Below are 69,589 nucleotides of genomic sequence, written 5' to 3' on the forward strand. Positions count from 1 at the left end.
GACAGTCGACCGAACCGACCTGGATCTGACCAGAGAGCATCTGCACGGTGAATAGAGGGGGAGAAAGACACACATTACATCACTGCACTGGACTGTCCCAGATAGTCTTGAATTGCTATAACATGTTTTGGAAGTTGTACGGTCAAACAGTTTGTTTATTTCGATGCAGGTTTTTCTCAACAGTTCAGGTTGTTTCTGTGTGTGTTTACGGTGTGTGTCGTACCCGAGCCATGCGTCTCCACTCCGGCTTCAGAGCTTGACAGGGACCACACCATGGAGCGTAGAAATCCACCGCCCACACCTGGCCTTCAGATCGACCTGCGACCAACATGACTAATATTAAATATTTAGCAGAAGGAGCTAGAAAGGGAACTAGGAACTTGTTTTTTAAGGGTTCTCAAGTTGTTGGTGAGTGAGCAACTGATTATAACTGGCTCCTTACCTTTTACTTTGTCTGCAAAGCTCGAAGGATCCAGGACCACCACAGATGGAGTTACCAGATCCTGCAGAGACAGAAAGTATCCGGTTCAACCGAACATGCTGCTCTCCAAGTTTTGATCAAACCACTTTCCGATGAAACTGTTTTGGTAAGGTTGCAGCAGTGTGCAGGGCTGTTGATCGCTGTATGAGTCTGTTTATTTCACGATTACATAACTGCATGCATAGAATAATTTCCTGCATGCAAGAGCAACAGAAGTGGTGCTCATGTGTGATACTTGTATGTATAGAGGGTATGCACGGGACCTGCAGTTTGAGTCTGTGACAGGCAGAAAGCACGTACTGATGTCAGGAATCAATATGAAGTTAGCGGTTAACGGCCTGAATTCAGAGAACCGGGTGGATGTGTACATTAATGCTCTGTTTTATGTACTTCCATGGCTTTGAAATCAGGTACATGTAAAAGACAGGCAACCTGATTTATGGCCAAATGTCAATATCCGCAGGCCACTGTGTCTTTGTACTCCCAATTTTGTTGTGTCTCCAACTAAAGACAGTCAGACTGAGCGGGCATGGTCCGATCTAAGAGCGATGTCGATGCATTCCCCCTTTGATGATTATGTTTTATTACCTGTATGAACTCCAGGATGCCGTCAGCTGAGTGTTGTCCTTCATACTCATGAACAGAGGAGCGGTTAAAGATGACAGTGGTGGGATAACTCTGAATATTATACTGAGAAAGAGAGAGAAAGACACTGAATGATCAACCCATCTGTGGCACAGTGATAATGGTGCAGTCCAGGTATGTTCTGTCCTACCATGGAGCACAGGTTTTGGTGAATTGTACAGTCCAGGGTGCCAAACTTCATCTGTCCGGCCAACTGGATTGAAGCTTTCCTCAGTTCAGGCAGTAAGGCTCGACACGGAGGACACCACTGAAAAGATGAAGCTAATTTTTAATAATTAAAGAAAGTTACATCACAATACTTACTTTGTTAAAGCCTCAGGACAATAATTTTCTCAGCTCCTATTGGACGATTATTTTCTCCTGTTGGCTCTACGCTGACATGCAACACTGAGTTTGATTCCTGCTTGCATCACCGTGTCTATTATTTGATTTGTAGGTGTAACATCTGAACCTCCAGCCCTGAAAGTAAACAGGGAGTCGTCAGGCGGGGACACAAGAACTATGAAACCATCTGAAGCCAAGTCAAGTTTTTAGTAATGACGTGGATTTATCACTGGTAGATGTACCAGCAGGAGGATATAAAGGTGAAACGTTACTTTATGTTCTCCTGTTATGACACACTGAAGTCTGATTAACTAACAACTGCTGAGTGTTTCAGGCCAAAGATGTGTATCAATATCAAAGATCAAAAAGAGACACACACATCCCTTAGTGGATGCAGGATCAAAAACAAACAGGTAAAAATAAGCTATTAACTACATATAACTTATACATATTAACTTAAAGGAGACATATTATCCCCCTTTTCCACCTTTTCATACAGTCCCCTGTGGTCTAAATGAAACATCTGTGCTGTGCTTTGGTCAAAATATAACATGAATCAAGCACCAGAGGAGGTTTGTGACCCTGTATAAACCAGCTATCTCAGAACGCTCTGTTTTGGTGTGTGTCTCTTTAAATACAATGTGCCCCCCACCCATGAGGTTTCCCGGTTGACATCACTCCTCTGTAGGAGAATAAAAATGGCGGACCTGCGCATACGTTTTGTTCTAGGCTGGAGGTGGAGTCCATGGGTGGAGATACGAGGGGAGGGGAGGGGAGGGGAGGGGATTTTTTTAAACCATAATCCCACTGTGATGTCACAAGGACAGCAAATTTGAAACAGAGCACTTTTCTCTGTGTTGTAAGACTTATGCAGACCTCAAACAAAGGACTGGATGGGATTATATCATATTTTGTGGGTCAGTAGACACTCAGGTTACCAAAATATATGTTCAACAACACTGTCACAGTGGATTTTTCATAATATGTCCCCTTTAAGAATCATTAAAAAAATCTGTAACCCTGAAGCAGATTGTACATTTTTGTTCACTGGGCCTTGACAAACTGCTGTTGTTTTAGTATTGCCCAAAAGGTCATGTTAGCTCCTTTTAGGTTCTCATGATTGTTGGACATCCATACACACAAATAATGTGCCAAAATGTGTTCTTTATAAATCATCAGAAACTTTTTGCAAATTTGCACTTTGTATTTTTAATGAGATGTGACGCTTTTCTTCTGTGTTATAAATGTGCTATACAAAAGAAAAAACACAGCTGTCATCCTTATCTCTTTTTGGGTATTTAGACCATGGTAAACAACGGACTGATGGAGCCTTTTTCCATTACAGTCTGGGATTTCTGCGTCATGAGAATCACTATTTTCGAATAAAACTAAAGTCGTTCCTGAGCAGGTGAAACTCATCAAAACGAGATTGTGTCTTCAGATTGAAAGTAGCCATTCACAAACCGGAGCGAAGAAGTCGACCAGCCAGGGCTCCTTTCTGTTGGAGGGAAAGTTGTCAGGTCTCAGAGTCGTCACATAAGCGCTGACGCTGTCCCTGGCAAAAGCCACAATGTTGTACAACACGTCTTTACCTGAAGAAAAACAACAAACACACCTGTTAGAGAAAATGAGCGCTTATCCTTTCATTAGGGATAACTAGACAGAGAGTGTTGTACTGACCGTGGTGGATCTCAAAGTCGTGTATTCCCAGACCTTTAAAGACGGCTACACACGGTTTATGGATGTACAGAGACTCACACAAGCCTGAGTCTGATATACAATCCACTCTGCCCACCTGGAGAGACACAGACAGTCAGGTGGATGTAGAGACAGTCAGGTGGATGTACAGACAGTCAGGTGGATGTACAGACAGTCAGGTGGATGTACAGACAGTCAGGTGGATGTTGAGACAGTAGAGACAGGTGGATGTTCAGACAGTCAGGTGGATGTAGAGACAGTCAGGTGGATGTAGAGACAGTCAGGTGGATGTACAGACAGTCAGGTGGCTGTAGAGACAGTCAGGTGGCTGTACAGACAGTCAGGTGGATGGTCAGACAGTTTTAGATACCTGTATGTGGTCATTTCGTAGCGCGGCTTGTAGCTTCTTGTACTCGTTGGAGGCGGGGCTTTTGTTTCCGAATGTAAAACTGACCAACCAGCGATGGTGAGCCAGCTTCCTCTGGAGACAGGAAGTGACATGCGATTAGCAGGATGTATATGTCAGCATTGAAAGCTGTTTATTTCTGAATGTGTACCTTAAAGCTTTCACTGGTCAGCAGCTCCAGATCAGGAAGATGATCGATGACCTGATTATAAATCTCTCTACTGTCCAGAGTTTTCAGCCACTGAAACATAAAAAAAAACACAGTCAGTCAGTGCTCCAGTCCTACATGAAGTATTACTACAGGCAGCGCTGGAGTTCTCCCGATACCAGAATGTCAATTTAACAGCACTGATACCTGTTTGGATACCATGGCAACACAAACAGAAGTCCTTGACGCCTTAAACTGGGTAATGTCAAACAATGCAAATTCCATGCAAATTCCTGCACACACCGTCTAAATTCACATCACAACATTGCCAAAATATTTGTACATTTGAGCCAGTGGTGTCCATCTTTAGTCTTATTCAGGCTGCATGTTCAAGGTGCAATATTTAAGCCCCTGTGACGTTTCAAGTTCAATGTGCCAATGTCACAGAAAGGGCAGTGGGTGGACGAGGTGATCCCCTCTCTGTGCCACTGGAGGTAGTAACAAGAGTTGTTCCAGGGGTGAGACGGGATCGGTGGTGTCAGTGGGGGAGAACAGCGCTGTGTGTGTTTGTGTGTGCATGTCTGAGTATGTGTATGTGGAGCTGCTGTTGCTTCTCCATGCGGTGGTGAATTCACAGACTGGGACACCACTATTGCAGAGTTGCAGAATCAGTGATGATGGCAAGGTGCTGTTGTGGTGTCACACTTTGAAACGGGCTTTTCTCTTGCAGCAGCTTTTGGTTTAAAAAACAAGTTGTTTTTTTTAAAGCTTAATCACTTTTTGATACTATGATTCATTACAATAACAGAGCTTGTACTGTATGTACACACAGTCAGTCATGTGTGTCTTACCAGGACGCTGCCTTGTTGATCCAGAGAGCTCCCAGGTGGGAACAAAGCAGTCGCTCCACTGGTCACCTGAAACACAGCAGAAGGTTAACTTGCTAACGTCAGTACAGCTACACATCGTTCCATTATAATAAGATGACAACACAGTGAAAATCGTCTCTGAACAGATCAGGTGAGATCTACAGCTTACAGCCTTCATATACAGCTGGTGTAAAATAAAAACAGTGACATCTGGTGGTCAAATACAACAACTACAACATAAGGTCATTTAACAGTCCTCTGTGATTGGACAGATGAAATGACCTCAACTCATAGAAAACTAATGCAGGAGTAAAACAAAGTCATATCTGAGGGATCTTAAACAGAGAATACATCGCTGACACCTGGTATACCCTCTGCTCCTCCTCATCCTCCAAGGTGTCCCACCTTTCAAAACTATGTTTGAACTTAGTTATCAACCCAGTAATCAATCATCACGCCAACAGAAGGATAACAAGATAACCACCAAAAAAGGAACTCATCATTTTTCAGTTCAGAGAAGTGAACCGAGCTGCTAAACGGTTATGTCTCTTTTCAGCCGCAGCTTTAAGTCTCACCTGAAAACTTTCACAGAGCTGTTCCTGTGAGGTGCAGTCCATCCATCCCACCTTTACTAAGCCGTCCTACAAGAACACACACACACACACACACACACACACACACAGTTATTTTGTTACAACTTTTGTGACAGAGATGTGTGGTGCATGGAGTCAAGAGGACCTTTACTTATCCTGTGTGCTATTTTACTGATTGCAGGTTTGACCATTTAAAATCATGTCAGCTCGCCATTTGAGGCCGGTCTCAAATGAAAACAGATTTATATGGATGCATCTCAGAGTGGATTGAATATTCTGTCTTTTGCCATCTGAAAAAGCACCAATTGTGAAGTCAAGTGTATATGACTTTAGAGTGTCGTAATATTTTCTCCTATTAGTAGACGCTACATGTAGTTAAGAGTGGCATAAAATGACTGATGTGCTCTCACCAACATCCCGGCCACCTTCTGCCGTGTTTTTGACTCCAGGCAATCTGAGAGAGAGAGAGAGAGAGCGAGAGCGACAGAGAGAGACAGAGAGGTGTGAGTGAGAGAGAGAGAGAGAGAGAGAGAGACAGAGACAGAGACAGAGACAGAGAGATGAGAGATGAGTACAACGTTATTTTCCTCCTTAGACTTAGAAAAATATAAAAAAACACTTCATATTTGATTTCTAGTTCGCTTAGTAAAATGCATGGCTCTCTGAAAAGTCTGTAGGCCTGTTCAGACTGTCGTTTCAAGCCGCGATGTTTACGCTGCTGTGACCTTCAATCTGATTGTCACAGAGGCGTAATGGGGGGACGAAGTGATCCCCCCCCTCTGTACCATCTTCAGAGGTAGAACCAGAGGCGTTACAGAGATGAGGCGGTTTCAGCTGAGCCAGCGAGGGAGCACAGCGCTGTATGTGCGTGCATTTCTATTTGTGTGTTTATGTGGAGCTCCCGCTGTGCCGTGATTCTGCAACTACCAATTGCAACTTGAATTCACAGACAGTCTGTGATTTCTGTTTGTTTTTTTGTATTTTTATTCTGACTGAATCTGGTGTCTTGGCCAAGTCTCTTTTTGGTATGACGGTGCGACAGGAACACTTTCAGGCTTGAACTCTACTGTTACCTCCAGTGTCAGAGCAGAAGGTGATCAACCAGCCGAGGCCTGATGAGAACGCAGACTCGATCTCATCGAACATGTTACCTGGAAGAAACACAACCGCACCCAACAGGTCAGACCACACAGGACAATAAAAACCTCAATGTGAGACCACACAGAGTGATGAAATGATTCAAGATAAAGACGTTAATAATCTTTAATGATTACCCTGCCACAGCTCAGTGATGGTCGTTGTGATGAACTGCATGGAAAAGCTGATCAGGTTGTTTTTGGTACGCTCCCCGTTAAACTTCTCGGGTCTCTAGAAAATAAAAAATGATGTGTTAATCAAAAATTCAACAGGACGGCTGAGATGCAAAGCAAACAGAGTCTCATTCAATTTATTCAGCGTCTAAAGTTTGTGACGGACGAAACTGAAATCAAATCTTGACTTAAAAGTCAGCAGGTGAGCCGTCAGCGGAGGGGGCAGATTCTGCTGATAGCCGAGTCGTACTCGTGTGAACATGCAGGTTTGTGTGTAGTGTAAACACAGAGAAGAGGATTTAAACACCATGAGAAAGCAGGGATGTCATCAGACAAGGACCCAAAAAAAAAACAAGAACGGTAGCAAAAAGGGAAAAATGTAATAAAAATGTTGACAAATATTTTTGTCTGCAGCAAAAAACCTGTTGCTTAATACCTTTATACTGTCAAATAGACGCTGTTTAACAGTTTGCACCATCAGCTAAGGAGAGTCTCTCGGTCTCGCACAGAAAGTTTGAAGCACCAAACATTTATTTTCCTTCACTCTGACTCAGTTTATGCATCAATGTGTGCATTTATTTGCACTGCAGAATATTGTAATCATGATCATTAAATCTATTCATTTGCTTTATTTATCATTGCTACATGCATGCTAGTAAATGACATCGTCCAGCTTATACTGTACAACAGTAAAAGCCCATTTTGAATTAAACCAACCGATGTCTGGACCTCGCTGACATCTTCACCTGTCACTTTCTCTCTGCTTGTTTGTGTTCTGCTCCTTCAACAAATCTTTATCAGCAGTTGGTTTTATGAAGTCGCCAAAAAAAAACACAACTCCTGTTTGAAAAGGATTCACTCGGGATTCTGTAACACGACCGGTGAGCTTATCATCAGTGACTAAGTGAGTGACGAATTAAAGCTGCAGCAACCAGCTGAACAAAATGATCATGACGACGACATTACAAGTTGAATATATAACACGAGATGTAGCATCAGAAGCGATCCATTGAAGGATGGGGTGTAACAAAGGGCGCCTCGCTGTTAGCTGTTAGCTGTTAGCTGCAGAGTCAGAGCATGTATCAGACACTACATGAACTACATGCACGAGAAGAACAGAACGAGGGCGGATCATCTGTCAGTTTATTCTTCTTAGATGAGAATCTACATGCGGGCAACACTTTCATGGATGATTCAAGTCTTGTTGGTCATCTTTTCAGGTCGGGAAGGATAAATTTGGACGAATCATCCCTTAAAAAAAAAAAAAATGTCCCCCATCCTGACAGATCCTCTGCAGAAGTCTTCACCGTAGCAGGCCACACTGCGTTCACATTTAATGAAGGATAATGAAAGAGTTAATCAACAGAACACACTGACCTGCCCTGCTCTGAATACGTAGAGGCTGGGGTAGCTGTTGATGCCTCTCCTCCTGCAGAGATGGTTGTTGTCTCCACAGTTCACCGCTCCGATCCGGATCACTCCGTCCATCTCTTTGGCAAACTCCCTCCACTGAGAGACAGATTGGGGGGGGGGGGGGGGGGGGGGAAGATATACTTTATTAATCCCATGAGGGGAAATTCTATTTTTACACTCTGTTGATGAAGCAGCGGCTTGCTCAAGTGCACCTCGGCAGTGCTCAGGAAAAGGACTGACACCTCTCCAGCTACCAGACCAACTTCCAGACGTGGTCCCCACCCAGACTTGAACCGACCCAAGTCCCTACAGACTGAGCTACTGCCGCCCAATGGGACGGTGTAATACTTATTTTTGTTCAAATGTGAGAAGAAATGTAACTAGTAACTTGAAACTTGTTCAAATAATAAACCTGCCTCCAAAGTGAGAATTGAATACATGAATAGATGTCTCATCTTTGTTCTTATTGAGGGTGTCAGTGTTATATTACCGTTGGAGCCAGCTGGTGACAGTGTGAACATCGCGGGGAATAGAAGTTGATAAACCAGATCTCTCCAGAGTTCACTGCTGCCTCTGAAACACACACACACACACGCACACACACACAAACCAGTTGTTACCTTGTTACCTGTCCACTGTCCCTCACATTTGAATGTTTGAACAGTTTTGATGACACTTCACAGCCATGAAAACCACACGTTATGGTGACTGGGAAGTTCAAACCGAAACTTACAAACTGTGAAACACTTTTCGATGGCTGAGACAAATTTACACTTTTATCAGTCCTTAAACAAATTCCCAAACGGCAGAATCTTGACGGAAAAGGAATGTACCAAAATGACGGAAGTGACCCGTCACCGAGAAGAGATTGAGTGAAAAGTCAATAATAAATAATAACTTTGTTTTGACGGAAAGACAGTGTCGTTAACTGTCTCAGGTTTGTTCTGCGAAACATCACTTGATCACCATAAAGTCTGTATAACACATTTCCTGCAAGAAATGAGTGGATATATTTGGCAGTAAATGTTTCTGGACAGCAAAATAAAATATGTGACGGCTCAGAAATAACAAAAACATCCACGGTTAGCAGGATGACAGGTTGCCATGGTTGCTGCTTCTTCTTTCTACTTTTTGACGGATGTGCAAACCAACTATGTGCATATTGCAAAGTCATGATCGAAATGTAACTTACACAAGTGTACTCGGGCACAGAACGATGTTACTAATGTGAACTCAGACCAGCGGGGGAGGGGGAAGGGGGAGCAATCGTTCTCAGGCTGTAGCTCTTACCAAAGTCTCCGCTGTCTAATGTGATGATCTCCAAATCATCGTCATAGATACCTGGACAGAAGGACAGATTCAGTCAACATTTTAACTTGACAAGACCAGATTTATCTTATTTTAAAATCAGAACATTGAAATCTCCTGTCATGATTTATATCATGTATCGCTGTCATGGTTAACTGTGACTGTGCGACCTTACCAAAGTCATATCTGTAATAGTTCCAGCTCTCATAGCGTCCGCCTTGCTGCTGCTCGTCCAATCCTTTTTCTCCATATTTGTCATATTTCTTCCTGAGGTCCTGGTCCTTCAGAACCTCGTAAGCTCGGTTCACCACCAGGAACTTCTCGTGTGCTGAGGGGTCGCCCTAAAACATGACATTTCATTATTGATTTGACCTTTGCTGACTAGAGTTGTGTCAATTTTTGGTGGGTGATTCCAGCTTGAAAAGCAGTATTTACCGTTTCATAATAAGGTGTTTAAGGGTTAATAAAAGGTTGGGGTTTCTCAGAGTAACTCACAGGGTTTTTGTCGGGGTGCATGGTGAGCGCCAGCTTCTTGAACGCCTGGCGTATCTCTCTGGTCGTCGCCTCCCTGTTGACCCCCAGCAGTTTGTAAAAATCTCGACTCTCTGCCCAAACAGCCACCAGCAGGACGACGAGGAGCAGCAGCCGCTGAATGAGCCCGACTGCACGACGCCCCCGAACCCCAAGGACGACCCTGTGCCCCATCACCAGTCCACCCAGTAATGACCAGCAACTAGAACACACAGGAACAAACATTCTTCTGTCATTGTAGTCTAGATGAGCATGATCAGTGCTACTATGCCACCCAACCCCGCAGCTCTTTAAAAAAGACAGCCATGCTACTTTACAGCCCTTGTTGTAATTGCACTATTTGCTCAGGGTTCTCCCCCGCTCTCTCTCTCTCTCTCTCTGATATGTGTCTGTGGAGGATTGGCTTAGAGTGTCAGGAGGAGTGTCTGCAGCCAATTAGCCCCGTCCACTTCCCCAATCTTTACACCCTACATCCTTCAGTTTTGGTTAAAGCTGACGGCATGAGCAGCATTTCACAAGTGGAGTCCTAACCATTTCTCTTTATCAATCAATCTTTATTTGAATAGTGCCAATTCCATGACTTATTCTTGGTGTAAATATACATTTCAAATGTTTGATGAAAGCTCAAATAAGGCTTCAACGTCTGACTGAGACAGAGAAAACTAATATCTTCCTAAGTTTCCGAATTTTAAGCCCAGAAGTCAAATAGAATATACAACAGTAACTTCCAACAATTTCATCAACTGAAACTTTGCATTTGATGTCGGTTCAGTTTATTTGTCCTCCAACATATCACTGAAAATAAATATGCAATCGCTGGGAGGCACCTGAAAATATTGAAAGCAGAAGGATTCGATTTTTCTGAGTGAAAATCGAATGATATCGATACCCGTTTGGATGCCAAGGCAATAAAACAAACAAATTAGTCATTGGCGCCCAATATTAGATCATTTCTTCTGGTCTATCAGCAAGTAAAGCAGGCAATCCCTTGCTCAGTGTCTTCACTTCTAATCGCAATAATATGGCGAGCGTCAGCAGCTGTAGAGCAGAGGCGGTCGGCAGCTGAAGAGCGAGATTTAGAAAGTGAGGACGCACCACCGACTTTTAAATCGGAGGCGTGGAAGCATTTTGGCTTCCCCAAGACAGAAAACGAAAAGAGGTGAGAAGATAACAGACGAGACAAAAACTGTGAGCAAATATTGCAAGAAGAAAGGGAACTACACTAATAACACAACCAACATGATGCAGCATTTAATCGAACACCACGATGAGAAGCTCCAATCACCTCCTCTTGTAGAGAAAAAAAAAAAACAGACTGACAAGCGGGTTAGCAGCCCCTAAAGGAATCTTTTACAATAATAATTTGTCTCCGGTCTCATTTTGTAAAATAAATCGAGAGAGAATCGTATCGTGAGTTCAGTGAACCGTTACATCCCTACTTATTTCTACATTGGCAACAATGCTGTGCCAGAACATTGCCAACCTATTTGTGCTTTAAAATGTGACAGAGTCAATCAGTCGTGGTTTTAAAGCTTAGGTGATTTTGATTTTGATCAATAATACAACAGAGAGAATGATGTGGTATCCAACATTTAGTCAACTTTGCAGCAGTAAGAAGAGGACACACCCCCATTTTACCATCTGTTAAAAGAATATAGCATTTAATATACAAACACAGATCAATATGTATATTTCCCGTTCAAAAACAGCCTCTCCATTACATTCAGAGTAACCATATGTTTAAATATTGTAAATATCATGATTTATAAATGTCATAAATATGGATAAAATGAAGGTAAGCAGCAGTAAAGCAAACATAATACACTCTATAATAATAATTCAACAATATGCACTAAACTAGATAAACTACAAACTCTTAGGATAACTCACATTTGTCCACAGAGTCAGGACTTATTCTTGTTTTTGTTAAGAAAACAGAAAGGTTGAAAATAAGCTAAACTGAGCTAAGCTAGCTCGCTGCTGTTTTCTATAACTTGCCAGCTAATTAGCCGATTAGCTTCACTGCGATGTTAAAATGTCTGCAATGTGATGCAGAAGCTCAAGATAACATGTCTCTGATATTAATACACGTTTAAATTCAAGTGTAAAAGCAGCTTCATTACCTTAGACGTGTCCAAACTTCTCTGAGGATCCGCATCAGGATCCGGATCAGACCGGCATCAAGTTTAACGCGCGGACTCATTCTGCTTCCTTTACGTCCTTTCAAAATAAAGTTCGGATGAGGTTAGATAGTGTAGATTTAAGTTGCTCTTTTATTCTGAAAGGACACATGTGAGGTTTCTTTATTGGCTTTGGTAACTTCACTCAAATCTGACACTGTCGGCATCACGCTGATGACGTGAATTGGTGCGTTCAGGGACGCGCGTTTAAAACCACATTCCAGAGCAGCCAAAAATAATTCAATTAACTTTATAAAATGAAAAAAAGAAAGAAAGATATTAAAAATGTTCTATAACTCAGATTTCGTTTGTAGTAATGTCTCAATTCTTTTTTATATTTGAAGGGATTTTTTTTTCAACATTTCAGTCATTTACAGTTTCTAAAAATGTACTTTTTGTGTCTTTATTTTTTTTACTTTTGTTAATGTACCTCTGGACAGTTTGTATGAATATACTTCACATTTGTGGATCTATTTCAAAATAAAGGAGAATAAACACTTCATTTTTCTTATCTAAAGCTCTATATTTAACAATTGTTGTTGGAGTATACGAACAAGAAACACAATGAATAAAACACTCAGACTCGTTTAGAAAATTTTAGAATAAATTGAAATCACTGACATACTTCTTGTTGGTAACCGATATCAGAGACTCAAATATAATTTTAAATCATTTAGATACAATGCATTCGATTCTCGTCTTGTTTAATATAAAGTATCTATGGGGTGAAAAGTTATGACAGTACACTAATACTAAACATGACAATGCTTGTGCAGATCTTTATCCATAAACACAATTTTTCATGTTGTAGTTTATATTATGGAAGTTTGATGTGAGTTTTAAATAATTTGTAAGGTAGAGGCTTCGTGTACCCATATTTGGGCTTATAGGTGAAAAAAAAATGTAGAAATTTAAGGATTATTATTTAAAAAGTCAAATTTCCACTTTTCTTGGAACATGGAGAACATACAGAAAAGTATAAAGAAAGAATAAAAATAATACAGCCTTTAAAAAATCAATCAATCAAAAAGGATTCATACATATCTAGGTAAATCGATATTTTAACAGACGTCTCAGGAAAAATGTTTCATCGTAATTCACATACCGATCACTTACAGATTTAGAAAAACTACAGAATGAACTCTCATTTCAATGACGCGGTCTCAATGCGCCGGAAGTCACTCTGACAGTGTTTCATTTCACAGGCTGCTCGCACCACCAGATCCTCCACGCTGGACAAAGACACTCACAGCAGACAGAGACGTCTACTTTACGCTATTTTACTGTAACTAGATAGATGTTATAAATCACAATTCATCTAAATAAAGTAGACCCTCGCACAGGAGTGAGATATAGTGACACATCAGTGATTGCTAGCCGTGTTAGCTGGCGTGCTAGTCACTTCGCCTGGCGTCACTTCCTACTTTTGAAAATCGCGGCCAGAAAGAAACGAAGCAGAAATGGAGCTACAAGGTAACCTGATTTATTCAGTATTTCACTGTTGTTTTGTTAAACGTTTCTTTGTTGTCTTTGTTATCAATGATATTCCTGCTGTGTTAATGTGTTAATGTGTTCACAACAACGATGGTGTGTACTTTGTCCACTTCTGACCTTATATAAGATAAACGTCATATTTCAGGTCAGTCACTTGGTTGTTGAAGGGTTAAATAATGTTAACAAAGATTACTGGAGATAACTGATCATTGGCTGTATGTAAGCAGGGCCAGAGTGATAGTTTCATGCCTTCAAACTTCAACTTCTTATCTCAAATTTATAACTCATCTTAACTTTACCTGATTTTATATTTTTAATCAAGGGTACAATAAAGTCTAAAGTCTACGTGTTACAGTTTTACAATCATCTTTATGTCAAGTGAGTTTTATTATATTGGGCTAAAACCTTAAAGGAGCAGTCAGTGAGATGTGTAGTGACTGAAATGATAAAGGTACCTTACAATATGATCAGACATTAAGGAAACATGCTATGTTGAAGTGCTGGCTTCTCTGACAACAATGCAGCAGCCAGTATGTCCTCCTTCTAACTTTAGATTCTGGTCCTGAATGCTCTGGATTTTTTTGGATAGGCGGTTTTAAGGCGACCCCCTCACACGGCCGTTTTGGACGCCCCTCGGTTTGCCGGATATGAGAGCAGTTATCAGGTCAAACCAACAGGTGTTGCAGCGATGGAAGCGGGTCAAGAGAACTGGTTCAGATAGAAGTGATTGTACCCGACCTAAAAAGCCTCTGCATGTTTCTAATAAGCTCCACGAGCAGAAACGTGCTCAAACTAGGATCAATATTGGAGATGCTTTTGAAAAATGGAGAGAGGTTAGAACGCAGGAAGGTTTACAGGTTTTATCTTCACTAGAATCATTAAAGTTGAAAATTCTAATATCAGCCATCCACTACCTCTTATTCCATTTGGGGCGCGGTTGGCAAGAGCCAATAACAGCTCTCATTGGGCAAGAGGCAGGGTACAGCCTGGACGAGTGGCCAGCCATTCAAAGGGGTTAGATAGAGAGACAGACGAGCCTCATTCTGCTGTCATGACAACGGAAATTTAAATAAGACTCTCTGTCCTTGTCTCTCAGTGGGATCTGAACCAATGACCCTCGGATCTCCTACTTCTCCCAAGCCGACCCCTGGAGCTCAATTCCTTCCTGGCTTTCTCATGGGAGACCTACCTGCTCCGGTTACCCCCCAGCCACGCCCCTTCAGCCTGACCGCCCCCCTCATGGAGAGCACAGGTACGCACTGAGGTCACAAGAAGAAAGACATCCACGTGGAGATCAGCCGATTTTGTGAATTCATCAGTGTGTCTTGCTCTGCACTTTAGTAGGAGGTGGAGGAGGCTCTGCCCCACAGCCCGTTGTCCCCACCCCTAAGGACAAGAGTGGAGCCCCACCTGTTCGCAGTATACATGACGACTTGGTATCTGTGGCGTCGCCCCTTCACACACACAGGCAGGTGAGTACGCAAAGAGCTGTGCCTGCATTGATGGAGATGGTCCTGATGATAAAATCATAAGAAACATTCTCACGTTGAATCCTGAATGTTAAGTAACCGTCTGTTTCTGTTCAGTCGTTTCCTGTGATGCAGTCTCCTCTGTCGGCACGCGGGGCCTCCACTCCAGGTACAGGAACTCACTGATACTATCAACACTGCTGATTGTAGTGAATTTTGTCATTACAATATTTGGTCAAAATGATATGGAAAAACTTTGTAGGGTTGTCACTATATCAGAACTTTATGCTCAGATATGATACTAGTAAAAATCTAATGATATCAATATATGTTTGGATATGTAGGCAACAGAAAATAACCCCTGATATTGTGTAATTTCTTGTATTTAATAAATAAAAATTGGGTCACCGAATAGTTTGGTGGTTCTATCGTGTCCCATGGGTGGAGGCTTTAGTCCTCATCGCTGCAGCCGTGCTGTTGAATCCGACCTCGGCCCTTTGCGACTACCACTCTCTCTTCCCGACGCTTCCTGTCTTTCTTCAGCTCTCCTACCTAATAAAGGCAAAACAGCCCAAAAAATACCTTTGCAGACAAACTCCTTCACCCTGTCTAAATTGCACAAATACTTTGGCAACGTTTTGGGACTGAAGGGTTGCCGATGCTTTTAAAGAATTCAGACAGAGCTCTCTTTCTTTCTCTCGCAGCACCTTTAGTGAAAGATATGATGTTAAAGATTTAAGCTTTGTTACTTTCATTACTCTCTATTATAAAATAGTAGATTTTTGTCCTTTTTCAAACACATTGTATTGAAATATCCAACATTTTGACAACTTTACACCCTCACTTGTCTGCATCCTTCTCTGTAGCATATTTCTTCTTCTGCACCTCCTTACTTTGTTTCTTTCTTAAAATGTTGGTAAAGTAATTTAGCTTTTTGTATAACTACTGGTAAGCTCTACATATTCTAAGATGTTGGTACGCTGAGAAGCCCCAGGTTACAGGTTTTATCAAGTTGTCATAATCAGAAATGTACACAGATTACATCTGATGTCTCTGTTTACTGTCAGCTGTATTCACCTGTCTCTCTCCCCTCCTGCCTCTCCACCTGTCTGTCTCTCTCCCCCTGCCTCTCCACCTGTCTGCCTCTCCCCCTGTCTCTCTCTCCCCCCTGCCTCTCCACCTGTCTGTCTCTCCCCCCTGTCTCTCTCTCCCCCCTGCCACTCCAACTGTGTCTCTCTCCCCTGCCTCTCCACCTGTGTCTCTCTCCCCCGGCCTCTCCACCTGTCTCTCTCTCCCTGGCCTCTCCACCTGTCTGTCTCTCCCCCCTGCCTCTCCACCTGTCTCTCTCTCCCTGGCCTCTCCACCTGTCTGTCTGCCTCTCTCCCGTGTCTCGCTCTCTCCACCCATCTCTCTCTCCCCCTGCCTCTCCACCTGTCCTTCTCCCCTGCCTCTCCACCTGTCTGTCTGTCTCTCTCCCCTGTCTCTCCCGTGTCTCTCTCTCCACCCGCCTCTTTCTCCCCCTGCCTCTCTCTCCCCCTGCCTCTCTCTCCCCCTGCCTCCCCACCTGTCTTTCTCCCCTGCCTCCCCCACATTTCTCTCTCTCTCCCCTGCCTCTCCACCTGTCTGTCTGTCTCTCTCCCCTGTCTGTCTCTCCACCCGTCTCTCTCTCCCCCTGCCTCTCTCTCCCCCTGCCTCTCCACCTGTCTTTCTCCCCTGCCTCTCCACCTGTCTTTCTCCCCTGCCTCTCCACCTGTCTCTCTCTCTCTTCCCTGCCTCTCCACATGTCTGTGTCTCCAGGTGTGCAGCAGCTGTGCATGTCTCCAGCTCAGGTGGATCCCTTCTACAGTCAGGGAGAGTCTCTGTCCTCTGACGATCAGCTGGACCAGACCTGGGTCACAGTGTTCGGGTAATCACACTGCTTAAAGTACTACTCAAACTGTCAAACTGTCTGTTAAAATGTAAATACTTTAAAATACTCTGTTTATGTGTTTGTTAAGTTTTCCTCCAGCCTCGGCCTCCTACATCCTGCTGCAGTTTGCTCAGTACGGAAACATCCTCAAACACACGGTGAGACACAAACTTCATCTTAGTGCATCAACAACCTTTTCTTTTTTTTGCCATGATGAGGACGAGACATTGACGAGCTTAAGATAGATCTATGATTGTAAAAACAATGACAAAATGTACGTTTTGTTTTCAAAGAAGAATTTATCTGAACAACTGAATGGCTGTAGAACGGGCTGTATGATTGGCAACACTGTGATAAACCATCTAATGTATGCGGATGATTTGGCCATTTTCTCTCCCAGTAGTGCTGGGTTTCAGCAGTTGTTAAATGTGTGTACAGAATATGGTGCCAAACATGATGTGCAATATAACTCAAATAAGAGCAGTGTGATGATATGTAGGGCAAAGGGAGATAAGGACCTCCACTTTCCTCAATTTTATCTTTCTGGGGAAGAACTTTGTGTTTGTTATAAAGCCAAATACCTCGGACACTTTATAACAGATCAAATGTCTGACGATGACGACATTTTTAGACAGTGTCGTACATTATATGCCCAGGCCAATATGATGGCAAGAAAATTTCATGTGTTCTGATCATGTAAAGATATGTCTCTTTAGAGCATATTGCACTCCCCTGTATACTGCCCCCTTATGGGGTAAGTTCAAAAAATCAAGTATGCACAGACTTCAGGTTCATGATTGTTTTAGGATCTTACTAAAAAAAAAACAAGGTGGAGTAGTGCAAGTGAGCTATTTGTGTATGCAGGAGTTAACACCTTACAAGCTTTATTGAGGAACCTGATGTACAGATTTATCGGTCGCTTGAATGATTCTAAGAATGTAATTATAATGCTGCTGTCAAACCCAAGTTATAGTGCAGTACGCTACCAGTCATACCTTTTGGAGACATTGAAATAAGTGCCTTTTATAAGAAGTGGGAATGTTTTTATTGTATATATGTGTGTTGTCTATTTTTGACTATTTTTTAACTTATTTTTTGTATTGTATGTCTTTTAAAAATGGACCTTGAGTCTAATAATAAAAGTTGATGATGATGATGAAAGCGATGAGGCGGGTCCACCAGGGCATCTAATCTGTCAGTCACAATACAAGCAGAAGACAGGAGGTGTGTGTGTGTTTGTGCACTGCTAGAAAATGAGTTCTCTTCCTCCTGATGTTTTTTTATTTGAAGCCTTTTAAGAGGCGTTAAAAGCTGAAAGTGTTACTCAAGTTGTATGAAAAGTCTCCCTGTGCAGAATGCTACTCGTGTAATCCAGCTGACTTAAAAAAAACTTTCACTTTTTCTTAAACTCTTTTGCATTAGCAGGTGTGTAGTTTTGTGAAGCAGAGGGACAGAGCGAGCACGAGCTGACAAGCAATACACCTAGCTTGTCTTTAATGTTCTTATTTTCCATGTGTACACAGATGTTTCAGAGAATATATGGTCATGAAAACTTGCGTCACAGTCATGGAAAAGTATTGGCAAAAATGTGTATGAACCCTGCCAGATGTCAAATCAGGTCAGCTCCGGTGTACAGCAGAAGGGAAAAACACTCCTACTGCGATGTGTGTGTGATTCAGAAATCATTCAGACAAAGTGGAGCCATCATTGACGTGTTGATTTCCCCACAGATGGCGTCTCCTGGTAACTGGATGCACCTTCAGTATCAGTCCAGACTCCAGGCCAGGAAAGCTCTGTCTAAAGATGGGAAAGTGTTCGGAGACGCCATCATGGTGGGGGTCAAACCCTGCATCGACAAGGTCAGTGCCTCTCTTTGCCCTCCTGCTTTTGGGTACAATCAAAGTGCTGAAGCTTTAAAAAAAAAAAAACAAAGCCTCCAGATCTTCAGTCATATTTTTAACCAAACCACTTTCTGAATTGCATCGTCAATGTTGTTGTTCAATTTAGACAGTGTGCAGGTGTTAGCCTTGGATTTTTGCTAATTAAAAACAAAGAATGACCCAATGTTGGGTGCAGATTTCTTCTATTTTTGTTCCTGTGGTATCAGAACAGGTGTCGATATGGTTTATTTGATACTAGAATCAAGTCGAAAGTCTAAAATTCTGATATCGGGACGATCCTGAATTTGTTTCTTTCTCCTCTTCAGGGTGTGATGGACAGCAGTGTCGCCGTCTCTACTCCCCTCTCCACATCCTTCTCTTCCACCGTCCTCCCCTCCACTCCTCGCTCCGCCATCAGACCACTCAGTGCGGCCTACAGGAGCTCCAGCAGCGACTACCAGGTGACGTCTCACGATTCACTTCCTTCTTAACCTTAAAAAAGATCTGAGCTGTGCGTATGTTTGGCCTTGAAGATAAATTTATGTTGATGTGTTTGTGTGTCTTTAGGTGGTAGCAGACAGACAGACGCCCAGAAAGGACGACAGTTTTGTCTCGAAGGCAATGGAGTACATGTTTGGATGGTGACATTACACAAAGCATCATGGGAAACCTGCAGCATCAGAGGAGAGAGGAGAATCTTTGGACAAATGGATGAACTGATTCACTACATGGTGTTTGAGAGAGAAAGAGAGTGTGTGTGTGTGTGTGTGTGTGTGTGTGCTGAGGTGAAAGATTTTTCTGTCTCTTCTTTTATATTTAGTACTTTTTAAATATTTTTGTCTCAATAAAGTTTTTGCCAAGTTTAAAGTCAGTAGTAGTTTCATTTAAAGGTGATGTTCCCTCAGCAGCCACTGGGGGGGGGGCACTGTTCATTATACAGAGTGCATACACAGTCTTATGTTTTCTTGCTTCTGGACATCTTGTTCATGAATCCAGGATCATTAATGTTTCACTCTCAGCCCACTCTCCGGTTTCAGTTTTATCCCCAGAAATCTTTAACATTCTGCTTTTGAGATGAACACAATGTACTTGTACCCTGATAAAAGGATAAGCGCTGTGTGGAGACACCCCTTATTCCCATAATGCCCCTATGCCCTGCTGTTAAGTTACCTACTTTACAGCCCTTAGTTGCCACAGAAATGAAAACAGCATTGCCACTTTCAACAGACCCAGGCTCTATTTTTTTTTTTTTTATGCAAGCTCCAGGTAGTGACAACACCGATACTACCTACCCTACCGCATGGCCCCCATTGGCCCCCACAACTCAACCAGGTAGACCAATGGGCAGCAAGAGCCATGATATCACCAGGGTTGTCAAGTGCTAACCTCCATTTGCTGGTGATTTGTCCGATTAGTCCCACAACACCTCAGGAAGGCAAGACTGTGAGCTCCATCCCAGAGCCATCCCCAACCCTGATCGAGGATAGAACCCTCCCCTGTTGGATCATACTGTAGCTCTACCTCACTTACTCCCCTTATTTTCATGACAGAGGAGAGGAAAGAATATGAAAAAAAACCCTTCATATATATATATATATATATATATATATATATCCCCTGACTGGTTTTAACTGCTTCATCTGACACCCCCCTCCTTGTAGAGGTTGTGGTCATCAGTATTCTGATCCCATTCATACACATTGAAGCACAGCCGACGAAGCAGCGGGATCAACTTTGGGTTAAGTGTCTTGCCCAAGGGCACATTGAACATGTTGCTGCAGGAGCTGGGGATCGAACCCAGATTGGGAGACGACAGACTCTACCACTGATCCACATTCGCTAATTGGTTGAGCTAAGATGGAGAGATGCAGGCTTAGCTAAAAAATGTTAAAAGAAGAGAAGAAGAATCATTTAACTTTGTTGAAAGCAAAAGAAGTGGATCTGTTTAATAACTAACAGTACAGTGTAAGATATCTGTGTGGACTTTCTTTAAAGTGTCAATTGTATTGCTGTCCAGCAGATGGAGTCTCGAGAACAGCTGCAAAAATCACAAGAACACCAAACCAGGAAGTAGACATAAAGAACTCCACGAACCTTTCCCTTTAGCTTAAAAACAGGTTTACACGTCACACCCTCTCTTTCAGTGATGTTTCAAGTTAGGCAACATTCTTTGAACAAGGAAGGTGCACCCTACCTATCGGGAATTACACTGCACGTCACTGATGACTAATGGATCATAATGTCTTACCAAGTTGCTAACAAACACACTCCTGCCAACACTCTACCTGTCTGCCAAATTGGCTCAGACAGGCAGTGTTGATCAGGTTTCAGAAAAATCCTGTTTAAAATTCAAGCTTGTGAAGTGTTGTTTGGTACATTATGAGTCCTTTATTCTGTGATATTAACACTTTGACTTATCTCAGTCACATGGAGTTACATTTAACAGATCAGTGATGCCTCAGAGATACAGTAATGGAGGGGGGGGGGGGGGATTTCTTAGTCATGTCAGAAATCTCTCAGCAGCTGACCTTTCTCCTCGTAGCCAATTACTCCCTGTGTACCTGATCCCAGCGACATATGGTCTACTCCGCCTCGCACTGCTGCTGCAGGGGATAAATGACTGGATCAGGCCTCCCAGGCTGCAAGAGTGTAGCACAGACGGCTGAAAGGAAACCCAGAGGGGGGATGTGAGAGGAGGAAATGGGGTGGGGGGGAGAGAGAGATTTGGTTTGGCTTATGGTTTGACCTACCTGACCTGACCTAGGACATTTGAAACAATTTTATGGAGCAGTCAGCGAATTGGAACAACTTTCAGAACCATGTGAGAGATTAAATCTGTATACAGTCTTCTCTGAGGTCTTGTCTACATGCACAAGTGTTTGTGGCCTGCTCGGACATCTTCCTCGGCCCCTTTTCTACACATACAGAGTATATATTTTGCACTCTTTTTTTATGTTTATTACAAGTCTGTTTTTACATGTTTGTCCACCGGTTGCACATTAAATCTAATTGGTCTGTTTGCTTGTCTGTCCAGGGAGGAGGGATCAAAATCAGCTTTACTCACTAGGAATGAGAGCTCTCGATGTACATATATACCTACTTTGATACCAAGTCAACGAACATAGAAGTCCTATGCACCCAATATTGGGCCATTTTTTGTTTTTAGTTACCAAAAATTTCAGGTATAAACTCCTGCTTGGCAATGTTCATCACCCAATCGTTGCCAAGGTATTTGTACTTTAAAGACAGTGATCTCTGTCTTTCTCTTGCAGTAGCTTAAAATATGACTGAAGATCTGTTGTTTATTTTGAAGCTTACTTTACCGTACTATCAGAGATTGTATTGTTTGAAAGCTTGTTATCTTGAAAATCTTGACAGCCTTACACAGAAATACATAAATCAGCAGGAAATAACCCAACAAGCTCAACAAGGTAACACTTTGTACAGGCCTACACACATAAATGCATATGAAAGCAAATGTTTATGGAATAGGCCCATGTACAAGAAAAATGACAGCAAATGTAAATTAACTGGCAGCCAGTAAGAAAATGTGCACTGATAAAGAGAATGCTGAAATCAATATGATAATATAGAAGATTTAAAAAAGCTATTACCTGTGATGGTTGAGTATAATAATAAAGACGCCATGCATACATTAGGGCAGTGGTTCACAACTGGTCTAGCCTCAGGACCGACCACCACCACATCCTATATGAGAAATCATGACTAATATTTCTGAAATAGTTAAAACACTCAGATTTATTTAAATAAAAATGGTGCACTTTGGACCTCAGATGGGAAAACATGTGACAGAAAAAAGAGATGGAACAAAACAAACATGTTTTAAAAGTGCATAATGGACTTTATGCAACACATTTGCGAACCATGGAAAACAGCTCTGTGACCCACTTTTTAGGTCCCGACCCACCAGTTGAGAACCACTGGATTGGGTTGTATTTTAACAAATAACGTAGATCAGGGATGGGCAACTTTGGTCACAGCAAGGGCCACATTTATTTAATTCTGACTGCCAGGGGGCCAAATTGTGAGATACAACAACGATAACAGTCAATTATGTCTCAAATTTAACTCAACATATACAATCAAATATTATTATGGATATATTTCTGGGTTTTATGATTTCATGGCAGATTTTGTCATGTTTTGATATATACAAACCGACCTGAGGGCCACATTGAGGGTTGACGAGGGCCGCATGTGGCCCCCGGGCCGCCAGTTGCCCACCCCTGATGTAGATTATCCTTCCTCAGTTTTATTGCGATAACTCATCACTTTGGTGCGTAAACACCAAAACAATCCATGAAACAGGCCTGAGATCTACTTGTAAATATTCAATATATATATTTTTTTTAAATATGAAAAAGTTAAGTTTTGGCATCTAGGTTTTTAAAAGCCGTTAAATTAAACGTTACTTGGTTAGATTTGGGTAGAAAACAGAAACTCCAACCAACCGTATGATCGGTTTCATGTGTCTTCAGAAAACTCAACTGCGTTTTTTTTTTTTTGCTGTTCGTCAAACCAATCCAAGAGATCTCGCGATACTTGCCAATCAGCCACTGGCCTCGGGTTACAGCGACGACGATATCTCGCGCTACCTGAGCACTCGATGTCTCATTCCACCGCGATCAAGCCTGCCAGGAGGGGGTTTCACTTCAGCAGCTCAACAAGCAAAGCGTTTCATCTGGAAACTTGAACGGAATTTATATTTATAACTAACACTGTTGTTTTATTTATTTAAAGCAAACGTCGTCGTCTTGATAACTCTAAAAAACACGTAACTCAAAGGTTGTTATTTGTACAGGAAAAGGGAAGTTAATACGTTTGAGCAAAAAAGCCGGGCCGTGCTAACAAAGAAAATCCTTTCTCTTCAGAAATAATCCCCCACTTCTCTCTTTAGTTATGAGTCATGTGGTCGTCGATAATCCACACGGTCTAGATCAGCAGGTGAGTACTTTTAAAAATGTTTACTACTTTGTGTTTTAGACGAAGCAATTTGGTGGTTTTCCTGTAACACGCACATGTAGTTTCGACCCGAGAGAAGCGGCTCGTTAGCATCGTGCTAAGCTAAACGTTGCGGCTGTTAAAATGGAGTCGCTGTGGAGGAGATTGTGATGGCGGAGCTCGTCCCTACGCCGTGCCAGTTAATCAATTATCCAACACCCTCCAGCGCCTTGTTATCTTTCGAATCGTCGAGTGGTAGTTTTTAAAAACAGCATAACATGTTTGTGTGACGCTTTCTTCTGTCGAATAATTTGAATTAAAGGACGTTTACACGGGTTAGCTTACGCCAACGAACAGTGCCGGTATTCGTTGCTAGCTAGCTGGGCCTTCACGAACTGAAACGTGGCGCAGGAGGAAATGTTGGCACCGGGTTTATCCACAGTTTGAGTTTTAAAGTTAATTCGTCAAAATTAACACTGAATTAACTCGCTTTGTTTTTTATGTCAAAGCTTTATATTTGTTATTTTTTCCCTTGTATTTTTTTTATATATTTTTTTTTTTACGTGTCAGTATTTTTCCGGCTTATTATCAAAAACAAATAAGTATTCTCAACCTTTTTGTTTTGGCCAAGTACTCCTTTGTCCGGACAAACACATTTTTCAGGAAATAACTTAGGAAAAGAATGAATAATTCGATGTATGTGGTCTTCATGCATTCATCCATTTATAATATAGCATGCATTATTTATATCCTGACATTGGAAATTGAGCCCTATTTGATGTTGCATAGAGAACATGTGCTCTTAATTAATGATGTCTTTAATGGGTATATGGATTTATCTAGAAGTCATGATATTGTTTTGTTGTGGTGCAACTTTTTTTTTTACATTTGTCACGTAACCTTTGCATTTATCTCCCATACCTTCCCATTTTGCTGAGTAATTTCAGTTCAATTAGTTAAAAAATAGTGCCTTTTGGTGGCGGTCCAACTGTACTGGACTGCTGTAGGGCTATGTAATGGATGTAGTTTTAAAACAAGTACAACATTAAATATTAAGAGAAACCAACTAATAAGGAGTCTGAAACTTCAACATCAATGAGTTGTTAGTGAAGTGTTGTTATATTCACATATTATTAACTATGTAAACTAGTTCAGGAATAAAGAACACTAACATGTAAACTAGCTCATCTGTTAGGTAATGACATAATATATTTGGTCTTGTGTTTGTGACTTCATATTTAAGAAGGAAATTAGCAGGTACCTTGACTTCAATGCAAGTGTTACAGAAATGCACATTATGCAGATTACGGTTCATCGCTCCGCGTTTTTATCGCCATTCACAATCTCAGTTTTAACTTGAACAATGAAAGAGAATAATCTACTTGGTGATGGTTTTAATTTTAATCACGTTTCCCCATTTTTTTCTTTGAAGCTTGCTGGCCTAGACTTGAACTCTGTTGACGGACAAGGCGGAGGAACTGGCAGTAAGTAATTCTTTTACTGAAATAAAGCCATATAGAAATATAAGTGTTGGGTTTTGTATTCCCCAATGAGTACATTGGAAAACTGTTGGTTGGACAGTGTAACTGTTGACTTGTGAACTATTTTATTTACTTTTGTTTTCATAGCTCTTTAGATCTGTAAGTAAAACCAATCATGGTAAATGTGTGTTACAGTTCCTCAACAGGTTAATGACATGCTGTTGTGTTTTCTCTACACAGGGCGTTACATTCCACCTCACCTAAGAAACAAAGATGCAAAAAGTGGTAAGTTTGATCTTCTCATCCACTGAGCCACGGTCAGAGCATCCACACAGGTTTCAAGTCTGGTGTTCTTACTTTTAAATTGGTTGCTGTGTCTGTGCATGAGCGCTTATTTTGGCACGTAGGGTAAGTATTTCTTCAAAATGATGGTAGCCTGGAAGATTTAACCCAGGCTGCTCATGCATTAAAACAAACTTTTTTAGATTAACATCTAGCAAAAGACATTTTTTCCCAAGTTTCTTGTCCCACATTTGAAAGGAGTGATAGCTGTTGGCTGCTCTGATAAAGTGGAATGTAGACATCTTGACTTTAACAATGTTTTTTTTTTTTTAGTCAGGGTGATTCTTATTACTTACGTTTCTTGTGCTTGTTTTAGCCTCTTAAAGGCGTTGATGCAAGACACGTGCCTGGCATATAGAGTCAGATAATTTAACATTTAACTGGAGATGCATCATTTTGGAACCATGATTCTGTGTCATTGCACACTTGACGCTTTTCTCGTTTTTACTGTTTTCTTGTTCCACAGCAGGAAATGCTTATTCCGCTGCTAGACAGTGCGGTTTTACAGTGGCACCAGTAAATCTCTGTAAGTCCCTTCTGTCTGCTTTCGCTGAGGGCAATCTGCATTTTCAGATGCATGAAATAGCCATTTTTACACAGCAGCAAAGCCAATGCAAAGAGGGAGAGGGATGAGTTAGAGCTACACTGTTAATACACAATGTAATTCTCTGCTGGGATGCTTGAAGTCAAATGAGAAAAATAATTTAGGTTAAGGGCAAATTTGATGTCGACAAAAGCTTGTTGAATCAATCCTTTTTCTTTGTTAATTCTAAATCTAATATAGCATTGAGATGATGAAAAAGATTAATTTCCCCCATGTATTGTCAGCTCATATTTCACCTGCAATGTCCACAAGTTTCTTCTAAACAGTGCCCACAACCATGGCAGGCAGAGTGTCAGCAAAGACAAAGCAATGACCCTGCTTCAGGATGGGATGACTGTGCGATTGGTAATTATTAGTGTCAAGTCAAGCCCAACACTCATACTGCATGAGCCAGTAATTACGGGAGAGTCTTTTTATAGCCTGCTTCCCTACCTTTGCTCAGGTTACCCAAGACTGGCCTCTCAAGAGCTTGCCTTTTACCATGCCTACAATGGGGGTTGGCGAAACAAAAGTGGTATACCTTGATCTCTACCTGCATGCCATGCCTTCAGCGTGTCGGCAGAGTTTCTTTAGTGTATTTAGCTGAACACTGGGGCATTATCAGCCTGCTCTTGCTTTGTCATGGTCACTTGAAAATAAGCAGCAGAAATCTGGGCCTAACACACGTTTGTTAACGCTTGCAAGTGAAGTGATGCATGGTGATGGTGTGTCTTCACTGCCTCACTAGTGCGACTGTCTTGCTGTTAACCACACTCAACTGCGAAAGACTAAGCTGGGACCTTTTTTTTAATGCTTTATCAACATTTAAACTCTTTAACCTTTTTGAGTGATAAAATCAAAGCAGGGATTTAATTTAGCAAATCAGTGTTACAGCTTTACATTGCTCCACTGACATAAATATCCAGCTCATTAATCACAAGTTCTCTTTCTTTCGAGTGCTTTACAGACTATGTAGACATAGCTTTTTGTGTTTGGCTGTGGCATGCTTTGAACACCAGTGAAAGAGATTAAAGAACAGGGTGCTGAGTGCATGCCTTTTGTTCTAGGAGATTTCTTTAATCAGTCACTTGTCTTTGGTGTGAATTTGGAGTAACCACTGAAATCTCCCTGTGCACTTCGTGGTGTAACTGAAACACACACATTCACACCTCATCTGCACACAATTGACCACTCCTGATTTACAGTGTTCTGTACAGTGGTCTGAAAAGTTCCTCTTGGGCCTGATCTTTGCTTTTTGCAAAATTATTTTGAGGCTCATCATGAGGATGCTGAGACATTTTCTCTTTAAGTCTGCAGTTTGTCCAAGCTCATTTGTATTGCAACTGCAGTTCTTTCTCAGATCTAAATGTCAAAGAAATCTTGTCTTTGATGTTGAGCAGGCTCAGCAAAGCTTTTTAAAATTTGCTGTCTTGACTTGAAGGAAGTCTGACTTTGTATCGGGATTGAAGGAGGCTAAGGGGCACACCAACGCTCAACTGTGATGGGGGACTTTTGTTCTTTCTTACCAGTATTGGATTCACTTATCCACTTGTAGCTCAGATTGATGTTGTTCAGAACTCAAAGTGTATCTTAATATCTAGAATCGTCATTTGCAGAACGTGTTCTATCAATTAAATGTACTTTTAACAAATTTATGTGAAATGAAAGCACAATATATAATTTTGGCCTGAAAAAAAACATTTGTCCGGTTCATTTTTCATCTACCCGCCACCTTGGCCACTGAGTCAAAGAGAATTTCAGGCCCTGCCTTCAGGAGCTTCCACGTGTAGTTGTATTCTAACAAAAGTGATTTGGATTAGTAGAATTGTACTCAACTAGTCTTAATGTCCTTGGTAGCTATGATTCATCATGGTGTGTAGCAGTTTTACCTATTTCCTAATTTTTGTATTATTGTGGTACCTCAGGAAGCTGTTCTTATTTCTGTTTGATCTTGAGTGTGTCTGGGTTATTGTTCTCCTTTGCGATACCCTATTCTTGTATAACAAGTCCGACTGGCTAAAACAAGCCATAAATCCTGATAAGTATTATTAGCACCTCATCAAAACTAGCAATTAGTGTTTAGCGATATGACCTCAGATTCATTTCACTGTATTATATGGTGGTATTCTGGAGTTAAAAGGATTGTTTGATGTTTAGTTCTTAGTTGTAACAGACTGCATAGTTTTATGTTTGTGATAACCTGCCACTGTTATCACCACATATGACTCGTTCATAATAAAGGCGTTTCAACAGAACAATTTGCGAGGAGTTTTATTCTGAAAGTTTTGTCTGAAATAAAATACGTTTGTCATCAAATAGAAAAAGATTTGCAATCACACTGTCTGAAGTTGAAGTATTTACAGCCTCTGACCATGAGTCCGAGCAACAACCTGCTTCTATTAATCATCTTGGACTTTAGACACTTTGGTCATCAGTTGGAGGACACTTTCAGCAGGCAAACACATAGGAATGGAGATGTGAATCCATTCCATCACAGCCCCGGAAATCACTGAGCGCTTTTAATAACATTAAATTGAACATTTATTTTGAGCAATTGTTTCCTCGCGTGTGCACTATAATCAAACACGCGTGTTTAAACCAGTCATGATAGTTTTGCAAAAACCGTGTTTGGACAGACCATGTACCCGGTGCCAGTATTGATACTGGTTTTCCGCCCACTTTTTCTTGCAATGAAACATTCAGACTAGACAGTTTGAACTACAAAAAAGGTTTTGCCTTCTTTGAGTTTGTTGCATCCTTTAACTGTTTTGGCGTTTTTCCTCTACTCTTGAAGCGTCATAACAATATTTTCTCTTGGTTTTTCTTGATGAAAGCCTCTACCTGTCATCTGACAGGTTTTTACTTAGACTTACACATCTTACATCACAGTAAGTCAGCCATTTTTGCTGACTTACTACAGCAAACCAATCAGAGGCTGGATCTGTATGGCTGTTCTGCTGCCTATGATGCTCGTGTGACTGAGACGGCACCTAATTGGCAGCTGTAACGGTCTGTTGTCACCCCCACCAGCCCCCCTCCTCAGTCTGCGCTGATAACTGTGAGGCCATTTGTGGGGACAATGACACAACCATTGTGCACAGCTGGGCAGATAATTGTGGTGAATTTCCCAAACAATAGATGTTGTTCATCCCAAAAACTAAACCTAAACCAATCTTGAATAAAGGAGGAAAGAAAATTGTAATTAAGCAAACACTTCTCTGCAGCTTTTCCCCTTGCACAAGTGTAGAACTTGCTTTCTTTTTCTGCCCTTTTCCCCTTTGACTCACTGTGTGAGACACTCAAATTAAGAGAACAGGATCTAGTTACTTGCATCCCAACTCTCAAATAATTTGGCCTAAAAATAGATCAGCACTTAAAGAGACTTGTGGCTAGTCTGAACTGTGAGCACAGCCAGATGTTAAATGTGTGCAGCTTACTCCTCTTCAAAAGCCTCTAATTCTGTTTCTCCTTCCTTTTTTATGGAATGAAGATTCACCCGGATGGGACGGTGGACGCAGCAATGGATTTGTGAATGGTTACCACGACAATCGCACAAACGGGGGCTTTGGAGGCCGGGGACCCCCTCGCAATGATAGAGGTGGGCGAGGTGCCTACCGTGGTAACAGGGGTGGAGGCTCGTTTATGCAACCATTACAGAATGCAGGTGGGGAAATCCTGTCGTTCCTTAAAATTTCTCAAATAAAGCCGCAGAGTAGTTAAAATATAAACTCAGACCTCCCCCACCCTTGTTTTAATCAGAATTATATAATGCACTGCATTTGCTTTATGGCTTTGCATTAAACCAGATTTAACAACCTTAGATATTAGGGACATTTAAAGCAATCTAAATAGTCGAGTACTTGCATTAGCTTGTGTACAAGTTCTATGAACTCGCTGTCCCTCAAAACAAAAAAGTTGGACACAGACCTCCTGGATGTACGCTATGTTTTATGCGCTGTCGCCCATCAGTACTGCTGGGTTTCCACACGCGCCGACTTCTCGCTTTATTACATCCGGATCCTTTTTTTAAAATAGTGCTGTACAATTTTAAGAAGCACTCGCAATAAGTGAAAGAAGCCTTTTCGTTGGTGTTAACCTCGCCCCTCAGTGTGAGTGTTGGGAGGCGAGCGTGCTCAGCTGAGAGGGGACTTTTGTGTTCTATATATATATATATACAATAATTTAATGAGAAGAAGACACCCCTGGCTGTTTACTTCTTCTACTGACTGACTTCTCCATATGTCGGTAGAAAGCACTGGTACCTCAAATGTTTTTGGTGCTTTTCTAGAAATTTCTCTTCCTTTTTTTAGCTTGTATGAAAAACCATTTCTGGGCCCAATGGCATCATGTGATGTCACTATGTTTTCAAGCCCCCAACCGCTCAACATACACTCATCAGCCACTTTGTTAGGTACACCTTGCTAGTACCGGGTCGGCCTCCTTTTTTACCTTCAGAACTCTCTTCGTGGCATAGATTCAGCAAAGTGCAGGAAACATGAACTCATTGTCATTTTTAAGATAATACGAGTTGGTACACTGGTCATAAAGGGATGGACATGGTCAGCAACAATACTGAGGTAGGCGGTGGTGTTTAATCAATGCTCAATTGGCAAACAAAGTGATAATATCCATTACACCACCAGCAGGATGGATCCATGCTTTCATGTTATTTACTCCAAATTCTTACCCTACCTTCCGAATGTCGCGGCAGAAACAGAGACTCAAGTTTTTTTCCAATCTTGTGTTGTTTTGTGAGCCTGTTTGAATTGTAGCCTCAGTTTCCTGTTCTTAGCTGACTGAAGTGGCACCCGGTATGGTCTTCTGCTGCTGTAGCCCATCTGCACCAATGTTCGACGTGTTGTGTTCAGATGCGTCTGCATTCCTCGATTACATGAGTTACTGTTCCCTTTCTTTCAGCTCGAACCTGTCCGGCCATTCTTCTCTGACCTCTGGCATCAACAAGGCATTTTCGCCCTGAGAACTGTCGCTCACTGGATGATGTTTATTTTTTGGACCATTCTCTGTAAACCTTTTGAGATGGTTGTGCGGGAAAGTCCTAGTAGAATAGCAGTTGTTGAAATACTCAGACCAGCCAGGTTTGAACTTTGGCAGATCGTCTTGACCATGTCTACATGCCTAAATGCATTGAGTTGCTGCCATGTGATTTGTTTTATTAGATATTTTCACAAGCAATTGAACAGCTTAACCTAATAAAGTAGCCGGTGAGTGTACATCGACATAAACTAAACCCTAACCTACAGTCAGTCAATTTATTTTTGTTAAGCCTTTCTGGCCACCTCCCTGTCATAACTCCAGGCCCCCTTAGGGCTCCCATGCCCCATTTTGGGAATCACAGTTTAGCTAATCCAGAAAGCCCAGTTACAGATGTTAAACCATTGTAGCCTATAACATGTGCGCGAGTGTCGAAACGTTACTAGAATATTAACGTACGAGTACTCTTATTTGTTATGCACTTGAATTTACTTAATCAAAGGGCAACTGTTCCAGCTTAATCAGACAGTTACATCCTCTCAAGACGCCTGTGTCATGATTTCCCAGAGAAATCTCCCTGTATATAACTCACTGGCTCTTTGTTGGTTCTCAGGGTTTGGCAATTTCGAGAACAAAGACGGAAACTGGGGAGGAGCTCCCAGGGAGGCTGCCTACAACAACTTCGGAGGACGCAATGATCGGGCCAAAACTGGCTTCTACAATGACCGCGGGGCGGGCTCAAGGGGAAGGTGAGTGTTTTAGTATCCCAAATTTTATGCAAAGGAATGGGTTATCTTGGTCACCTTGCATAACATTTGGAAAGTAACATACAAGGAAGTCTAATAAGACTAGTTAGAGCCGTGATGTTTGAGAGGGACATAGCATGAACATAAACAGGACGTTAGAATACAGAATTTATAATATGAAGACCAATTTGAAGAAATTTAAGAGGTCTTTCTACAGCGGTTTTGAGCCTAGCATAGTTGCCTTCTATCTTTTAAAGATTGACAGTGTATAAAACTTGTGCTGTTAAATCCTGTCTTTAAACACTTTTAATCACCTGTGCGTGTTGCAGATATGAGCGTGGGGGCTTTGCTGGCGGTGGAAACAATCGCTGGTCGGAGGACGTCAAAGAAGAGGACTGGTCCAAACCAACTCCTCCCAATGAGCGCCTGGAAAAGTAAGACTGATTTCTCGTCAACATAAAAAGCTTTACATTAATCTTACTGTTGCATTAAACCCTAACTTCTACATACTTTTTTTTCTCTAGTGAGCTTTTCTCCGGAAGCAACACTGGGATAAACTTTGAGAAGTATGATGACATTCCCGTGGAGGCCACCGGAAGCAACTGCCCTCCCCACATTGAGAGTGTGAGTCTAGACTCTAATTCAGCTGGTTGTCCTATATCATTTTGATTCTTTTAGATACAACAATTTATCACACTGGTTTGTGTATTAATTTTGCAGTTCCATGATGTGGACATGGGGGAGATTGTCATGGGGAATATCGCCCTGACTCGTTACACTCGTCCCACTCCAGTGCAGAAATATGCTATCCCCATCATTAAGTCAAAGAGAGACCTGATGGCTTGTGCCCAGACTGGTGAGAATCATTCTTGTTTTCATTGCAGAGAAATCAGCCTTTCACTGGTAGAATAAACTTAATTGTAGAAGTGTAAAGTAAAGGTTGATTCCCTCCTGGTGTTTTAGTCAAAGTACTGAAATCAAATCTATGTTCCCTGCTGTCTCTCAGGCTCTGGTAAGACTGCTGCCTTCCTGCTGCCAGTGCTGAGTCAGATCTACACCGACGGACCAGGAGACGCTAACGCCTCAAAGAACTCCGGACAGGTACTGGAAAACAAAAAAAGATCAGATGTATCCAGCATTTCTATGCAACTTGTTTTAATAATCGTGCTTTCTTCTTCAGGAGAATGGAAGGTATGGCCGCCGTAAGCAGTACCCACTGTCCCTGGTCCTGGCTCCAACCAGAGAACTGGCTCTGCAGATCTACGATGAGGCCAGAAAGGTGAGCTCAGAGCGTACAATTGTCTGAAACTGGAAAAAATACTTTTATGTTTTTTGTGCTGGAATATTTGACTGAGACCTCAGACTATTTAATCAAATCTACACTGAGTTATGTGAGTTAGAGTTATGTGATATCATTCTTCCGGACCACTAAGCTTTATTGTTGGTCTTTGGTCGTAGTTTGCCTATCGCTCCCGTGTGCGTCCCTGTGTGGTGTACGGCGGTGCTGACATTGGACAGCAGATCAGGGACTTGGAGAGAGGCTGTCACCTGCTGGTGGCTACACCCGGACGTCTGGTTGACATGATGGAGAGGGGCAAGATCGGTCTGGACTATTGCAAGTCAGTATAGCACATTGATCTATGTCAATTTAAGGGGGAAAAAAAAAGATATTCCAGTGTGACTCATAGCTTTGTTTTTTTAAATAAAATCTGAAATGTGTTTTTTGCAGCTACTTGGTCCTGGATGAGGCTGATCGTATGTTGGACATGGGTTTTGAGCCCCAGATCAGACGCATTGTGGAGCAGGATACTATGCCACATAAAGGCATGCGTCAGACCATGATGTTCAGCGCTACCTTCCCAAAGGAGATCCAGGTAAGATACAATTGCATCAAGGCAGGAAATAGGCTGCAAAAAGAATTTAAGATACCAGCAGTAGCCCAGCTAGCAGATTCATAATCATTAAAATCATGATCACTCCTTTTATTACTAATTATTTGTCTATATCATTTAGCCCCAAGTCTGTTGAGTTATTTTTTGAGTTACTGTACTTTGGAGTTGAGCCAAATTTTAGCTCCATCACAAATCTTTGGATTGGATTCTTAGTCACCCAGGTCATGGTACATTCAAAGCTTGATTCAAAGGCAAGTGCACTGGTTTAAGATCTTGCTTAATGTAAAGTTATTGATGCAATGTTTGTTTACACAGATCCTGGCTCGTGACTTCCTTGAGGACTACATTTTCCTGGCGGTGGGACGTGTCGGTTCCACCTCAGAGAACATCACTCAGAAGGTGGTGTGGGTGGAGGACAATGATAAGAGGTCCTTCCTCCTCGATCTGCTCAATGCCACAGGTGAGGATTGCATGAACTAAAGACCCTCTCCCCCTCCCATCAAGGTCACTTTGGACTCTAACCCATCATCCAGTGTTTGTCAGTCTGCCTCGCATCAAGCTAATATTGACTTTGCTACATCTCTGCTAACAAACGTTGTACAGTACATTGTAGCTAGAGCTTGCAGTGATAGTTAGAAAATCAGAACAGACGTTTATACAGGGGTGAAGCAGGCGCCGATAGCTGTGTTTTAAGGGGTTTGCTTCTCATGATGATCTAAAGCTGTGATTTCTGTGTACTGAGCAGCCTCAAATTTACTGGCCGGTTTGGTTTTATCTTAGTTATTCCCAGTGAGGTTCAGGAAAATGTGACAGAGGGACCGGAAAAACCTGGTAAGTATGAACATATACCATAACTTCACTCCGACCCACAAGCCAGAAACATCACATCCCAAAGCTCATCCTGTCCCTTCGCTCCCCGGCTGACATGCTGCCTCACTTTTGTTTGTTTTCTTTCATTTCAGTAAGAGCTTGTAGGACATTTTTACCTTTGCCTAGCACATAACCCTTCAAACTGATAAGGGAGTTTTTAGCAAAGCGGTGCTCAGGTCAACTTGCTTAACACGGCCATGTTGGCTGCTTGTCATAAAAAGAGCTCTCAGTTTCCATGAGTCAGGATGGTGCTGTTAAATCTGTCACAGCCACCTGCTAGAACGTTGAACAGAATACAACTGTTGAGACCTCAAACGGCCATCAAGATAAGACAGTCAATGTTTATTTATTTTATTTATTTACTTACTGTTAAGCCACAGACCAAGGGTAATAAGTAATGTGTTAGTAACCACTTAACTGTTCCCATGGTAAGAGGAGGTGCAGCTGCTACAGTTAAAAGAAACCTGATGTATAATTAATGTCATGTACAGCCCTGCTGAAGCACTTGCTAGGCTTGAGGTAGTCGGCTGTCAGTCTTAGTTGGACTGATTTTAGACTCTAAAAGATCTCAGGCTCTTAAAACACTTGGAGAGGATGAATGTGGATTAAAGTCCTTGGCCTGGTAAATCAGTTGCAGGGTTTAGCTTTGAATGTAACTTTATATGGCCCCATCCTCACCATCGCCTTCAAACTCAAATTCTTTTATCCTAAGCTTATATTCAGGTAGACCATTAGTGCTTCATATTCAGATTGTAACCTCAAATAGAGGTTGATTGTCTAGGATGTCTTGGGCTGATCTGTTAAAGAAAATATCTGTTTTGGCAACAAAGTAAATCAATATTGGCTCTCTTCCTTTTTTTTTTTTTTGCTGTAGTATTAGACTGTTATCAAGTCTTTTTGATTTACAGATATTATTATTATTATTATTAGTGAGTTAACAGATGTCTCACTCTGTAGCTAATTAAAAGGTCCCAGGTGTAGTTGAGTTCTGGACCACATCTGCTCCAAAAAATCAAGCCAAAGCCAATCACTAGTTGTCAGTGAATGTATAGCTTCATATGCAACCCCTGTCTCCATTTTCAAGTTGTCATTTTGTTTTTTTATTTTACTTTGTGGTCTTGCAATTGCTGACTTCATTTTTTTTTAAAGTTTTGACAGCTTTAAGTTACTGCTCTCATCTGTTACTTTAATACAATCCTCCCATATCCTTCTTCCCTTTTCTCAATTGTTTATTCCCCCCCCCCCCTCTCCTCCTTTCACACTCTTCATCCTGCTCTCCTCCCTCTTGTCCCCCTCTTTTTTTCACAGGTAAAGACTCATTGACTCTGGTGTTTGTGGAAACCAAGAAGGGAGCCGATGCCTTGGAGGACTTCTTGTACCACGAGGGTTACGCCTGCACCAGCATCCATGGAGACCGATCCCAGAGAGACCGAGAGGAGGCTCTGCACCAGTTCAGGTCCGGACGCTGCCCCATCCTGGTGGCTACAGCTGTAAGTAACTGACTTTCTTTTGCAAATAACTTGCACTGGTTTATTGGGGTTTCACAGAGGTCTGAGTTTGTTGTCTTTTGATATATCTGAACTTTTACTGAAACTACATTTTTAATTGTATTCTGCAGGGCTTGTATTTATCTTTGTGTTGTACATTCACTTTAAATTGGTTCCCTTTTATAGTCCATAACTGGAGATAAGCCAGATCACTTCTTTGACCCTGTTCCTGGTCTGTAAAGTACCTGAATTTAAGCTCAAAGCCAGAACTGTCTCAATCTTCAATTTGCTCAGTTTGAAAAAGAGCAACATAAGTAAAGGATCCAGGCTTTTTATTTAAACCTTTCTTTCACAAATCCGGAAATGACTGTAATAATATATATATATATATATATGTGTGTATGGGTAGCGAGGCCCTAGAATATAAACGGATATTCATTTTGTTTATGAAGGCAACATGATATTGTTTGCTGTTGCTTACTAAAAAAAACTCTGTAATGTATTCATGATATGATAATAAATGTGTCTGCTTGTGGTCCTACTAAATGTTGACGGTTAAAATATTTGTGAAATTTTTCAGGTGGCTGCTCGAGGTCTGGATATCTCCAATGTGAAGCATGTTATCAACTTTGATTTGCCCAGTGACATTGAGGAATACGTTCACCGTATCGGCCGTACGGGACGTGTGGGCAACCTTGGTATGATTTTTTTAAACATATATATTTATATATACTACATTGATGATGCTTATCCTTAAAAGTTAAATGTCTGTATAATCTAACTGTTGCTCTTTCGTGTGTCTTGTGCAGGTCTGGCCACGTCGTTCTTTAACGACAAAAACAGCAACATAACCAAAGATTTGCTGGACATTCTGGTGGAGGCCAAGCAGGAGGTTCCCTCCTGGCTTGAGAGCCTGGCCTATGAGCACCAGCACAAGAGCAGCACCCGAGGCCGCTCCAAGAGGTACACAGCAACTTCTTGTTTGTCGTGTTTTGTATTTATTTGAGACTAGAAAGAGTGGGGGGTGACTTGCAGCAAAAGGTCAAGGTTGGATTGAACCCTCTGATGTGGCGTCGACGTCTTTAGTCTCTGTATATGTGATGCAAGCTCTTAACCACCTTTTAACCCAACTAAAGCATTTTTAATAATGTGACTGAGATACGCAACTGCTCTAATGACAGTTTAGCCTCAACACACGGGTTTAGAATTTGCTCCACCTTGAGTACATGTGCACACTGACACGTTCATCTCTCTTTCAGGTTCTCTGGTGGATTTGGAGCCAGAGATTACCGTCAGACGCCCGGCGGTGGTGGCTTCACCAACAACCGTGGCGGACGAAGCACTGGAGGCCACGGAGGAAACCGCAACTTTGGTGGAGGTAAGAATACCTACTAACTTAATGATGATGGTTGTGACGATGGTTTTTGTTTGATAACGATGACTTATAAGATGGTTTCTATACTGATCAGAGCTCCCTGCCGTCAATGTTGTGCTTTGCCTCTGTGCACTGCCTGTCAGCACCTGTGTGTCCAATCAGACTCAAAGATGATCGTTTGCTCTTACTGACATTGTTCCCTTTTTTCTAGATCCTTGCTTGTGTTGTACTTACTCTCTGATATATATCGTTTTGGATAAAAGCGTCTAAGTGAATTGTAGAAGAAATTCATGTTTTTTTACATGTATTTGTAATTGATCTGCAGGCCCCAAACAAAGAGTAGAGAATGTTTTCAAAAATGTATTTGATTCTGACTATCTCTGATCTCTGCTTCCACAGGTGGCTTCGGTGGCGGCGGCTTCTACGGCAGCAACGACGGCTACGGAGGAAACTACGGCAACTCTGGTAGTGTGGATTGGTGGGGCAACTAGTCGCCATAGGAATAGGTTGCCATGCCAACCCAGCCCAATGGAAACCACATGTTAACTAAAGCCAGACCATACCAAACCCTCCCTGTGTAGCTTCACTGACACACAGTACATTACCAACCCTGGTTCTCTGCCATTCGCTTCTCTCTCAAAGGAAGTGCCGCACGACGCGAAAGGAAAGTCACCAGCAGCAGCACGTGCACACGCACCGAGAGCGCAGAGACTCGCACACCTCAGAGTGAGCATGGATGCTGACATGCATTGTCCGATAGCAACTTCGGACTTTCATTGTTCAAAGTATTTTTGTTCTTTTTGTGGAAAAAACCCCCAGAATAACCTGAGGATCATTTGTATGTTAATGTACTGTGCCTTTGGAATTTAAACAGGAAATCTATGTTTTCATTTCACCAGACGAACATGGCCAAGAGCTCTAAAAATTTGATTTTATGATTATTTTGTTTGGTGAAAACTATTGGGAAGTAAACTAAGCTTGGACTTGATCAAACCTTGGCAAATACTGAGGTATTGTGGCCCTGAGCCATGATTCCATTTGAACTTCAAATTTATCGCAGGAACATCATGTAGCCTTTTATAGTGGAACAGCTAATGGAGCCATTTCTCCGTCTAATCAAACTGGGCCACTCTGTGAAGCAACTGTATTTGAGCCCTTCAGTGGGACAAAGTTACATTTGTTTCTTTTTCTTTTTTTGCTCACTCTATCCTGGACAGGCTCCTTTAAACGAGTGTGACAGTCATTCCTATCGTAATCTTAACTAACACAGAACTCTCTAAAGCTCAGTGCCAGCACACGCTGAGGTTTAAACCAGAAAAATCACTGCTGGAAACTTGTTACTCCACATTTTTCAATTGACTCGACAGTGTTACGGCAGCTAGTATGTTACCCAGTGCTAGCTACACCAAGTGGGCGGTGTTTTTTGTTTCTTTTTACTTGAGACATTTTTGGTGCCGGTGTGTGCGAAATTGAAAAACTGACTCCTTCAGTTTTTTGATTTTTGAATTGTTTCTCTACAAATATGTAACAAAACAAAAAATGCCTGCCATCTTGACAGTGAAGTTCAATATGGCTGCATAAAGGACCACAGCATCGGGGGGGCACAGCGTGGTGTTAGTGTTTAACCATGAGGCCCGGATGGTATTCTACGCTGCAAGTGTTTTGTTTTTTGGTCAAGGAAGGAAAGACATGAGAACTGAGTCGCAGGCTTAACTTAATTACAAAACGTTTTCTCTTTTCAAGCTGCGTTGGAGGCACGGTTCATCTTAAAAAAGAGACAGGCATTCTGATGATCACTGAGGTTTAAACAGCCGGGAGCTGAGCACGCAGCAGCACTCCTAACACTTGGGGTGGGGGGAGGGGTACTAGGCAAGGGCCGCAGATTTTCAGTGCACCGCCATCGTCCGCAGCTTTGGTTTCCCCATTGCTGCATTGTAAAACTGTGGAGGTGGCCAAAGATCAGGGAGGGCGGGGGGGTGGGGGGGTCGGGGAGTATGTCCACCTCTTGAAGTACTGTCAGGTTTATCTGCTCAGACATTAGTAAAACCCAGAGCAGGCGTCTCCTCTCAAAGAGGAGAAGCCATCGAGAGCAGGAGAGACGGGGCATTTTCACCCCAATTTTCTCATCGGGTGTGTTGTGCCTTGAAACTTTTTTTGTTTGTTTTTTAAGAAATTGAACTATAAGCGGATGCACTGACAGTGTTGAGAACTTGAGATTGAATGGTGCTACTTGATTTAGGTGTGTAGGCCCTTTTACGTCGTGCCCATCAAGTTTTACAAAAAGTTATTTTATTGCACATCTAGAGTTTTATATAGATGTCTTGGATATGTGTGTCCTTAAGCTTCCAAATATTGTGTGTGAGGAGATTGTTGAAAAACGCAGCTTGTTTACAAAGGGGAAGGGTTCTCAACGTTAAAACCAGGATTTATTTGGGACCAGGGGATTTAGCAGTCGGGGGAATTTAGCCATTTGCACAGATTTCTAGATTCTACTTTTGCTGCTAGTTTTGTGTAATTTATTAAGCATTTTTGACAAATATTTATTTTTGTAAGCCTCAAAGTGATTCTTTGAAAGTTTCAGAAACTTGACCAAAAGACAGTACAAAAAAACACTGGCACTTGAATGTTGAATGTCACCTGTATGCGTGAAATTTATATATTTCGGGGTAGTGTGAGCTTTTTAATGTTTAAGATACATTGGACTCAGTCAATAATATCCACAGCTGTTTCAGGCCTCCTCAGGGCCGGTCATCTCTATTTGATTATGACAAATTGGTCGACAAAATTTGAAATGGAATTGAACAAACATGCCAAGGTTTGGAATATAGCTGTCAAAAGAGCAAATACATTTCCTAAGCATATCAGTGCAGAAGTGTTCAGATTCTCCAATTGTGTGCATTATTGATTCTTTACTCCAATTTGACCCGATGATTCTTTTTCTCCAGTGAATGTCTGGCACATGGCAATCCTTAAAGAAACAAACGTGTGGTTTATTCTCATTGTTGTATTTGCATATATGAAGCCTCCGGAGTTCTCTGACAATGTGCAGCCGGTCTGTGCCGCAGCGTTATGGAAACGTTCAGGATCAACAGGAGGTTCTGTGCACGTTGAACCAAAGACTTGTTTCACATTCTGCAGAGAACCCCGGAGCTCTTTAGACGTAGAATTTGCTTTTCTGTATTAGCTTATAGGCTCTGCACTGCATGGGAAATACTCAGCTGTGCAAATTGTATGATTTTACCCAAATAAAATGTTTGAATGCAAAAAGTATCAGGAAAAATCAAGCATGTTTCATGAAGACTTGTTTACTGTAGTTGTGCAGAGAAGACCTGTAGCAAGCAGCCTGTCGCTGCCTTGTGTGGATACGAGGCAGACGGGCAGCGAAAATTCAATTTGGTATTGTAGATTGGATGGGCTTCATTTCTTTTGGAAAAAAATATAAAGTTTTCATTTGTAAATTCACCTGTGTCTGTGGTTTTATTCCACACAAACATCACAGTCCGTGTTAAGTTTAACATCCTTTAGACGTAAAGTCAACCTCACCTTAGGGAAGGAAAAAAACAATCCTCAACTTTGTGCAAGTGCAAATGAAATGTAGGATTTAGCGTTCTGCTTTTCCATACAAATGTGCTGCTTACAGAGGTATGGGCATTTCCCACAATTCCACGATACAGAGGCCACAATACATGTCTTAATAATGACCATGTCCACAATTCACTACAAAAGCTGTTCTTTATTATTGAGAGTAACAGCAGAGGCATATTAAGGATCCTGCAGCTCAAAACAGATCCTAGAAATACATTTAAATCCCAGAGCTATGTCTATGGTGTTGTTGTGAACTGCACCATTAAATTTCCAAACGGTCATCACAGCTTTGCAGCCAACATCTGCATTAATACATGTATTTAAAGGAGCACGTGACGATATATTGCCATATCGATTTTTTGAGCGCAGCCCTACTCTCTTCTGATAAATAAATTAGGATAAACTTTGGATAAAACTGGCATAAGTTTTTGATTCATTCTGTGAAAGTAATCCAAATGAAAGGAAGACCTGTTAACATTTCATCTGAGTCTGATAAGAGCCAACGCTGTGATGTCGGTGGCACAGTGGTTAGTGTGTTCGCCCCAGGTACAGAGGGCATAGTCCTCCAAGTGGGCGTCCTGGGTTTGAATCCCATCTGTTGCTCCTTTCTCACCTGTCATTCTCCACTCTCTCTCTCTCTCTCTCCTTGATTTCTGACTCTATCCTTGAAGGCACAAACCCCCCCCCATAAAAAGAAATACAGAAATGTATTAAACCTGCATTCTTTCTTTTCAGTGTGTATAGAAGTCTATGATGAAATGGTCCTACTTATCAGATGATTTGTTCTGTTAGTCAACATTTTGCTAATGAGTTTTTTAATGTCTCAATCCCTGGTTTCAAGTCTTCTTCAAGCAGCATTAAAATCATTTAATAAATGATGGTCTCTTTTAGAGGAGAATACTTTGAAAGCTCATTTATTTTATTTTACGCTAGCTCAATTCAGAATGCTTTTTTAAGGCCCGATATTTACGACCCTGTGACAGTTTCGCCTTCAATATTAATGTTGTGTAGGCATAAAGAGGGGACGAAGTGATCCCCGCCCCCCCCCTCCTCTGTAACGTCTTCAGAGGCAGTAACAGAGGCCTTTAAAGAGGCGAGACGGGATCAGCTGAGCCAGCGGGGGAGCACAGCGCTGTGTGAGTGCGCGTGACTATGTGTGTATGTGGAGCTTCCACAACAACGAAGTGCAATGTGAATTCAAAGACTTGCAAACCAATATTCGGCTGTGGAATCAATATGAATGTAAAACGACGTGATGATGGCTGAGCTTAGTTGTGGCGCTTTTGTGGAAAACGAGTAAGTTCAGTTTAAGTTGTTTTCTTGAGATCTTAACGTATTTATCACGGCCTGTCAACACTGGTTTTCCCGTCATAACGAGTAAATCTTGCATAAGGTGTTGTGTTTGAGTGATAATGGACTTGAGCTTGTATATTTCTTTTCTGGTCTTCTGACTACTCAAAGCACTTTTACACCGCAGGTCACACCTACACATTCACACACTGATGGTAGAGGCTGCTGTGTAAAGAGTCCATCAGAAGTAACTCATCCATTCTACCACTGAGTCCCAGCTGCACCTACTGTTGTGTCTAGATGCGTTTGAGTGTTTTTGTCTTTTTTTTGAGGTGTAACAGTCACTCAGCTGAATCTCTCCGATGACCCAAATCCCGTTCGTCCGACTGTCTGTCAACATGATGACACCGTCTCTCGCCATGGCAACCAGACGTGCAGACACCCCGATGATGATCTTTATAGTATACTCACTCCAACTAAGCGAGGTGAAAATAATGAAACAAAATAAGAGATTTTATCCTCCTCTAATGCTCTGACAAAACGGTGTTGTCACATTCTGGGTAAAATGCATTTTAGGCTAAATCTTTTGGTTCATGCTCGCCTTAAGAGGTCACATGTGAAGTTTCATAACAGCAGAAGGCAGAGGCGACCTCTAAAACCTGTTTGTATAATTTCTGTTATTTAAAAAAGAAGATTTAGGTCGAGTAGAGAAAAAGAGACATCGATAAGACTTTATTTGTGAATCATTCGGCTTAATGCAAGACACCAAATATCTACACAAACACACAAACGGAGCAAGAGATGGATGGCTTTCTGTTTATTAATGCAAAATGAATTGTATTAATGGATGTCCACTTGGGGTGTCTGTAATTGTATGACAGAAAATGAAGCTTGATTAAAATCCAGACTATAAATGAAGGTGTTGACTATTAAAAATCTTGAGAAAGACGTCCGTGGATCCATACGGCTCGTCCAGAATCTTATTTAACGGATCGTATTGATCGCCTCTCATCAGATCACACTGCTGATGGCGTGCTGATCCCATAATCCATCTCAACATCTGCATTTCTGTTAAGTTTCATTTCGTCTTCATGCCATGTGTGTTTGTGTGTGGCCGCGCTCTGCCTCGGTTTGATCTGAGAGCTTCGCTTTACTTCTGTAATCCTGCCAGACGCACATCTCTATCACTCTCTCCATCCATCCATCCATCCATCCATCCAGGGGGATTTGAGTGCCATTAAGAGATGGCTTTTTGGTGTGATTGTGTGTACTAAAGAGCACACACACACACACACACACACACACACAGAGCAGGATGAGGAGTAAAACCACATCCCCTTCAGCAGGAGATCTGTGTCAGGCAGCAGCAGCTGGCTCGGTTGGAGGTGCGGACTTGACGGGATGGAGAACATGGACACATGTTTGGAGTGTGACTTTTAACACACATGGATGCAACCGTCCAGAAACATCTACAGGTGGGTGCGCTTTCATTTCTGCAGCTTTCAGGAAGTGTTTTCTTCTTTTGTAGGTCAAATGTATCCCACAAAGTCGATAGAAAAATCCCCCTCCGTGCGTCTAGTTTTAAGACAAAACGGAGCTAAAACCGTTTGAATTCACAGATTTCAGGCTTTGTCTCACTTTTGCATAACTGTCAATGATTCATTATTAAGTGCTGCTGTGCTCTTTTTGTGCCGTTTCAGACCTCCGTTAATCCTGGCATGTCCCAGATGAGAGACTACAGTAATGACTGTCATCACTTTCACTGGTCAGTTCCAATCCCTTCACCACTCTTCAGTTATTCCTCCTCCTCCTCCTCGACTGTTAAAACAATGTCATGACTTAAAAAAGACGCTTTATATCCTTAACTATTAATAATCAATAGTAGTGACCGAGCTGAGGTTGGTTTGCTCCTTTAACACGGATCATTTCTTCCAGTAAAGCGTCAAGAAAGTTTGACTTTTTACCTCATAAATGTCGTCGATTGATCAGACTAAAAGGCTGATCTGGATCCAGCGTGGACGTGATGGGGGTGAAATCCGACCTACAGACAGTACCTATTGTTAAGAGCTAATCTCTGATGTAAGCTGTGCTTTCTTCATCACATCATCGTTCCAGCAGCAGCAGCTGGCAGAGAGAGATACAGTTCAGCCATAAACCTGCCGATCAACGTGACTCTAGCATCAAATCAGTCGTCCACCTGCGTACCTGTAGAGCTACTGCAGCGAGCCAGAAACTCGGTTATCTCATTCTCTAATGCAGGCATATGTTTTATGATTGTTGGAGTAAAGAAAGAGATGTGTCTCTATCCAAATAAGCTTAGGTACAGGATATGCATCATCGATTTAACTCAGGTTTTCATCAAGACAAAAACTGAAATGAGGCCAAGGAAACTCAAAAGATTTGAAGGCCAGGATTTGAATCGTCATCACTTGAGGGGCAAAAGATGTTTTGTTAATGTTAACATACTTTTTATTAATTCACATATTGCACATCAACTATTTGCTCACTTAAAACCTGTAACAGAGACATCCTGAATCTTCTTTGTTCGGTAGCATCAAAGCTGTTTGTCGTTGTAGTTTCAACATTTAGACCGATGAGTCAGACTGATGTCGGAAGAACGACTTCCCAACTCGGAAACTTGGACCATCCGAGGAGCCCCTGAATGCAGCATTATTTCTTTATCTCACTGAGGAGATTGATTAAAAGTATGATTGGTTTTCAGTATTAATACATTGATATTTATACCAAGATAGGCGATGAGTCATGATTTATTCAGAGAAAACAAACAAATCTGTGTAAAATTAGACTTGGAGCGTCCTCATATATCTGAAAGGGAAAGATCCTTGTGTTCCACTGTGAGACATGGCAGTCTATTCGGGGTCACCTCTAGCTGTTACAGAGCTTATTGTGTGTCATATAATCCGGAGTAAAATATTAAAACAGCAGACATTTGACTCATGAAACGCAGACTTACGTCAGCTGTTTGTTTTTCCCCCTGTGATGACCGGTCCAAATCTCTCCAGTTTATTAATCTGATTCAATTAGGAACAGTAAAAAAACTGAATATGTAACGTTCTGACCTGGCGGAAAGAGAGACGAGTGATGCTAAACGAGCTTGTGTGTCAATCAAAACAAGGTTATGAGTTCATTCGTCTTTGAGATCTGTGTGGCACGAGAGGCCGGAGTCTTCCTCTGCGAAAACTTAAACAACCGATCAGATAACGTTTATGAAGGGAACGTTTTTGTCTTTTCAAAAGTTAATAAATGAGCAGTTTGTTGGCTTTGCCTACAAGGTGTCCATCAACCTCATGATGACTGTGAATCACTCAACTCAAAGAAATGACCAAGCAATGTAACCTCAGGAAAAAGCATGGCAAATAGTTTTTTTGGGCCCTCTTTGCCTTTTTTGGACAGGACAGCTGTAGAGAGTCAGGACATGTCAGGAGGAGAGAGTGAGGGGGATGACATGCAGCAAAGGGCTGAGGTTTTAATTCAAACCCACGGCCGATGCTTGTGAACAGGCAAGGTTTGGGGCGCGAGACCAGTAGGGGGGCCCCTGAGGGCTGACAAAATGAAGCCAAAGCAGTGACCCAAAATGTACAAATTTTGCAACGACAGTAGGAAACCTCTCTTAGGTGGCCCCATCTGATACAAATCTAACTAAAACGAAGAGGAATTCTCTGTCTATAGGAGAGAAAACAGAGGAAGAGGATCAAACGTCGGGACACTGGCAGATCTCCTCCATACATGGGGCGAACGTCATAACCTCTAGCCTATTGGCACCCGTCCACATTAATAGTTGAAGGATAAACAAACAAGTTATTTCCCTTTAATTCTTGACAAGAACTCAAAATGCTTCTGTCTGTCTTTTGGCAGAGCCATGCAAGCTCTTCCCACCTGTCAGATGTTAAATCAAGTTAACCAGCTGCTAGCTGTAGCTTCATTTCTATGATGCAGACATATAGTAAGTGTGGCCAAGAGAGCGAAGAAGCAAAAAGGCCAACACATTCTCATCCCACCAAAGGTCTCTGAGTGCAATTTCACTGTCGGTACAACAAACAGGGCTTTTAGCACCTCCTCCTCCTCAACATCAACAACAACAATGTGCATTTGTTGACAAGTAGAACATCTCTGAACGTGTTTGTGGCTTTGGCAAAGACGTTGTGAGAAGCCAAAGAACCGTTTCCACTGGCAGGGTTCTGTTATATTACCGCATTTCGCTACAGCCCAAGACTGTTTGCATGTGGAGAATATGCAAATTACTCACCTGTCCAGCAGCAATATAGCCAGCTCGGCGTCAGGCTTGCAGCCTACTTTTTCTCGAGGCACTTTCCAAAGTGTGAAAGCCTGTCCACCACTTTCAGCTTCTTGCTCGGTCACTCTCTCGTTTTCTCTTCTTAGCTTCATCCGTCACCTTCCTCTTTCCTCTCTTAGCCTCTCTTAGCCTCAGCTGTATCAAACAGTACAGAGACGGGCTAACTGGCTGCTTTGTTGCTGAAGGATGCTGTGTGAACTAGTGATGTAAAGCCGTGTGCACTTCTTGTGAGATGACCGGCGATGATCAGGCGACCCAGGTGCTCTGTGAAAAACATTTTGTTTAAACTGGTTCACCTGACCTCCCAGGTGCTGGGCTGCTGCTTTCAGCTTTAATATTCTTCATACTGAATGGGAGTGGGTTGAAACATGAGGCGAGGTGGATCTTATGAAGTTGTCTGACCTGATAAAGAGCTGTTTTCACTTTGAGTTTCTGATTAAATGTCGTCTCTCTTCCAGTCTCTGTGCTGTGCCTGCTGCCTCACGCTGTGCTGGCACGGTGGGCGTGTGTTCGGGCGTGTCCGGCGTCCTGCTCCTGCACGCAGGAGAAGAGCTGCAGCGTGCTGTGCGACCGCTCCGCCCTGGCTGAGCTGCCTAAAGAGTTTCCATGTGAGGCCTCAGCCATCAACCTGGACAAGAACAGACTCAAGTTCCTGTCGGAGAGAGCGTTCGGCACGCTGCCCTCCCTCAAGTCTCTGTCTCTGGACCACAACAACATCTCCTTCATCACGCCGGGAGCTTTCAAGGTCTGCTGGGTTTATGTGCTGAAGTTTGTCTGCTTTGATCTGTTCATGTAGAGAAATGTCCTACTTCCTCGCTGACCCCTGACATGCCAGGATTTTCAAATATCTGCTGCTGAACCTTTGGCAGCAATTTCAAAATAATGAAATGGAATTAAAATGTTGTTGGTCAAACAATCACAAAATGACATTTAGAAAACCAAACCAGTTTAACACAGAATCAATGTGCAGGTTTAATCTGGATAATAATCACATCTGACTGTGTGGCAGTTGTCACGGACACTGTTTTTCTGATGCTCTGAGCAGAAATAAATCAAACTTTCACCTCCAACATTGAGCGAATATAACTGAATGTTAAAGGTCACATATTCTCCTCCTCTTCAACCAGTGTAAATAAGTCTCAGAGCTCCTCAAAACATGTCTGTGAAGTCTCTTGTTCTAAATCCACTCTGATCCTGTATTTGATCAAGCCTATAAACCCCTCTATTTCAGCCCTGCTAAGAACAGGCTGTTTCTGTGTCTGTACCTTTAAATGTAAATGAGCTGTGTCTGACCACGGCCCCTCTCTGGAAGGGCTTGGGTGTCTCGGGCTTTCTCGCACAAAAAACACCTAACTGTGGGAGTGTCACCCACCTGGGGGAGGGGCTACTGCCCTTTGTTATGTCATGAAGAGGAAAATCTCCAAACGGCCTGTTTGAGCACACATTTTCTGAAAAGTGGAGCAGGCAAAAGACAGAGAGGATGGACTTTTCTCATTATTGGGGGGTTTGTAGACAGACTAGAGACTCATATTAGAGTTAGAGAAACATGGTGAATTAATTTTTCCATTATATGGAACCTTTAAAGCAAACTTTGGTTTAAATTCTGTTTCATTATGAAATCTCCACCATTAAACATTCTTGACTCCAGATTGGCACCTAAAACAAGTCCTTTATTTCCCTCTTCATGGGACAGATTTCAACAGACATGTAACTTTAACTTTGTCCTGAACAAACTTCAGAGAAAGTTGTCTTTTCGGTCTGGAAGACATGTAGCATTAAATCTTTTTTGTATTTGGCCGGAGAAAGCTTTGTATTTGAACACACCTGACTCTCCCTCCTGCAGGGCCTCTCCAACCTGGTGGACCTGAAAATGGCGCACAACGAGTACATCAGTTACCTTCACACACGGACGTTCACAGGATTAAAGAAGCTGGTGCGTCTGGATGTATCGGACTGTAACCTCTTCAACATCCCTGACCGTATCTTCATCGAGCAGCCGGCGCTGAAGGAGCTTCTCTGCTTCCAGAACAACTTCAGGAGGATCCCCGGAGCCATCAGAGGCATGGAGAACCTGACCCACATCTACCTGGAGAGGAACAAGATCGAGGCGGTGGCCTACAACTCCCTGCTGGGCCTAGGGAGTCTCAAGTAAGTCACAGGCAGAAAGTAGCTTGTGGTGTTAACTCACACACCATCGAGCTAACATCACCTCATGTAGCTGGTGAATGACACTTCTTTACCTGTACTCAGGGGCGTGGCCAGACTTTTAGGACTGCGGCCAATTAGAATTCAAGGGGGGCCCATGCCGACACTCTTGACACGCCCGTGCCTGTACTCTTGTTCTGTGTAATGGCTGAATGTGTTATGGGTGTAATTTGGGGATCTGGTTTGTTACCACACTAAGCTGATACAATTACTCTTAAAAAAGTTGAGGCTGGTAAGATAAAGAACAATGAGCTGCAAACAACAAAGATGGCAATTCAGCCTCTGCACAGGCCCTGAGACATATGGGAACTAAGGCGGCCAAATTAAAAAAAATGTAAACCGCAATTAATCGCTAAATTCAGTGCTTTATCGTGATTAATCACATTCTTGATTGCATATTTGAAATTCTTGCCATTGAAAATATAACTTGTTAGGCTGGGATTTTGAATTTTTGTATTGTCGAAGAGTACTTAACTTGCTGTTTGAAATCAACCATGATTTTATTTTGAAATACAGTAAGGACCTTCTGGTAGATGGAAGGTTAGGACATGAAGTTAAGCACAGAAACAGGAAGTGGTCAGGGATCCCAAGCTGACGTCAAACAGCTCAAAGGAACGGTAACAAAGGTCAATGTGTGATGTCATAAGCTGGATATGACTTTGGACTCGTCAGCTGAGTTGTCTGAGAGTTTGTTAAAGTGAATTGAAACATTCAAAGATGCAGCAGTGTCCTTCTTTTACATCACTGAGACTACAGGGAGACACTGAGGACCACTATCAGATTCATTATTGAGAAAAGCTGCATGTAGCACACGGAGACTGTTATCTGGGAAACCTAAAATGTTGTGCACAGCTTAAATAGGCCTGTAGTGCTGAAGTGTCGGGTTTTGTCAAATATTTGTTGTAAAATGTGCTTAAATGTTACGTTTTTTGGAAAGTACAGAAAGTGTTCACCCTTTTTTAGTGTCCGTGCTTCCTGCAGGGTTATGGGTAGAGTATTTGGGAGGGAAGCCCCATGGCTGACCATCCAGGGCCCCAATGGAGGAAGGGGCTCTTAAATAAATCTATACTTTTTATTTTCATTTGTCTCTTACTAAGAACGCTCACAGGGGAGGGAAAATAAATGAACCTAATTCTTAACTCTTAAATAATAATATAAAAAAAACCTTTTAGGTGCTTAAATTCTCTCAGTGCTTTAACTGTCGGAGTCTCCCAGCATGGTTTGCACATTTAAAAACACTAAAAGGGAAAAACTCTGAGGGCACATGCTTGGTGTTTCTTTGTTTGTGTCAAAAGTTTGCTGCAGTTATCTTTCCACAAATGGTGTCATCTCAAAGGTCAATTTTTTAGTTGCTGTGCTGCTTGCAGTGTTTCTCTACCAGTGTTCTTTCTTTGCAGCTTGTTTGTGATACATTTTGCTTTTGTGTTGTTAAACTGTCTGTTTGCATTAGCATCTGTTAGCAACATGTGCTTAAAGCTACATTGCCAAGCTGTTTCAAGAAATGAAGGAGTCTGATTTTTAAAATAAAACTTTACGTCTCTATGATTCAGCATGTGATGTTTTAATCTCACTGTGAAGGTCTTACTGTAAAAAAAAAAAAAAAAAAAAGTCCTGAGTTTAGTCTTTGAACATCTCTCTTTAATCTCAGGTACCTGAACCTCCAGGAGAACCGGATCAACGTGATCCATGACCGGTCCTTCCAGGACATGGTGCGGCTGGAGAACTTCTACCTCAACGATAACCTGCTGACCGATCTGCCCCGGCTCGCCTTCAAGGGTCTCAGCCGCCTCAAGATGCTCAACCTCGGGGGGAACCAGCTGATCAACGTGTCTAAGACTTGGTTCAGTGACCTGGTGGAGCTGGAGGTCCTGTATCTGGACAGGAACCAGGTTATCTACATCGAGGAGGGAACCTTTGAGAACATGACGAGTCTGATCACGCTGCACCTGAACAGCAACAACCTCACCACGCTCCCCTTCCCCGTCTTCCAGCCCATCTACTTCCTGGGTCGCCTCTACCTGTTCAGGAACCCGTGGGAGTGCGACTGCTCCCTGGAGTGGCTGAAGGAGTGGATGGAGAGCTACAAGCTTGTGCGGGACATCCCCTGCGCCTCGCCCTCCTCTGTGGCGGGGCTGGATCTCGGCGCGGTGATCTTTGCCAAGGTGAACGGCACCTGTGTGGACCCTGCAGAGCTGAACCTGACCACGGTGTCCTCAGAGATCGTCTCCACCACAGAGAACCGCTTCAACAGCCTCATCTCCAAACTGCTGCAGCAGGAGCTCAAAGAGGAGATGGGGAACGGCACAGAGAGCCTCCGTAACGGGACGCTGCTGGAGTCCGAGGATGGCCAGCTCTCCGCAGGAGGTCAGCGGGACCGGGGGAGCAGATCTCTCCTCTGCTTCTTTGTGCTGTGGCTGATCTTTGGTTTCGCTGACCAATCAGAGGGATATTTCTGCTTGTCCTGCACATGAGAGCTGTTGAACGAGTCTGTCACTTTGCTCACTGAAGGAGTAGCTTTTCAAAGTTTGTGGTGAGAAAAGAGATTTCAGAAGAATCCTCTTCAGTGTGGTTACTGCTCTGCCAAACAGGATTTTCAGCTTTCCTTTTTGGTGACATGCAAAGTGGATATTTTCAGCTTTACTCAGAATAAAGACTGACGTTGACAAGTCTCCTTATAAACAATAATCTATGATATTTATAGGTGAACTACTCGCATTAGAGAAACCTCAGCAACGAGTCAGTTTTGTGTTTTATGCAGAGATCAGGGACGATGACGCTGCACGGCTGCAGGATTCATCTCTACAGTAAATAAGATGGGTGTTGATGATTTCAAACTGTGGATTACTGTTATAAAAGTGAATATGTAACCCTCCACCTTTTGTTGCACAACACTCCATTTTAATTAATATTATGTAACATTCATAGCATTACGTCGTCTGTATTTATTTATCTTTTGAGTTGTCGTTCGCATGGATGTGTGATGTGAACGCAGATGAGAGCTCCTGTGGTTTCTCTCCTAAACAGATGTCCTCTCTGCTCTTCATTCAGCTTTTCCCATAAATGCATTAATCTTCTTACTGCATTCAGCCTGTGCATGCTGCAGCATAATGGAGGGTACTCTCTCATGGCTCTGCCGCTCCTATGCATGGATGTTTCCCCTCTTATGGACATGACCTCGCTGTGTACCGGGGGTGTGCGCTGCTGGGTGTCACCGCCATATGTCAGGCTGAACATGATGGGGGAGGGAAAAGTGTCTAAGCATGTTTCTTGGGGATGAGAAATGCTGTCAGGTAAGTGTCATTGAAAATGAATGAGCTTTTCTGCAGAGTTTATATGATATAGAAATATGAGAAGTGAAAGATACCCCGCTCTAACTCCAGCCACTGCTTTCATTTTACCTTTCTGAATGTACCTAATTTGATCTCTTCGATCGTGTGATTGCACCTTTATGATATATTTTTCTACATAATAATAAAGAGTGTTGCTGTTGAACTTTTTCCTTTTGCCGTCTGAGTGACTGGTTTCACCCTGCAGTCGACGAGCCGACCAGTTTGAGCGGTTGAACACCAGTTAATCTGCACACTGGCCTCCTGATGGTCCTTTAATGTGGGATTACGCCGTGACTAAGATATCTCACCACCCCCTCTCTCACATACCATCGATCTTCATCTCAGCTGTTTTGATCCAGAGGATGAGTATGTGCAGAGTGTATTTAATTTATCTGGGCCAAAGGTGAAACATGAGGTGTTACAGCAGAGCTACAGTAGTCACTGGTTTATCATTTGCAGTTTTATTGTAGGAAATCCTTTTTCCCACATCATTTACCCAGAGGTAACCCGGAAAATACAGGTGATTTTGTATGAAATATAAGAGACTGACACATGCATGTAACTCAGTGTCAATGTAAATTAATTATTCTGATCTTTCATATGCTTACTTGGCCTTCATTTGATCTGCTGTGCGTTAACTAAAGGGCTTTCCAGTTAATGCTTTTGCATATCTGGAATTAATCAATTAAGCATCAACGTCTGCCACGAGGTACCAATCTGATGAACCAATCAGACGCCTCCCTGTCTCCCTGCTCGCTCTCTACCTCTTGCGTGCTCTAGCCCACACTTAAAGCAGATGACTTTAGGAGTTTATACTGTGAGTTTACTTCCCGCTGAATGAGACATGAGACGACGTAGTTTCTACACAATGCAAGAGATGAGCTGAGGTCCACTTCTGGAGCAACGGCGCTCGTGCATGTAAGTGAGGGGGCGTGGCTTTAGAGGGAGGACAGAGGGGAGGGGGTGCAGACGGAGCACTGAGGGAATGCTACTTTCAAAATCATGCTAGTTTTTTTAAATGATCAACTCTGTCAGTCAGTCTTCTTTCAGATAGTTTATTTTTCTTTGTCACTTTTTATATATAGAGATTGTCAAACAAGATTTTAATTAATTAATTAATTATTTAATTAATTGATTAATGGTGGCGTCTACACATTAATTTATGCGGGAAGGATAGAAATTAAATCAATGAGAAACAAAAGCAGCAAATCCTCACATTAAGCAGATGTTACTGCTAGAAGATGTCTTCCGAATTTGTCACTTTATCTCAAATCTATGGGCTGGCCATGTTTGGCATCACAGATGAAAACGAAGGATGTTAAATAGAAAAATTAAAATACATTTCGAGGAGATATATCGAGGTGTCATTTCTGCTCAGTTCTCGGAGTGTGTTGTAACAGGTAAAACGCTGACGTAGCCTTTAAAACATTCATCAATAGGAAAGTCATTTTCTGAGATTTTAAAATCCATTCTGGATAAAAGGTTACACAAAAACACAGCTGTCGTCAGGCGTCTTTTTTCAGATGTTAATGCTGAAGTGGATTATGTAACAGAGACATAACATTCAGACTGGTTTGATGTAATCACTCTCTCTCTGATTGATTGAAAGCACAAAACACTGCAGCCCAGTCCTTTTTCACCTGGACATCAGGACCGACTTGCACGCTGCGCTTTACCGCGTCATTTCAATTTTTGTAATCAGTTTAAACATTTTGTTCTGAATTGTTTTTCAATTTTTTTGATCGTCTGAGGGATTAATGACTCCATCCGCACAAATATGTGAGGAAATCTGCAAATATCTATGTCATGTTTTTAGTCTTGTCATGTTTATTTCTTGAAAAAGTAAGTCTAACAATTTAGTTATTCATCAAAGTGTTTGGGTTTCAACCATAAGCTGGTTTACTGATCAAGTGTGTTTATTGCTTTAGCTGCAGGATCAAATCATGTTTAAAAAGCAGATTATTCTGTTGTGCTAAAGGATGGACGGCTGTGGTTCAGTTGGTAGTGTCGGTTGTCTCTCGACTGGAAGGTCGGGGTTCAATCCCCAGCTCCTGCAACCACGTCAGATGTGTCCTTCCGCAAGACACCAGAGAGAACTCCCATGATTCCCTGCTAGCCTCAGTGTCTTTTTTTATTGTAGTATTGATTAAGAGCCACGTGGTAGAATCTACATACTGTATCTTTAAATAAGTCTCAGAGCTCCTCAAAACATGTGTGTGAAGTTTCTTGTTCTAAATCCACTCTGATCCTGTATTTGATCATGTCTATAAACCCCTCTATTTCAGCCCTGCTCAGAACAGACTGTTTCTGTGTCTGTACCTTTAAATGTAAATGAGCTGGGTCTGACCACACCCCCTCTTTGGAAGGGCTTGGGTGTCCTCGGTCTTTCTCGCTCCATGTCCTATTGTTTACAGTGAGAAGGCAGACTCAGAGGGCAGAACAAACACCTAGCTGTGGGAGTGTCACCCACCTGGGGGAGGGGTTACTGCCCTTTGTGATGTCATGAAGGGAAAATCTCCAAACGGCCTGTTTGAGCACACATTTTCTGAAAAGTGGAGCAGGCTAAAAACTTTGGACTTTGAGGATGGACTTTTGTCATCATTGGGGGATTTGTGTATTTAGTATAATATGTAACCTTTAAGATCTGTAAGTTTCTTTAAAGCTTTGGAACTTTTTGAAACTATCGACCATTAAAATAACAGATTGTATTGTTTTAAACCACGTCGTATCATGTCATGCTTTTGTGCAGTGGAAAAGACAAAAAGAAGAGCCACTCAAAGGTTCACTTTTCCAACACATAAAAGGAAATATATTTAAAAAAAAACTGTTCATACTGAAGGACGTTCATCATTGCAGAATCATTTACACAAGGGGCAGCTGTATGTCAGTGTCATTCTCATTTACACAGTTATCAGATGCACACACTGCCTCCTCTCCCCCGGCAAAGTGATCACACCTTTGCAGAATGTAGAATCATGTACAGAATAGAAATTAAGCGTTTAATCTCCTGCCTGTCTGTTTTTAAAAACTCAATTCAACACTAAAACTTGTCGAACATCAAGTTTCTCTAAAGAGGAATGAGCTAAATTCCTTTTGGGAGTGTAGGACGAATCAAAAGGAGAAAAATCAAGAGCTTTATTCGATTTCATTGTTTTACAAACACATCTCACTACATGATCGGCTTTGATTCTTGTCTTAGTAAATCTGTGGTTTAGAAATGTCACCCCGAATGCAAAGGATGTGCATAGGTGTCACGTCGACGTCCGCTCCGTCGCTTGTACCCCCGTGCTTCCTCTGGAGTTCAGCTTCCAAACCGCTGGAATGTTTTTTTTTATACATATATATTTTAGTCTTCTTTACTTTGTTGGAGGTTCACAGAGGGGACACGGGAACACTGACTGACTGACAGCATGAAGCTTGCAAACGTCCACATGCATGATAACCTCATTCAGATCTCTAAAACATTAATGGATTTATTATTTAGAAGAGACAGTACCTGGTGGGAGAGGTGAGGATGTTACTGAGAGTCCGAAAAAGAACAGGGGTGAATAAATAATGACCTACAGGTGAGAAGACATCGCAGTGTGTTTGTGTGCTTTTAATTCAGAATACACACCGACAGTGTCTTTTAGAACTACAACACCCAACAGGACTACAATGCTGTGACAGAGGATTGTGGGAGGACGGACACAGTACTGTCTCTTTAAAACAAACATCTACAAAAATGTCGCCTCCTATCTAAAACAGACATGACAATATTCACGTTTGTTAACTCTGTTTTTACACATCACTATGACGAGGTCGTCTGTCGAGTCCCAGTTTGATCCGCTGCAGGATGGCGGCGCAGCGTTCAGGAGGATTCTTTGACGGGGGGGTTTGATCAAAAAAAGTTTTGATTTCTTTTTTTTTTTTTTTTTTATTCTAAAGAGGAAAAAATGTCCGATGTGCTAACGCTGAGGAGGGGGGGAGCTGGGTGGAGACGATGTGGATCAGTAGACCCAGGACACGGGGACCCACTGGGAAGTGGTGCAGACCAGGTCGATGGCCTCCTCCAGGTACCTGATGGTCTCATCAATCTCGTTGTTGATGATGGTCTGGTCGAAGTAGTGGGCGTAGGTCTTCTGCAGGATCTCAGACTCCTTCTGCAGCCGCTGGAGAGACTCGTCCTGCAGGGGGAGGAGAGCAAGTTAGAGGAACGGAAGAAGGCCGAAAGAGTGAGGGACGCATGAGAGCTGAAACCGTAAAGGAGTGACAGAGGGAGTTCTTAAGGCCTCTAAATACTGTGTGATATCCAACACATGGAAGAAACATGATCGCAAAGTAGAGGTGGGGGAAAAAAAATCGATTTATGTAAAAAACAAAATTCTTCTCTTCTAAGATTAAAATCGATTTAATATCTTCCAAAAATCGATTTTTATTTGTATTTTTTAATTTTGCTAATCAGTCACTCCCTGCTAAGTGCTAAAGCTATCTCTTTAAATCAGTAGAATGCCAAATAGAGCAACAAGAAATCCAGCCAGTCTCACAGATGACTGGAGTAGATCCTGAAGTAAGTTTATTTAGGAATTACCTAAATAAACTTTGAATCCATGGATCAATGAATCCAAAATTGTTTTGAATCAAAAATTGATTCTAAATCGTGACCCAAGAATCGAAATCGAATCGTGAGACAGCCAAAGATTCCCAGTCCGTCAACAAAATATTACATGCAACAAAATGTAGAAGTTCTGTTTGGTGCACTTTGGCGCCCACCGAAGGTCTCTGAGAGCAACTGCACTGTCCTTAAACATAAATAGTGATGTTAACGCCTCCATCTCATCGACAACGTGCATTTTTTTAAAAAACAGAAGGCTGTCGTTTACTGACAGGGTTTACTGGCGCAAACATGATTCTGCGAGCATCTACAGCCGGTTGTCTACAATTCCATTTTTATAAAATATTAAGCAAAACAATACAATAAAAAATCAAATTCTTGTTTTTTGCTTGCATAGTTTTTTTTTTGTCCTTTTTCAGACTGCTTTCTTTTCCGCAAGTGTGGTCACTAAGCAGTCTGAACAGGGCTGTAGTCTTAAATATGACCATCGCAGTGTGACATGTGTTTAACCTGCGGGACACACACAGTGTGTAGAGGCCTTGACTCAGCAGAGGAAGGAAGTGAACGTAAAAAGCTCTAACAAGAACCACGCAGACGAGCACACGGGGAGGAATACACACACATACACACATAAACACATAAACACAACATGTCATGCTCACTGCGTCCTGTCAGAGTTTACTTACTGGCAGCGTTCGACACCACCTGGGCATCTGAGAGGAGAGCCAACCAAACAAACGCATGCAGCATGCAGAAACAAACGAGTGCAGAGAGGAATGAGAGAGAGGGTGAGAGAGGCTGCATGCTGAGTGACTCACACGCTGACCCTGCACACTTTTGCTTTCATTAATAAAAAATCAGTGTGTTCCTACCTCGTTGATCCCCGGCGTTATGGTTGGCGCGGCGATAAAGACGACGTATGGGGCAAACTCTGCCGTCCTCAGGACCTTCAGGGCCTGATGGAGAATAGGTGTTAAAGGTCAGGATGTCCTTACACACACACACACACACAAAGCAACACACAGAAACACACAGAAACACACACACACCTGAGGCTCCACGTCCAGTATGGAGATGAGTCCCTGCTGGTGGATCTTGCGGATGGTCTCCAGCCTCGTCCCGTACATGGCGTCCTCGTGGCTGCCGTACTCCAAGTACTCGTTGTTGCTGATGTCCTGCATCATCTGGTCGTGGGACACAAAAAAGTAGTTCTTCCCGTTCTCCTCGTCCTTCTTGGGCGGTCTGGTCGTGTCTGTGGAGGAGAGAATGTTTAGACTTCCTGATTTGTGTCCCCGTGTTGTTCAGCGTGTTGTTAGGGAGGGAGGCGTGCGTGTCTTACGTGGGATCGGGTAGGCGAATCTGTCGGGGTGTTTGGTGATGAGGGTGTTCTTGATGTGTCGTCTTCCCACTCCATGAGCCCCTGAATAGAAGCACACACACACACACGAGGTCAGCGAGGGTCTGTTTTCAAAGACGTTTGTGTTTGCATTTTGACAGAACTCACCTAACAACACGAGCGTTTTCCTCTTGAAAGCAGGAAGCTTCACCACCTCTTCATACGTGACCAGGTCTAGTTGATCAAACACTGGAAGTGAAAGAGAGAAGGTCAGAGGGTGAGGATAAGAGAGTGTGCAGGTACACACTGCAGCTACAGGGTTCTACTGGAGAGAGAGAGAGAGAGAGAGAGAGAGAGAGAGAGAGAGAGAGAGAGAGAGAGAGAGAGAGAGAGGGAGAGGAGGAAGAGAGAGAGAGAGAGAGAGAGAGAGAGAGGGAGAGGAGGAAGAGAGAGAGAGAGAGAGGGAGAGGAGGAAGAGAGAGAGAGAGAGAGAGAGAGGGAGAGGAGGAAGAGAGAGAGAGAGGAGGAAGAGAGAGAGAGAGGAGGAAGAGAGATAGAGAGAGAGAGAGAGAGACAGAGGGGAGAGAGAGGGAGAGAGAGAGAGGAGGAAGAGAGAGAGAGTGAGAGAGGAGGAAGAGAGAGGAGGAGAGAGGGAGAGAGAGGAGGGGGGGAGAGAGAGAGAGAGGAGTGGAGAGAGAAAGGGAGAGAGAGGGAGAGAGAGAGAGAGAGAGAGAGGGAGAGGAGGAAGAGAGAGAGAGGAGGAAAGAGAGAGAGAGAGTGGAGAGTGAGAGGAGGGGAGAGAGAAAGGGAGAGAGAGGGAGAGAGAGAGAGAGAGAGAGGGAGAGGAGTGGAGAGAGAAAGAGAGAGAAAGAGGGAGAGAGAGAGGAGGAGGGGAGAGAGAGAGAGAGAGAGAGAGAGAGAGAGAGGAGGGGAGAGAGAGAGAGAGCGAGAGAGAGGAGGGGAGAAGTCGTACTAAAGAGTCTTTATGTGGAGGAGAGGAAGCTGGGTCACTCGTCAAAACAAAACAGAGTTAAAAACACATTAAAGGGTAGCTGTGTATTTTTGAAGAGGGGTTGTATGAGGACCTCGTCAGCAGAAGATGTATACTAGCCACAGATGCCGGTCAGCTCGGCCATCTTCAGGAGAGAGCGTCCGGAGTGCAGGCACAGATGCTGCATCGCCACCTTCTGTATGAAGCGTGCTGAAGAAGACGCTCAAACAAAGGGGCTTAACCTGCGCTGCGAATATATTTATATTAAGGTCCCAGTCTGCAGCGATGTAAAGCCTTGTGTCAGTGCTTACTCCACTCCGGGTCGGTCTCTCCTTAAAAGGGGCCGAGCTGACCGACATCTCGTATTGACAAGAACCTCGTACACTTCAAAAATACTCAACTATCCCTGTAAACTGGAGAGCTGAGATGATCTGAGAAGTGATGAAGACATCTAGCCTCCAAAGCGTTTAGAAGTTTTTCACACACGAGAGGCAGGTCCCTCTGAAGTTATGAACTTACTTGATAAAATAACTGATCAACTATTGATACAGCTGGCGGTTATATTCAATATAAATCAGAGATGCACCGATTGTAGAAATCAGGGTTGATACCACTGTTTAGAATAACTATTACAGCACATGATATGGAGTTGAACGTTGCTGTTTTTCCTCATATGGAAGTAGAACTGTAAGTCAACAGAGCAGAAGGACTGAGGGAGACTACAGCGTCCTGTCCATGCAGATTTGTTCAGTGTACAATGTGTTCTCTGTAACATGAGCCTCGGTGCAGCCTGCTGACTGGAGAAATACAATACCCACAATTCACTGGGCTCTGCAGGTTCAACAGGCAGCTGCTGACGCTTGTTTGATGTGACTTTGTTTATTAACAGCGGAGGATCTGACCGAGTTTAACATGAACATCACAGCACACAAACATCGGAAACACAAACCGAGCTGCTGCTTTCAGTTTCTCTCTTCAGACTTCTGTTGATCGTGATCAACAGAAACTAAACTGAAACAGTCACAGTGACAGCAAACTTTTACAGTAACAGAAGAAGAAGAAAAGAGAGAAGGGGGGGGGGGGGTTTGTAGCTGTCACTGGTTGTTACTTACATGCACAAGGCCGTTCAGGAGGAGAAGCAGAGAAATGAAGAGGAGGGTCATAACACGTTCAGTTACAACAGCAGAGATACAAAAACACAAACAGCAGGAAACAACAGGCGGTCAGCTGAGCAGCAGACACACACTCACACACTGTTGTTGTTGCTGTTAAAGGGTTTTATTCACATGAACTGGTCACATGTTTCAGAGTGAGATGTGGTGAAAACATGCAGTGAGGTCAGGTTTTATCACTCTCTTCAGACCTTAGACTGAAGATATAAACATGTTATAAACTTTATTTCAGGAGGAGCTCAACACAGAAACTTTTCACCCATTTAGACCAAAGTCTGCCTAAAACACACCCCCCCCCCAAAAAAAAATCCTCTAAAGTACTGTTTGAAACCTGAGGGGTTACAGAAAAACTGCACAGTTTCAACGTGTACTAAAACCTTTATTTCTCAGCTTCTGCAGCACACAGAGACAAACGTTTGAAACATTTACCGGGAAAAGCTTAAACTCTTGGCTTTGACTGTAAATCATTGCCTTTCACTGAAGTTCATTCACATGTTTTTAAAGCAGGGATGTCAAAGTTCTATTGGGTCGGGGGGCCGGATTTGTTCAAATGAGACCTCAAGTGGGCCGGACTAATTTTGCCAACATCACTATAACTCAACACATGGATATATAGGCTAATGTATGATTGTATAGAAAACTTTACATTAACATTAAGCAGAGGGGTTAACTCTGTCATTGCAAACTGCACGTTGGCACATGGAAATATTTAAATTTACCACATCACACAAGACAACACCAATAATTATGTTTTGTTTGAGATTATTATATTATATTTAAATATTGCTGTTCAAGGTTATAGAAACTTTGACTCAGGTTATTCTACCTGCCCTGGGATCAGTGCATTAGAGACAGAGAGAGAGAGAGAGAGACAGACAGAGAGAGAGAGAGAGAGAGAGAGAGAGAGAGAGAGAGAGAGAGAGAGAGAAAGAGACTTTAGATCTGTGTGTCAGGCCACAGCACAGTTTGCACTCGTTAAGGTTCATTACAGATAAAACCTGCTCACATGAATAAGTTATCACAAACAAACACACAGTCTTTGATGCAGCTTCAGGTATTTTAGTCTGAGGCATTATAAAATGATAACATGTTTCCAAACCAAAAGACTTGAATTGATCCTTCAGCGTTAAACTGAGTAAACTCAGTTAAACAACATTTCATGAGTCTGGCAGTCCGTTCTTCTATCGTAATCTAACTGTCACTGACTTTTTATGCGCCATGAATCTGTGCCATCTCCGTGCGTAATTCAAGGAAGCATTTTAATGCTGCTCCACGGTTAAACCAGCGGACCTCTGTATGATCGGGCAGCCTGTGCGTGATATCGTTTTTGGATAAGAATGAAATGTTCAGTAATAGTTATATTTTAACAGTCTGATCTAAGCTGGTGATAAAGGTTCAACAGCAGTCTCCTGCATTTAGAAGTGATGTCGCGCTGAAACTTTTAGGTGATCAACACAACACGTTCACCTCTGGGTGACCTAAAAATGAACCATCTGTAAATAAAATCAGTTAATATTCATTTTAATTTACTGTTTTTACAATAACCAGAGGTAAAATAAGTCAGGAGATGCATCAGGCTCAACGCCGGTGTCCACAAACTACACTTAGTCTGGATGTGAGGAGACGGTCTGGGCCGTTACGCATGGCAGAGATGAGTGTTTTATATTTGCACGCGGCTCACTCCATAGGAAGCTTTGTTATTATCAGCCAAAACTTTTGTTTTACATCAGTGAAGACAGGAGAAACTGGAAACAAGTGTGGACAGAACTGAAGGCCGTCATGATGCGCGCGCAGTGCAGCGGTTAAGTCCTGTAGCATTGATCAAATTCTGGCAACTTATGAGCAAATAAAACTAAACTCTTGAAATTGCATTCTGTGTCACCTCTCTCAGGTGTTCAGCCTGTTTTCTGATGTGATGTATAACCAGCGTAATGCAGGAGCAGCTCGTGATACTCCCTGCTGAGAAGTGCCCCGTTTAATTAATATTCGTATCATGATATCAACCTTTACGTTGCTCATTTTACATAGGTTTTAATACAATTCGGGGGAAAATACGTATTACAAATATTTAATTCCTAAAAAATCTCTAAATATTTTTCAACACATTTTCTTTCTTCCCAAAACGTCTCGCGGGCCGGATGAAACCTGCTGTCGGGCCGGATGTCTGACATCCCTGTTTTAAATCGTCAATAAAAGCAACAATACTCAGCGTCTCATCACGTCTTAAAGGTATATACACGCACACGTCGCGTCGCTCTGAATGTGTTTATAAAGTTATCTGAAAGGAGGCTGAAACGTTTCATGATGTTCATCAGAAACAGTTTGATTATGAAATCATTGATAACAACTGAAGCCACCTGCAGCATATCAGATGTCTTGTTTCGGTGGTGCGAGTCGTTTAGCTGTTTGCTTGTCTAATGCACTTTTTGTTCCATTTGTTGAATGCTGCTCTTCACCTTGGGTTTAAAACATTTATGATAAAAAAAAATGTGTACACTGCTTCATCCACACTAAATTTAAAGCTTACATGTAGAAATTCTGGATACCTTCAACACCACATGTTTTAAAATGATACAAACTCTGTTATTCTAACGATCGACAGAAAAAAAAAACTTCAGATCTTCAGTCAAAAGTCGCTGCAAGAAAATAAGAGAGAACTGTCGCACAAGTTGCAGAAACATTACCAACGTATTTGTATAAATTAGACGGTGTGCAGACGTTAACCTGCAAAACTTGGGTGGTAAGACTTTAAAACAGGTCTCTATTGTTTGATTTGTGAATCCTTTCAAAGTTGAAACATCTATCTGCTCCTGTTTTAGCACGAACATACTTCTTTACTGCAATATTCAAAATGGACTCTTTTGGTGAATGCATTTACAGGGAGGGTTTTTGTTTCAGTTGCACTAAAGTAAAAATGTGTTTCCAAAGATTGAAATTCTCTGAAGAAATAAAAGCCTAGGAGTACAAATGAACCCAGAAACACAGCCGGACTTACAGGAAGTTATAAAAATAAACTGACTGTGCAATCAAAGGAATCTGTTTGCGATGCACTGTGGTGGGATAACTGGAATGAAAGTATTGAATGTCATGGTTTTTAAATAAATGATAAGGTTGCAGAAACTCAGACTCCCATGCTTCATGACTACAGAAGTGCATTTAGAGCTGCATGCTTTGAAGATCAGATCAGTCGTTTGAAATGGACAAAGATGGAGGTGTAGCAGAGATGGTTCTAAACACACACACACACACACACACACACACACACACACACACTGCACACACATTTTTATATAAAAAAAAACCCCTCAATGGAGTGAGTATCTCTGATTTCAGTGATCGCTTGCTCTGCAGTCTGTTCGGCTCATATCTGCTGGATCACATTTTGCTCTGTTGGTGAAAGCTGAACGATCGGTCGTTCTCTTGTGTATTAACATAATTCTTCTGATGCTAACTTGTAAGCGAGTGTAATGTACAGATACAGTAGATGTGTTGCTGCAGTCCACATGAACACACACACACACACACACCAGACACGAGCTGCAGACACCGAACACCACAAACTATAATTCGACCACACGTTTGTCCTCCAACCTGAACCTGAACTCTCTGCTCCAGACTCTGACACCTTCCCCCAAAGGTTCTCAAACTGAGGTCTGGACCCCCAAAAGGGTCCCAACATACATTTAAGGAGTGATGATTCAACTGAAGAGAACAGCACATGGGAACTCTTCAGCCTGAACTGTACAATTCCTCACAAGTCAATATTGATTTAAAGTGATTATAATGAAAAAACTTGAACAATACTGATCACCACTTTTTTTTTTTTTAAACGAGCTTGTTCAGAGTATCGGTCAGCTCACATTTAATGGACTATGTATCCTCTGAGAATACTGAAAGCATATTTGATAATAAATAAATAAATAATACGAGAAGATAGATTCAAGTTTTCTAAAGAGCCTGTGATAAAAAAATAAATAATAATCAGCTGACACTGCTTTCTGCAATCTGTTAGCAAACTCTTCTACCACCCTCCCCTTTCTCAGCACTCCTCCCCCTTCCCCCCCCCCCTTAACTCAACAGTCACAGCTCTGGTCACAAACATGTGCGGACATTTTACCCCCAAACACCTCCGCCTGCTTACACAACCAGACACATGGCGGTGACATCTGAGAAGTGACTCTCCGTCTACAGTACGGACAACGCTGAACAGATTCTGCTGCTCAGGCGGATTCTGCATCATGCTCTGTATTCAATATCTCATGTTAACTGGAGAAATAAAGACCTTCTGCACACGGGAGCACACATGCACGTCCTCCTGCAGGCGTGTTATTTCAAACTATGTCGAAAAAAAAACAAGATTTGCTGCCTCGGTGAGCCGCACACATTTCTCTAAACTCCCACAGAGCTCGGCTAACATTTCTGCCTCAGCAGCAGATTTTTCTGTCAGAGCTGGAGATGAACCCTGCAAGATCCTGTTTCACACAAGTATCACACACACATACACACACACACACCGTCCACGTCTCACACACTATCATGTAAACATTACATAAAAGCGTGCATGTGGAGAGGAACAGGACACGGGCACATATGCAGTGTGTTGTTGAGTGTGCACATGCATGTACAGGTGAATACATGTGTGTTCATGCTGTACCTGCGTTGTGCTTTGCCAGATACTTGTCTTTGTACTGCTTCTTCTTCTTTCCAAACCAGGTGCAGCTGGCCTGCTGCTCCTGCTTCGTCTTCTCCATGGCTATACACGCCACCCGCCTGCAGAAAAAACACACATAGAGACAGATAAAGATTTGAACCTAAACTCCAGTTCAGTGTGTTATTTACACACTGCAATTCCTGCACATATTCTTCTGTGTCTCTTGGGTTTATTTAAGCCTTAGTCTTTGCATGCAGGCAGGCGGCGCCATTTATACCTGCACCCCGGTGTGTTTGCGTATCTAAGCGATCACACCTTCACAACACCTGAGGGGTCCTCTAGCAGATGGGAAGAGCCTCTGTGGGCCTCTGAGACAAAAACAACGGCACAAAGTGAGTCTGCGGTGACGATTTCTCCTACGACATGGACTCATCTCAGAGATATTAATCAGGCTAAAGAGATCAGTTTTATGTCCTTGCTCAGATCTGATTTCTTTGTGATGATGTTTCATTTTTTTTAATCTGCAAAAATCTGATTATTTGCTTTTAGAAAGAATTTGATTTAGAAAGATTTGCAGTGGAAGCTGGTGAAGTAAGGGGCAGGTGATGAAAGAGTGACAATTTAAATGATTTTTTTATTTAAGAGAAGTGTTTTCTACTTTGGGGCTTTTTGTGCCTTAAATGTAGAGATAGGACAGTGGATAGAGATGGGAATCAGGGAGAGAGAGAGAGAGAGAGAGAGAGAGAGAGAGAGAGAGAGAGAGAGAGAGAGAGAGAGAGAGAGAGAGAGAGAGAGAGAGAGAGAGAGTGGTGAATGACATGCGGGAAAGGAACCACAGGTGGGACCTGAACCCGGGCCGCCCGCCTGGAGGACTACAGCATCCATACATGGGGCGCACACACCAACCACTGCACCACCAAGTACCCCGATGTTTTCTACTTTTGGACGTGTGTGGATTCAGAGTCAAACCAGGAGAGGTTGTATCACTGTATCGTGTTAGCCAGTGTCGACTACTACTAATGCATATTGTGAAGAATCTCACTCCTGGATGGCACAAAAGTTGTATGAATCCTGACGTGAGGTTCAGAATGAGGTGGCTTTGCAAAAATATTGGACCTTCATCGGATTTTGCACAAGTTTAAAAGAGCAGATACGCTCTCTGCACATTGTTAAACCAAACAGATCGGAGTCAAAACAGGCAACAAAGATGAGGTCACTTATACAGTTTAATTATCAAATATTGTTCACTCCTTCATTGGCAACATTAACATACAGGAACAAGTCTTAGATGGATTCCTTCCTCTCCTACAGACACACACACACGTCTTGTCAAATAGTTGCAGTTTTTTTAAGGTTTCAGTACTTTTAAATATTATCCTTCATTTCAATAACTGAGATTCTCTCTCTCTCTCTCTCTCTCTCTCTCTCTCTCTCTCTGGGTTTCCTAGTCTTTCCACTGTCCTGTCAAATGAAGGTCAAAGGCCTTAGAGAAGAAAGTAACACAGATTGTATCGTGTTAAATCATGTGTTGTTGAAAAGTATCAAAGTATTGAAATATTCTGACAACCAGAGTTTGTGTCGAGTTTAAAGATTGCGCCTCGTCTTTGTATGTTTTGTGTCTTTTTTTTGTGTGTTTTGTGTGTTTCCCCCCTCTCACCACTCCTGCAGCTCCGGTGACGGGATGAGGCCCGCCGTGCCGTTCTTCGTGTTCTCCAGCTTTCCCTGCCACCAGTTGTGGTCGTCTTTGGAGATAATCTGGATGATGTCCCCGACCTGGAAGCGGATGCCGGCCTCTTTGCAGGGGATGAGTTCATCTTTGGAGGGGTCGTACTCAAACTGAGCTCGTACGTAGATCTGCAGGTGGGGAAAAAAAAAAAAAAAAGACGAGAGAGATTTGATGAGTGAGCTCGAGGAGGGGAGACGCTTAGAGAGGAGGTGGTTTCAGAAATCTGTCAAGAAAGGAGAAAAGAGGTATAGAGAGAAACGAGTTGCATGAGCAGGGGACTCTCAGGGGGGAGGACGGCACGGGGGGGGGGTATTTTGGTTGCCAGGTTTGGAAACGTTTTCTAAGGACGAGTTTCCTCCAGAGAGATAAACTCAGACTCTGCTCGGCCGTTAATGAGCTTCTGAACACCGGGTAATGACAACACAGGCATTGTTTATGTGTCCATCAGATAAAAACAGCTGTTATCCTGACAGCTGTGAGACGGGGGGGGGATAAGGGATGGGGAGCGGGGTGGTTTATATATTTTAGATTAAAAGTGTAGTAACTAGGGAGGAGGGTTTAGGTGAGGCTGTCTCTTACCTTCACAGACATTTTGTCCTTGATTGGAGGTCTTGATACGATCTAGGATTTGAAAGCATCACACACATCATGCAGCAGAAATCTCTGATAGTGTCTGAACAACAGGAGGGGGAGGGGGGGGCTGAGGGGGGTCAAAGTCAGGGGTTTAATGGAAGTGGTTAGACGCTTTTTGAAATATTTACTTCATATTTTAAACTATGAGGAGGTTAATTGTTACTGGGATGAGGCTCTGCAGCTCTTCAGTCTACACAGATTCCCCTGTATCACATCGGTATCTTCATGTTTTTATCTTTGTCTTCTAGTGTCAGAGCGTCTTCACTCTGTTTTTATTTTGCTGTACGATCCTCGTGAAACAGCTTTTTGCAGTTGTGCATGAGTGAAAAGGGTTCTGAAATAAAAGTTTTACAACTAACACACTTTTTCCCACAAGCTCACAAAGTAGTCTCAACAAAACAAACGTTTTCAGAAGCTCAAAATGTTTCTGAATCTGAACTGATGTCGGACTTAAAATGAAATGCCCCCAGTCCAGGAGAAACAAAGCACATCTATATCGTAACATGCATCCCCAGCTGTACGGTGACATAAGCCTGTCTGTTGTGGACTCTACTGCCCTCTGCTGGTGGGGATCTGATTGCAACTTTGCTGCCACTTGATTTCAAAACATTACGAGAGTGACATGAGGTGATTTTGGCGGCCTGATGTTGGATTACGTAAGGAGGATGGAGGTGTGAGGAAGGTGCACAGACATTAAGACGCTGTGATAGGACGATGAGATGACAGTCATTATTAGTGGTTTCTCTCAAAAAATCTCACAGCTCTTTTAAAAGCCTCCACATGTTTCTGCATGAAGCATGAATGATCAGAGGTTATGGGGGGGGTGTTAGGCTCTGCAGGGTTAAACAATGCCCGTGTCGTTATTACTGCATAAAGTTAACGTGAAAGTTGAGAGGAGCTACACTGTGTTTGTCTGGGCAAGGGGGTGTTGGCGGTTTCATTATGGTAATGTTCTTGGTAGCGGTGTGTGTGTGTGTGTGTGTGTGTGTGTGTGTGTGTGTGTGTGTGTGTGTGTGTGTGTTTACTGTATGACTGTGTGTGTGTCCGTCCACATGTGAGTCTCTACGTTCAGCTGACCCCCTCCTACATGTTTCTCCAACACTGGTCTTTCTCAGCCCTCTTACTAGATATGACCACGGATGAGTCTCTGAAGCTCATACCAACCAGGACTTGACCCGGTTGGAGAGTCTGCATGGGTCAAAGCATCACAAATCTGGGTCAGAGTCTGGACCCGTTTTGTTAAAGTGAGACCTCAAAGTGTGACGGTTTAATCTGACAGCAGCGTGAGGGGCTGACTAGATTAGGTGTTTATTCAATTTGATTCATAACCTTGAAAAGCCCTTGAAGTTTTCTCTGTTTTTATATATTACAAAGTCCAAATTGTTTCAATACTCATAAGGAGTGGTGGATAGATTCAATCTATTTGATTTAAGTCTATGTGAGGGAGAACGTAAATCTCCTGCTTTAGATTTTTGGGTTTTTTGAAGCAGATTCAACATCTTCAGCAGATGGGGCGGCAGTAGCTCAGTCTGTAGGGACTTGGGTTGGGAATCGGAGAATCCGGAAATTGGTCTGGTAGCCGGAGAGGTGCAAGTCCACCTACTGAGCACTGCTGAGGTGCCCTTGAGCAAGTCATCGAACCCCAAAAACTGCTCTGGAGCGCTCGCTGTGGTCAGCCCCCTCACTCTTGAGACCCCTCCATTAATGCACTTCCATAGGATCCTGTTTGTGCATATGTGTGTATTTCAGCCTATGTTTGTTTTTAATTAAATTAAATCAAGATCAGTGACTGTTCTTCACGCTTTGGATGGAAAAATAAACAAACAAAATCAACACATTTTTTTTTTGTCACATCACCGTATGTACTCGTTAACAATGTGATGTAGAGAGAAGATCAACTCTGTACACGTTGAACACGGAGTGACTGTTGCAGTGATACCAGAATCTTAATTTATATTAGAGGATAAGAATATTTTGACCTGTTTGTTGCCACGGCAACCAAAATATACAAGCACTAGGAACGCCTGCACACGGTCGTGATCCCACAAACACGTTGGCAATGTTTGGGGAACGTTACCAACGTGTTTGTTCTCTCTTACTTTTGACTGAAAATCTGAAAGGCGATTTAAAGCTACAGTACTTTGTCACACTTTTGATCATTAAAATCACAGATTGTTTTGTGATGTGGTGTCAGAGAGTACTGAAGTATTTATAGTTTGAAAACCTGAGGTGTGATTTGTGGATGTTTGGACTCTTGGAAGGAGGAAGGCGGGGGGGGGGGGTTGTTAAAAGGGACAGAGTAAATGAGAGAAGCATTAATAAGATGTGTGTTAGTCCTGATCTCCGTCTTCCTCAGACAGACTGAAGCATTCAC

General features: G+C 42.4%; 5 protein-coding genes across 34 annotated transcripts in view; 3 read left to right on the forward strand and 2 right to left on the reverse strand.

Annotated features, from left to right (window-relative positions):
* The window catches only part of dnajc10 (DnaJ (Hsp40) homolog, subfamily C, member 10), a 14,137-nt gene extending 2,172 nt beyond the window's left edge, over positions 1–11,965 (reverse strand). The window contains exons 1-20 of the mRNA XM_020632041.3: positions 11,850–11,965; positions 9,691–9,928; positions 9,371–9,536; positions 9,178–9,228; positions 8,378–8,460; positions 7,852–7,983; positions 6,439–6,532; positions 6,238–6,315; positions 5,575–5,618; positions 5,147–5,212; positions 4,554–4,619; positions 3,706–3,795; positions 3,519–3,629; positions 3,131–3,245; positions 2,915–3,042; positions 1,257–1,373; positions 1,070–1,171; positions 443–503; positions 224–318; positions 1–40 (exon numbers count right to left, since the gene is read on the reverse strand). The exon at positions 1–40 is cut by the window's left edge and continues 94 nt beyond it. Of these exons, the coding sequence (XP_020487697.2) occupies positions 1–40; positions 224–318; positions 443–503; positions 1,070–1,171; positions 1,257–1,373; positions 2,915–3,042; positions 3,131–3,245; positions 3,519–3,629; positions 3,706–3,795; positions 4,554–4,619; positions 5,147–5,212; positions 5,575–5,618; positions 6,238–6,315; positions 6,439–6,532; positions 7,852–7,983; positions 8,378–8,460; positions 9,178–9,228; positions 9,371–9,536; positions 9,691–9,928; positions 11,850–11,929 (1,957 nt within the window). The 5' untranslated portion in view covers positions 11,930–11,965. The remainder of the gene's footprint in view (positions 41–223; positions 319–442; positions 504–1,069; positions 1,172–1,256; positions 1,374–2,914; positions 3,043–3,130; positions 3,246–3,518; positions 3,630–3,705; positions 3,796–4,553; positions 4,620–5,146; positions 5,213–5,574; positions 5,619–6,237; positions 6,316–6,438; positions 6,533–7,851; positions 7,984–8,377; positions 8,461–9,177; positions 9,229–9,370; positions 9,537–9,690; positions 9,929–11,849) is intronic.
* Positions 11,966–13,082: 1,117 nt separating this feature from the next.
* On the forward strand, positions 13,083–19,525 carry nup35 (nucleoporin 35). Of its 2 annotated transcripts, none has more exons than XM_065962496.1 (9): positions 13,083–13,379; positions 14,497–14,652; positions 14,742–14,872; positions 14,987–15,038; positions 16,667–16,775; positions 16,867–16,936; positions 18,509–18,637; positions 18,985–19,119; positions 19,226–19,525. In XM_065962496.1, exons 1-9 carry the CDS (start codon positions 13,367–13,369, stop codon positions 19,301–19,303), a joined length of 873 nt encoding a protein of 290 aa, XP_065818568.1. In that variant the 5' UTR covers positions 13,083–13,366; the 3' UTR covers positions 19,304–19,525. The 2 variants fall into 2 exon arrangements, with proteins under 2 accessions (XP_065818568.1, XP_065818569.1); XM_065962497.1 differs by having other exon boundaries at positions 14,745–14,872.
* A 3,755-nt stretch (positions 19,526–23,280) lies between these two features.
* Positions 23,281–40,850, forward strand: ddx3xa (DEAD-box helicase 3 X-linked a). 11 transcript variants are annotated; one of them, XM_065961868.1, is made up of 22 exons: positions 23,281–23,623; positions 25,053–25,104; positions 25,342–25,386; positions 25,910–25,969; positions 26,300–26,392; positions 26,490–26,561; positions 29,517–29,690; positions 31,632–31,767; positions 32,094–32,198; positions 32,289–32,388; positions 32,485–32,620; positions 32,771–32,865; positions 32,945–33,043; positions 33,223–33,383; positions 33,494–33,638; positions 33,972–34,116; positions 34,437–34,487; positions 35,835–36,016; positions 36,594–36,711; positions 36,823–36,976; positions 37,273–37,391; positions 37,788–40,850. In XM_065961868.1, exons 1-22 carry the CDS (start codon positions 23,579–23,581, stop codon positions 37,877–37,879), a joined length of 2,379 nt encoding a protein of 792 aa, XP_065817940.1. In that variant the 5' UTR covers positions 23,281–23,578; the 3' UTR covers positions 37,880–40,850. The 11 variants fall into 11 exon arrangements, with proteins under 11 accessions (XP_065817940.1, XP_065817941.1, XP_065817942.1 ...); XM_065961870.1 differs by having other exon boundaries at positions 23,282–23,623; positions 29,517–29,624; XM_065961869.1 differs by lacking the exon at positions 34,437–34,487.
* A 1,206-nt stretch (positions 40,851–42,056) lies between these two features.
* On the forward strand, positions 42,057–52,379 carry nyx (nyctalopin). The gene is made up of 5 exons (XM_029276998.2): positions 42,057–43,738; positions 43,964–44,028; positions 47,037–47,323; positions 48,422–48,726; positions 50,432–52,379. The coding sequence occupies exons 2-5, from the start codon at positions 44,007–44,009 to the stop codon at positions 51,252–51,254; spliced, it is 1,437 nt and encodes a 478-aa protein (XP_029132831.2). The 5' UTR covers positions 42,057–43,738; positions 43,964–44,006; the 3' UTR covers positions 51,255–52,379.
* Positions 52,380–55,233: 2,854 nt separating this feature from the next.
* Positions 55,234–69,589, reverse strand: part of caska (calcium/calmodulin-dependent serine protein kinase a) — a 112,620-nt gene continuing 98,264 nt past the window's right edge. For 8 of the 19 annotated variants that reach the window (XM_065962238.1, XM_065962240.1, XM_065962236.1 and 5 more), the window contains 8 exons: positions 67,162–67,203; positions 66,514–66,710; positions 64,860–64,975; positions 58,211–58,291; positions 58,046–58,126; positions 57,756–57,958; positions 57,579–57,662; positions 55,234–56,278 (listed from right to left, as the gene is read on the reverse strand). In XM_065962238.1, the coding sequence (XP_065818310.1) occupies positions 56,102–56,278; positions 57,579–57,662; positions 57,756–57,958; positions 58,046–58,126; positions 58,211–58,291; positions 64,860–64,975; positions 66,514–66,710; positions 67,162–67,203 (981 nt within the window). In that variant the 3' untranslated portion in view covers positions 55,234–56,101. The remainder of the gene's footprint in view (positions 56,279–57,578; positions 57,663–57,755; positions 57,959–58,045; positions 58,127–58,210; positions 58,292–64,859; positions 64,976–66,513; positions 66,711–67,161; positions 67,204–69,589) is intronic. The other 11 variants (XM_020631950.3, XM_020631944.3, XM_020631947.3 and 8 more) reach the window with 3 other exon arrangements.

This window comes from Labrus bergylta, chromosome 13 (genome assembly GCF_963930695.1).
Source record: "Labrus bergylta chromosome 13, fLabBer1.1, whole genome shotgun sequence".
In the NCBI taxonomy this organism is placed as follows: domain Eukaryota; kingdom Metazoa; phylum Chordata; class Actinopteri; order Labriformes; family Labridae; genus Labrus; species Labrus bergylta.

What these genes read in the sequence shown, in the direction of transcription:
- nup35 (XM_065962496.1), top strand. An exon ending in ACGCGGGGCCTCCACTCCAG is followed by an intron (nt 15,039 to 16,666) that starts GTACAGGAACTC and finishes CTGTGTCTCCAG; the next exon opens with GTGTGCAGCAGCTGTGCATG. An exon ending in ACCTGGGTCACAGTGTTCGG is followed by an intron (nt 16,776 to 16,866) that starts GTAATCACACTG and finishes GTGTTTGTTAAG; the next exon opens with TTTTCCTCCAGCCTCGGCCT.
- ddx3xa (XM_065961868.1), top strand. Translation starts at nt 23,579, where the DNA reads ATGAGTCATGTGGTCGTCGATAATCCACACGGTCTAGATCAGCAG. An exon ending in GGGGCGGGCTCAAGGGGAAG is followed by an intron (nt 31,768 to 32,093) that starts GTGAGTGTTTTA and finishes TGCGTGTTGCAG; the next exon opens with ATATGAGCGTGGGGGCTTTG. An exon ending in CCCAATGAGCGCCTGGAAAA is followed by an intron (nt 32,199 to 32,288) that starts GTAAGACTGATT and finishes TTTTTTCTCTAG; the next exon opens with TGAGCTTTTCTCCGGAAGCA.
- nyx (XM_029276998.2), top strand. Translation starts at nt 44,007, where the DNA reads ATGACTGTCATCACTTTCACTG. An exon ending in TCACGCCGGGAGCTTTCAAG is followed by an intron (nt 47,324 to 48,421) that starts GTCTGCTGGGTT and finishes TCCCTCCTGCAG; the next exon opens with GGCCTCTCCAACCTGGTGGA. An exon ending in CTGGGCCTAGGGAGTCTCAA is followed by an intron (nt 48,727 to 50,431) that starts GTAAGTCACAGG and finishes CTTTAATCTCAG; the next exon opens with GTACCTGAACCTCCAGGAGA.